At 38.1% G+C, this 72,089-nt stretch overlaps 2 protein-coding genes and 1 pseudogene across 5 annotated transcripts in view; all 3 read right to left on the bottom strand.

Moving 5' to 3' along the window:
• Slc17a3 (solute carrier family 17 (organic anion transporter), member 3) overlaps positions 1-5,921 on the bottom strand; it is a 25,040-nt gene extending 19,119 nt beyond the window's left edge. For both annotated transcript variants that reach the window (XM_005403338.1, XM_005403337.1), the window contains exons 1-2: positions 5,840-5,921; positions 1,523-1,645 (exon numbers count right to left, since the gene is read on the bottom strand). In XM_005403338.1, coding sequence (XP_005403395.1) covers positions 1,523-1,613 — 91 coding nt within the window. In that variant the 5' untranslated portion in view covers positions 1,614-1,645; positions 5,840-5,921. The remainder of the gene's footprint in view (positions 1-1,522; positions 1,646-5,839) is intronic.
• Positions 5,922-12,916: 6,995 nt separating this feature from the next.
• LOC102006579 lies at positions 12,917-16,195 on the bottom strand (annotated as a pseudogene).
• Positions 16,196-39,191: 22,996 nt separating this feature from the next.
• Positions 39,192-55,268, bottom strand: Slc17a2 (solute carrier family 17, member 2). Of its 3 annotated transcripts, none has more exons than XM_005403332.2 (12): positions 55,122-55,268; positions 51,009-51,119; positions 50,468-50,679; positions 47,723-47,956; positions 47,550-47,637; positions 45,537-45,623; positions 43,120-43,238; positions 42,832-42,993; positions 42,218-42,350; positions 41,990-42,137; positions 41,122-41,212; positions 39,192-39,899 (listed from the first exon to the last, which is right to left on the bottom strand). In XM_005403332.2, exons 2-12 carry the CDS (start codon positions 51,034-51,036, stop codon positions 39,765-39,767), a joined length of 1,437 nt encoding a protein of 478 aa, XP_005403389.1. In that variant the 5' UTR covers positions 51,037-51,119; positions 55,122-55,268; the 3' UTR covers positions 39,192-39,764. The 3 variants fall into 3 exon arrangements, with proteins under 3 accessions (XP_005403389.1, XP_005403391.1, XP_005403390.1); XM_005403333.2 differs by having other exon boundaries at positions 39,806-39,899; positions 41,088-41,212; XM_005403334.2 differs by lacking the exon at positions 42,832-42,993.
• Positions 55,269-72,089: the final 16,821 nt, after the last annotated feature.

Here is a 72,089-nt window from a genome sequence, read left to right as displayed (position 1 = left end):
GAGAATCATGGAATATGCAAAGGATGGTGTAATTAATGAGAGAAAACTAGATTATATATTAAGTAGTACTGTGAAAACTGGTTAAATATATGGAAAAATATTGTTGGAATAGTGTCTCATTTTAAATTAAAATAAAATCTAGATATAATAAACTTGTATTTCATCAAATTGAAGGTGTCATTGATAAGATATAGCATTTTTTATTCCACTAAAACTCAACTGATTAACTGAATAACAGATCAAGTTAAATAAACTGATTAACAGATTACAAATACCACCCCCAGATTTTCATTCATAATCTATTCCAGCTCATTCAATAGATATCCCATATTTCCAAATATTTTGAAATTGTCCTTTATTTCTTTCGCACTCAACTTCTAGTCTGTATGCAATATACTATTGTCCTTGCATTTAAAATTTGCATAATATCCAAACATTTCTCACCAGGCCGCTGCTGTCTTGGTTTAGGGCTCCTTCCTGGTGGTTCTAGCTACCAACATCTCTTGTCTGGACTTTTGATACTGCTGGAAAGTTGGTGCCCTGCTTTTCTCTGTTCCTAAAGCAGAAGCTGGAGGGTTATCCCCCTACCATAAATCAAATCATCCCCTCTTTTGCTCCAAGTCCTCCACATGGTTTCATTTTTGTTCAGATTAAAAATCAAACTCTCCATACCAGTTGCCATTGGTAATAAGACATTTGTACCTTTGCCTCAGAGTTTTCCTTTTAAGTCCTGAGGAAATAGTCCAAATGAGGACAAATGTTGTGTGAAGGAATGTTTTTTGAAAAAAAAGAAAAAAAGAATGTCCTTTTATCATAATTTACACCATATAGTACCTGTGATGTATAGTTCATATACATATAATAACCAAATAGTATATATATTTCATCTATAGGTAATAATCAAGTAACAGTACAAAAGCCCATGACTTAAATATCCAGCTACAGGAGGATTTTTCAGGTAAATAATACTTTAACAATTGGGTATGTTGAAATATAATATGATCTCAAGAATAATGTTTCTTCGTTTTATAAAATGCTGTGGAAAAATATGTGGCAAGTTGAAAAAATATACAACATAATATATAGAAGATATAGTTATAGAAATATGTATATAAAATACATGCAATGAAAATTATAGCGCTTGAATTAAATTTATGAAAATCTTCCATTTCTGAGTTTGGAAGTTTCTATAATTAGTGTTTCCTACTTTGCTTAAGCAACACAATTACACTTATGATATTAGATGTAAATATTACACAGAAAAACAATACCATGCACTGACAACTTTTTAGCAGTTATTGAGAATGTAAATGCATATGGATAGAGATAAAACAGCTAAGTGTCAAAAATAAAAACTACTTTTAGAATAATGCTATTTATTTTCCTCATACATTTACATTAATGTTATTGAGTTTTAAAAAATAAACAACTTAAACATTTAAAATCCATTACTTTGTATTAATACATTATAGAAAAACTTCACTGCAAAACTTTGTAATCAAGCACATGAAGTCAAGTTTACCTTTCCTGGGAGTGTGCTTCTCGTCTACTTGCAATTCATGGGGGAACTCACTGTTCTCTAATGTGGAACTCAACTCCATTATTACAGCCATTTTGTTTTTCCTTTCTTGGAACAAGTTTTCACCTAATAGGATGATATAAAATCCACAGATTTCAGTCAAAAGGAACAGGCTTCTTTGAAATGTTTCAACAGTGAGCACCATGCAAACAAAATCCATCCCACTCCATCTGAGGCATGGGGTGGGTGGCTCGTTCTCATCACTTGGTTCAACACAAGAGGTGTACTGTTCCTAAGGTTCAGAAACACTTACTATACAGGAGTCAGTGTGTTTCCTTGGTGCCAGTTTAAGAGCTCTGGCCTTGAAGCCAGGGATGCCCTGGTTAAAATCCAGACCCATGATTTACCTGTTACACCAACTCTCACTGGGAACAATTTTGCATACTTCAATTTTCCCATCTGTCATTAACAACAGCAGTAATAAGAACTTCTTCACAAAGTAGTAAGACTTAAATAGAGCTCATTCTTCCAGCACAGTGTGAGGTAGTCAGTGGCAGCAGTGTAACTCAGTTCATTGTCATCATCACTGGAGATACCACACATGTGAGTCACCTCAGAGCTATGCTTCGTAGTCCTCTATCAGTACTGGAGAAGCTGGTTTCTACTGCCCCTGAGGGCTCCCATCTGACCTCCTGATAACTGGGAGCCAAGATTACATAATGAGATGATTTTCAATATAAATCCCACATAACTATTGACCAGAGATTGATAATATGACTACTGAAATCTAGAAATACCTAACATGGAGACCTTTAACTTTCTGCATATAAGAGAACTACAAAAAAGGTCATTACTCCTACACAATGTTAAGAGCTTTAATGCTCAAGGAGATTCCTAGGTTTACCGTGTGTAGACTTACACTCTTCATGCTATGTTAAGCAATCAATTAATTACATTGATGATCGTCTTAAAGTTTCCTTGTGTCTTTGTGGAATGTCTTCCTGACCATCTTTCAGCATCTCTCCCACCGCTGGCAGCTACCGACCTGCTTTTTGTGATGAAGAGTAGATTATACAGGAAGCAAAACCATACAGCACATGCACACTTTTCTCTTGGCATATTTCACTCAGCATAATTATTCTGAGATTATCTGTGTTGTACATCTTAATAGTCCATCTATTTTCAATGCTGAGTAATATTCCATTGCTTGATTATCAATTAGCCTTTTGGTGAAAAGTTGCATTGTCTGCAGGTTTTGACACTTACAAATAAAGTTGCTAGGGAAATTCAAATATAAGTGTATGTATGACATGTGCTTTCATTCCTTTAGATAAATTCTGTCTGGTGAAAGTAACAAGTAATAGGGATTTTAAAGTCACGTTCTACTGGCCTTGAATCACAGAAAGGTGAAAAAATATATGTTATCTGGCAAGGGAAATATAAGTAAAATTTGAAGACCAAAGTGTCACCCTGTAACAGCTGTGTCTGAGTTCAGAAATAATGCCCATGTGTTTTAATACACCTCATTTTAGCAGCCAACAGTGGAGGCTGAAGACTGTGACTCCCCTGAATCACTGATGTTGAATAGATTCTTAGTTCTTCACTGCTTTGACTCTTTGATGGATCTATGTGAGACCTGTTAGTTGTTTCTTCTATGAAATTCAGTAACTTCTGGATGGGAAGATGGTTGGCTTTTCCTAGAAAAAGGTTAAATGGAAGTTCTAAATGGAAAATGAAATGACCAAGAATACATTTCCAGGAATGCTGCTATATCAGAGAGCAAAATACATAAATTGCTGAAGGCCTGGCAGAATGCAAATTGAGAAAGGAGCTCAGGATGGCTCCCACAGAAATCATAGCACACTGTATGGCCATGGTGTCCTGGAGCTAGCTCACCTAGGCTCAAAGAAATTGATTCTTAAATTATTATGAATTTTGCAAGGCAGTTTTTGAAAACAGCCATTATCAACTAAATTATATGAATTTAGAACTCAATTATATTTTTTAAAAAAAGTTATATTTTTAAAAATAGTGAAAATTAATTGCATAATTGTTTTCTCTTTCTGCATTTTATTGTAAACTCTGCTCTTGACATTTCTATTTCATGTTTATATGGTCAGAATACCAAGTAAATGTATGCAATAGCTGGATATAATGGTGCATACCTAAAATCCCAGATGTGTAATTTGGGAAGCTGAGGCAGGAGGATAGTTGTCCAGCCTGGACAACTTAGCAAGTCTCTGTCTCAAAATTTTAGAAAGGGTTCAGTATGAAAGCCCCGAATTTAATCTCCAGTACCCTAAAAAGAGCAAACAACAACAAAAAAGATTCTATGGCATATCTCTCCTCAGCTTGAAATTCATTGATGTTATGCTGATAGCTTGAAATTGTCCATGACAGATATTTTTGTATTTTTTAACAGCAAAAACATTGGCAAAGGCTACAGTTGGGCTGCATCTATTGTACTGCTGACTTCTTGGACTTACTAATATCTGTGGCAGAATGCAGTAGTGTGGCAATGAATGCTCTGCATAGATGACAGTTCTAAATCATTACTTGGACTCCACCTTCTACTGGCTTCCCTTGATTTGATCTGACCTCTCCTTCCAGGCACAGATGTCCTTACTAAGACGATATGCCTCTTGTCAGGCCTGTCTCTCTACTGCCAGTGCTTCTATTCACCAGTGTGATCACCCATCTCCACAGATGAGCCCAGTCCCTTGATTGCCTGCTGAGCTAGCTTCCCATTTGTCTCCTGCTTTGTGAGGAGCTGTCCAAGGCCTTATGAGATAGTTGACCCCTGTACACAGACATCCCGATCACCATACATTATCTCCTGTGTACTCCAAGGGAACTGAGTTGTTTCACTTTTTTTCTGCCAGCAGGTCTGCCACACCCATCTCTCTGTGAAGGACACCTACTGTGACAGTAACCTAAAAACATTGAATGAACTTGAAACTCTAGATTCAAGCACTGTTGATCCTCCCACAGCCCAGTGTTGGATCTGTAATTAGGGGAGGGAGAGGTAATCTAGAAGGAAATTTCAGACCCTCTCCTGGTGAACCAATGAACTGACAACTTCTAATGTCACACATATGCAGTCTCACCTTCTCTTACTGTGCATTTTCAATCAGACTGAGGACCTTCCTACTCTCTTGGCTCTATGCTGAGTGACTCCTTCCCATTTTAACACCTCCTCTTTTTTTGGTCCACAAAACTGCTCTAGTCTAGGGTCAGGGACTCTATGTACCACCCTGAGAAATTCCTGGCCCAAAACAATGTTCATAAGGAAAATGGCATTTTTTTTTTTACACCACTAAGACATTACAAATGCAATCAAAAAGTTATACTGTTTGGTTGAGGATGTAGTAGACTGCTAGCCCAGCATGCCCTGGATTTTATCCCAGTCTTGCATCGGTGGAAGCTGCACCTTCTACATTCCAGCACTGAGGTCTCTCCCTGAATATGGTTTTCTTCCCTCTGCCCTCAGCCCATCATCCTCTGGTGGCCCTGGCCACTGCTGTATTCCCTTGTGTCTCCTACCCCCAGTCATTTTGATATGGCTAAATTTTACCCCATCTCATTGGTTCTTGACCCCAATATTCTCCCAGAAGCTTTCATGGACCAGAGCCATCCTTGCTTTCTCTTGTGCCAAAACCCTGCCCTCTAATCAATCTGAATAGGGACCTAGAGCAATAGCAGTAACCAGGTTGCTGTAGTAGATCTGTCCAGGAGGAAACCAGTACAGCCTTCTAGTGGGGCCAAGAATTGCCCCCTGAGAGACACAGCAGTGGCTGATGATGTTTTATAATCTGAGAGTTTCCTCACCACTGTCCGACAGCCTCTGGTGTACCCCATCAGCTGTTGGCATATCATAATCGTTATAGCCCCTGCTAAACTACCAAGCTAGGCAGCCTACCCTCAATCCCAGATAAAGATATTACTGCATTCTTCTTCCAGGTCACCCAATTGGGAAATAAATAAACTAATATTTGTTCACAAGCCAATTTAATGCCCAAAATTCTCCTTTTAAATACCCCTAGAGTGCCTACTTTTTAGAAATTCCTTCCCAGGGGGCACTGTCTCCCCTAGTTAGTGTCAATATTCAGGGAGAATAGGATACAAATGCCCAGCTTCCAGCTGCACATTCTCTTTCATCACCCTTGTTGACTTGGGATTTTGCAATCTCACTCATATTTTAATCATTTTTATCACTATGAGAACATTAGGCTTCAAAGAGGGTGATATAAAAACTGTCAGCTGTTCCATAGAAAGAACCCTTGGAGATCTTTCATATTAACATTGAGATAAGTGACTCACCGACTCAGTGTCTGAGGAGAGACTTCCAGCAAGAGCCTGTGTTTCTTCCAGCCTGTTCCCTTTACCTTCTTGCCAGCAGAAGACGGAGGCTTGGCTACTCCCAGGCTTGAGTAATCATTAATAAAAGGCGTCAAACTAGAGGCTGCTGTCCAAAGGGCTTCTCGCCAAATGGACTCTGAAGAAATTTAGCAGAAATGTGTGCCTTCTGCCATGGAGTCTTTTCTGCCTCTGTAGCTTCTCCCGCTTTTCTGCTGCTTGTGGTGGTGATGGGGGGTCTCACTCCCTCTCCTATGGGGAACCCCTTGGAACAGGGCAGAGGCACCCTCTGGATTGCATACTTGCAGGTGGTTGTGCTGCTGCTCATGTGCTGTCTTTAACATCTTTGTTTCAGTTTTAGAAAGATTAATAAAAGAGAGAGAAAGGACAACTAAATACAGGCTTAATATTTTCGTGTTTCCCCCTTCAGTGTTATTGTCTTCCCTTTCTTTGGTATCTTGTTTTTCTGCTCTGAAGTATATGAATTATACAGATGAATTTCATTCCCTCTTGCTTCCCCTTTCCTAAGATTCTTTTCTTCATTCCTAACTAAACTGAACCAAATAAATAAAAACACAGGGCTGACAAAAATTCAGTATTCTGCCTGTTTTACTATCTGTGTTTCATTGGTATTTACAGTAGTTGACAGTTCAACTTATTTCGGTCTTGTAGGTGAGGCAATGCCTTTAGACTCAAGGTTTGCTGTTTATTTATTTACTTACTTTTGAAGTTAATTTCAAGCTCTCTGAAAAGCCTGGGTTTATAACCCAGACCCTCTCTGACTTTAAGTCCCTGTAGCCCCAAGGAGTTTTCCTTTTGATTTTGAGTTTAACTATACCTATTGCAACTGTATTGTGATAGTAAACCACCTGCTCATGCTCTGGCTAAGGAAAGGGAGCTTGCTAGTATCTATCACTGAGATCAATAATTCAGAAGGATGAGGCTGGGTCTTAGAGAATTAGAGCTCTGCCAAGCACTTCTGTGCAGTAATCACAATTCTTTCAAGTAAGCTTTACTATATTTCTTATATGAGAAAAGAAAAGAAGAACAGATTAGTACCATTTGCACTTTGAGAATTTAAATATGGAAAAGTTAATTGGCAGGGGGCAGGAGACAGGGGGCGGGGGCAGGAGGCAGGAGTTTCATTTTTTTGTATAATGGATCTTTTCCTTGAATCTTTTTTTTGTAGTACTGTAGCTTGCATCAAGATCTTTCTCACTGAGCTACCCTCTCAGCCCTTTTTAATTTTTGTTTGTGTTTAAGGCAGAGTCTCACTAAGTTGCAGTCCTCCTGTTTCAGCCTCCCACAGTGCTAAGATTACAGGCAATTTGCCGCCAAGCCCAGTTTTCGCTGAGTCATTTTTGAAAGACTCTGGACCCTGGGATAAATAATCAACATCAGAATTACAATATTTCTAACCTTAAATTATTTATATCACAACACATGAGTTTTACAGTTTAATTTTTAACTTTATTTTTAAATACTCACTCATTTTAATCATTTGATCTTAACTTATATTCTACTTGGCTTGACTTGGTAGAAAAAACAAATTCAAGACTTTCCTGTTCAGAAAAAAATAATCCAGCTTTGTTTCACCTCTGATTAGTTTTTCAATATTTTAATATACATTGAAAGATTTTCTTAGTGTAGATTGTGATTCTCACCTTTTTAAAAAAAAATCCAGTTTTCTTTTTGAAAGACATTAATCTTCATTTTTAAAGAATTGTTTATTGGTACAATTTATGGATACATAATGATCACATTCATCATAGGTAATTTGTACCTGTACTATGATATCTCTTACACTGATCTTTGTTGTAGTCAGGGTTTACAAGGTAAACAATTTAGTGCAGGATACATGATTTATAAGATTATTCTATAATATTCATCCAAAGAGTCAAATGCAAAAATGTGTGAGAGATCTGTGCACATACTAGAGACCCAAAGAATCCAGCTGAGAGCCTGGATCTCACAGCAATGTTCTGCACATGTCCAGCTGAAGACCTAGGGCCCATGGCAATGCCCCTCCCCCCATGAGTCCATCTGGAAGGGTAGAGCTCATGACAATGTCTCACGCAAATCTCTTTCAAGGATCTGTGCTGGGAAGGCCCAAAGGTCAGTTGTGGAAGCCAGAAAGTCAGCACCAGTGGGACGAAGGATCTGTGCTAGCAGGCTGAGGGATGTGCACTAGAGCCAGGAAGTGACACTCAAAGTGAAGACCAGAGCTCCCCTGAAAAGAATCACAGCCATCCTCGGCAACAGTGTGGTCCTGAGCTCCTTCGATGAGAACAGCTGAGTTCGTAACAGGAAAACCAGAGCAACAAGTTTCTTCAGGAGAATCAACAGCACACCATCTTCCCCTCTAGCTCTGCTTTTATGCTGTTGGCAACAATCCTCAGGTGGGCCTTCCACACCCAGGACCATGCTGATTCAGTTTGTGTGTTCAGTTTGTGTGTTATAAATTGCCCATTAGATAATCCATTATAATCTTTAAATTGCTGTGTTTCAATATGAAAATCTTTGGAGAAGATAGAGTACTCATTTCTCACTTTAACGGGCATCCTAAAAGTGGTTTCCATAAAAACAACTATCATTATTAATTAGCTACATGACCAAGCAGTAGGAGGTTGGTGCAGATTCTGGGTACCATTTTGGTGGACTCTGGTACATAGTCCTGCTGTGGTCCTAGGAGCCTGTCCTCTTGTGTCTAGAAGGTCAGGACAGGTTCTAGTAGAGGAAGTATATTTGTGTACACACTATACCCCAATCTCTCATTGTCCAGCAAGGATTTAGGTGATTCAGGGGCTGCTGTGCAGCAATTACACTGAGTCTAAACCCTGAGACAGAAAACTTGACTGAAAAGCAGTAGTCATTCCCTGGAGCTCTGCTGATTTTTCATACATTCTAAACTGTGAACCCATGTGCTATGTCATGTCTCCTCTGGACCTTAGTCTTCACTGTAGTTCTGGTAAATCCTTTATCTTCTAAATTCAAGTCAAACTTCTCTTTTGCCTCACCATCTATGACAAATAGGATCAATTGGGTCATCAAACTGACACCATCTGGTCATATGCTGGGTACTGCTCATAGGAGAACGACCAGCCTGTTAAATGTTCAAATAAATATTGTGTCTCTATCCTGTTTTCTAATTATTCTCCTACTTTGCTCCAAATTCCCTTCACAGGAATGTTTTTAGATGGGGCTTATTTAACAGTAAACGTGCTAGGTACTCATTTGTATGTGCACATTCCATGTAACACTTCCATATCTTGCTACAAATACTTATACTAGGTATTATTATCATACCCGTTTTACAGAGCAGTTAAGTAAACTGGTAGTAAGCTATGGGGACAGGAATTCAACCACCTAGAAAGTCTGGCTGCTGTGTCCATCCTCCTGCCCCCAGAACATGATATCTGCTAGTCAAACATTGACACCAACTTTCACCTACAATTTTCCCTATTTTCCTTCTCTTTATATTTTTCTACTACCTTGAGCTGTGTTAATTACCTTTTAATATCTTTAGATAGCCAGCCTTCTTCCCTTCTTTTCTTCCTTCCTAATAGCATAATATTTGTCATTTCTAGGGAAATTTTATTTTTCACAACTGATTCTTTTGTTATGTGCATCAGCAAGTATTTTGATATTATTCATTTACTGAAGTATCTATGCTAATATTTGTATTTACAGGAGTAATTTTCCAGTTAACTTTGGTGCTCTGTCTTTGAAGACGTTGAATTGCACTTATCTATTGATTTTTGTTGACAGTGGTAAATTGTCAAATAGAAGCATATGTTTCCACAGCTTAAATGTAAATTCCTACTTACGGGCAGGTTAAAGAGTCTCCTGATTCCCAAAGTCTATCTTGGGTGAGAAGGATGGAGTTTGAATGTACTGCTGGCCTTATAGTGTGATATTTAGCTTTTTTAACCTGGAGGATCACTGTTCCTGTTTGGAACATTTTTGTTGCCTTGCACTGATCAAGTCAGACAAAGTGTAGATACTGTATTTTTCAAATCTTAAGCAGGAAAAAATGCAAAGGGTAATTTCTCTCACCCTCTTTTTCCCTCCCCTTTTGCTTTTTTACCCTCTACCCCCCTTTTGTAGATGAGAAGTTTGCTCAGGCTTGACTTGGCTTCTTTCAGGTCCCAATATTTATACAAAAGCTTTTGATTTGATTTAATTCCCTTTGGCACTGGCCTTGGTCACACATTCTCATTTTTCTCATGGTGCCAAATCAAGACGAGAAACCAGATGGTTGATTGCTGGTGTTGCCACAAAAGATTGGTTCCTATCACCATATACTGGTCTCTGCACCACAGGGGTAAGCTTTGACTGTGCTCAATTGCCAGATCTGTGCTTACAAGTGGCAGCTGTCCACCTGAAATGGCTTTGGAAGAAAAAGAAAAGATAAAAGGTGTTGAGGACAGAGCTGTCTGTACCTCAGGTAACTAGGACAAGGCCACTGCTTCTCATGAGTTTTGCAGGGCCCCATAAGAGGTGTGCGGAGCTCAGGGAGCTGACGCACGTAGTGACTTGGACCTTCCCCTGATAATATAGACACTTCCTCCCTTGAACCCCATGAAACCACCAGGCCATGCTATTCTGCTGAAGATTAGATATTTTTCCTGTCCCAGATCTTACCCTCCCCTTAAACTCTCTGTGAATTTATTTCATTTGCTGATTGTATAAATAAACACACTGCAGGGCAGTTCCTTCCTCCCATCAAGAGAAAGGGCTCCACCTGACCTCAGCTTTTGTGTGTAGACTTCTGTCTTCCTCATCCTCCACTGTCCTTCCTCCTGAGTTTCAAGAGCTATGCTGGACACTGCAAAAAGGAAAGATGTGAAACTGAGAAGTGTGCAGAAGATACCAACAAGCACAGTTCTGGAGATGACAGGGAGTGGAGTTAAATCTCTCCTCTCAAATCAAATAAAAATTCTTCAAATTCTCACTTCAGCTTTCTTCTCATTCTTTCCATCTCTTCTCTTAGTCTTCTTCAGGATGCCATAGACATGTCTGTTAGTCAGCTCTGGAGTCTCATTCTTCAAAGAAGATGGGAAAAGTGGCTAAATTTAAGCCGCAAGTATGAAAATACTAGGAAAGGATCTACTGGCCAAGCTTAAAATACTTTTTGCCATTTGAACCAATCACTGTAGTCTTGAGATGCAGTTTCAGTACTTTGGTTGATTTCAACATCCCACTGTTTTTCAAACTATAGATTGCTACTGTCTTGTAAAGAAAATCTGATGCCTCAAAATGAGTTTGGCTTAAAAAAATGGACTAAGATAAAATAGAATGGAGCTTATCACACTTGATAAGTGAAAGGATTGTTTTGTGACACTTTGGATTCTGAAAAACACATGATATATAATAGACATATGAATTAGTATTGCAGCATACTATAAAATGTTTGTTTCTTACTGTAAGTAATACTACTGAAAGGTTACAAGGATCTCTACTGTGTATTCCTTTATATTATTTTATTTCTATTAATCATTTCTCTGCTTTGTAGATTTAACGCTTTTGTTTGGCCTTTCAGAAAGGAAAAACTAAAAAATGATTACCTAATCCTGTGACCACTTCCATTATCCTATGGGATTAATGAGCAGACAATCCCATTTCTCCTTTGGACTCCAGAATCACAGGTTTTGTGTGGGTGCTTCCCTCTGCACTCTGGTCAAACCTGCTCCATCATCTAGTCTGGGAGCTGACTCCAGGTTCCCATGGTGAGATGAGGGCAACTGCCAACATAAGGACACTCCATTGTGAGGTTTAGTAGAGGGAAGTTTTAGACTGACATCTGCTACAGGAGCTATCACTGGGTCTTGAAATGAGAAAGGTGTTTGTCTGCCCATTAATCTCACAGGGTAATGGCAGTGAATAGGTAATTGGATAATCATTTCCCAACGACTAGCAATGATTACCAAAAGTCAAACCATAACATTACACCAAATATTCTTCTTTGGGAGATGTAACAACATCCTAAAGGCAAGATTCTGTTATTATTAGAGGCAACAGACAAGAAGAAATCCATCTAAATCAAAGGTTTGGTTGCAGATTCATTTAGAGATGAAGCTAGAGTACTTTTCATAATATTCCACATTATAGCCCTTGCTGATACTGCAGACATTGACTCAGCAGAGGGTACAGCTGACATGTGGCCAACTCGTAGAAGTCAGTGACTCTTCCTCGTATGATGTTGGCTGACCATCTTGGATGAGCAGTTTTTGAGAAAACTGAGCCCACAGAGTGAATCTTAAACCAAGCGGCACATATGTACCTTCTTACATTGAAGTACAACACACAATCAAACCCTTAAATATAAACCCTTACAGCCTAGTGACAAAATCACTGTAACCTGACTATAAATATAATAGCCCATCTGAGCAAAATTGCTGGATAGCACTCCAGTACTAAACTAAGCCTTGTGCTCCCTTCAGTAGCACATATACTAAACTAAGCCTTCAGGAAATCAGATGCATAATATTGCTAAAAACAGACAAGGTGAACAGGAGACTGTCAATGTAACTGAAAGAAATGGAAAGACTTTACAGAAATACTGTGGTGCAGTATCTATCCAGAGTTTTCTCTAAAATTGCGGCTGGTGCTTCAGTCTGTGGAGTCCGTGCCTTGGTGTACATCTATAATAGCCCAAACCCTCAGGAGGTTGAGGCAGGAGGATTGCAAGTTCCAGGGCAGCCTGGGCAATACAGTGAAACTCTGATTCAAAATACAAATAGAAAAAGGCTGGGCTGTAGCTCAGTGACAGAGCTCCCTTGGGTTCAATTTTCAGTACTCGGGACGTGGTGGTGGTGGTGGTTGCGGTGGCAGTGGTGGGGAGACAGACGCTTGGTTTTGTTTTTTTTTTTTTTTTTCCTTTTTTTTGGTTTTTTTTCTCCGGTACCGGGAACCGAACTCACGACCTTGCGCTTGCCAGGCAGGCGCTTTGCCGCTGAGCTAAATCCCCACCCCCCAGACGCTTGGTTTTATTCTTTTTATTATTATTATTCCTAAAAGCAGATCACCTGCTGGGATCCATCATCTGGGGTATTCCTTATCCTTGGCCTTGCAGTGGCTCTCGGTCTTCTGGGGCAGCAGCACGGCCTGGATGTTGGGCAGCACGCCGCCCTGCGCGATCGTCACCTTGCTCAGCAGCTTGTCGAGCTCCTCGTCGTTGCGGATGGCCAGCTGCAGGTGGCGCGGGATGATGCGCGTCTTCTTGTTGTCGCGCGCCGCGTTGCCCGCCAGCTCCAGGATCTCGGCCGTCAGGTACTCCAGCACTGCCGCCAGGTACACCGGGGCGCCGGCGCCCAGGCGCTCCGCGTAGTTGCTCTTGCGGAGCAGGCGGTGCACGCGCCCCACGGAGAACTGCAGGGGGCGCGGGAGGAGGGAGCGTTGGCTTTGGCGCTAGCCTGGTCGCACAGCGCCCCTTAACGCACACGAGAAAATGGAAATGAGAGTGAACTCAGGATTTTCTGTATAATACAGTGTTTTTAAATTTTGAAAAATTACAGTAAAAAAATCCCCACATTGCCACGAATCTGCTTCAGAATTCTCCCTCTGGCTTGGAACACTTATGGTATTGTTCTCACCACTTTTTGAAGTAGTTCTGGAAGTTCCTTTCACGAGTGTCTTCAGTTGAGCTGTTCTGGCTGCCCGGATGTCCTGAATGGATTCAAAACATTTACCTTTCACGGTCGTTTTGACTTTGAGGAAGAGCCAAAAGTAATACAATTCCAGATCCAGTGAACAAGGTGGATAAGGACACAACACAGTGATTTTACAGCCCACCTCTCCCTTGGGTGACACTGGTAGCAGTAGTTCCTGTATTTTTTTTTTTTTTTTTTAATCACAGCTCTTAAGGTAGCCCTAATATAACCCTGTGGGGGCGTGTTGTCCAAGACTACATATATTGAGAACTATTCTGTCAAGGGTATCTGCAAGCACATAGTAGGAGAAGCTCCACACCCGGTTCATTGTAACAGGTGCTGCACTGTTTTCTCCAGGGAGATCCAGTTGACTGTGCACCCTCTCCTACCCTAAAGATTGACCAGGCATGCTGTGTCAAAGGACAGCAGGATCATCACCATGTATGCCTACTGTATCCAAATGTGCTGCTTTAGAGGCAATTCAACAGCATAGATGAAGGTTGTTTTCCGAGTTATTAACACTTTCTATTTATAGTTATCATTTAATATATTCATATTTCTGATGGGTATGTCTTTGTGCTACCTCTCTGATTTGTTCAGGGTCCTATAGAGGTGGCTATGCTTAGTAAAATTTCACCTTTTGTTTTAGTTAATTTTCTCATTACTGGGATGAAATACCTGACACTCACAAGTTAAAGAAGGATAGGTTTTTAAGTTTACCATTGGTAGAGGTTTCAGTCCACAGTGGACTGGTCCAAGGCAGAGCAGCATGGCAGAGGGGCATAGCAGGAAGAACAGTCCATGGCAGGGTAGGAAGGAAGTAGCAGCAGCAGCCTTCTGCCTTCTTTCTGTCCCTTTTAATTCCATCCAGGCTACAAGACTCTTGATTGGTGCCACCACACCCAGGGTGGGCCTCCTTCTTCAGTACATTTATTCAGTCACATCTGGAATTTAATTCAATGAAGGAACTAATCCAAATATCACACACCCTTAATCCATATTCACACACCCTAGAGGCAGCCACTTCCAGAAGCCCCACCTATGAGTGCATGCGGCTTTGGGGGGAATATCTAGATACAAGTCACAACATCTTTCTACCTGAATATTTGAAGTTGTAGGTACACTGTACTTTGTTTCTCATTTTTCTTAATGAAGGTTAATATATTTGTTGAATGTCTGTGATATGAAAACCCTACTGTGTAAACACAAGTGGCTTCAGTTCACTTCACTTCACTGAAGTGTGAACAGCTTAAATTAATATCTGTAACAACTGAGGTTAGGCACATGCAGTTATTATTTTTCTGTATCTTAGTCTGAGTACAGTTTTTGTCACAGTAGAATAAATAACTTTTGACAGTCCTGGAATCATGTTTGCTTTCAATTGAATCTGTGAGCAGTTTCTTTTTCAAGTTCAGAAGAAAATTTCATAAAAGGATTAAATATATAGATTGACATCAATATAGATGATAATAGACATTGTATAGACTTGTGATTTGTATTTAAGAAAATAGATACTTTAAAGTATTCAAATTTATTGTGCATACTTTTGTAAATCTTTATGGTTTTGTTTGGGAAACTACACAAGTTTTTCATGGAGGTTCTTTTAAGGTGTTTTTCTTGCTTACTAACTTATTGGGAGTGAATGTAATAAGATATTTTTCCATTATATTTCCTAACTGCTTTTCTATGTAGAAATGCTATTGGTATGTGTGTTTTTATACCGTGCTTAACTGCTTTGCTAAATTCTATCAATTTTCCAGGCTTTCCTTTAGGGTTTTCCAGGTAGACAGCAAACTGTTTTGGAGGTATTCAGTCCCAAAGAAGCTATATTGTGGAAGTTACAAAGCTAGCTCACCTTATTTTCACATATTTATCCAGGAAGGAACCAATGAGCCCAAATGGAGTTAGACAGTTTGGCTGAATCAATTCTTGATGCTAAGACAAATTGCCAGAGGCTGGATGTCTTAACTAAGAGAAATTTATGTCCCACAGTTCTGGAGGCTGGGAAAGAAAAGATCAAGGTACCAGCAGATCTGGTGTCTGATTAGGCCTCACTTCTTGATTAGGATGGTGTCTTTATATATCCTCTTCTGATGAGTTGGGGAGGGAGGATAAGCCAGTTCTCCTATTTTTCCCAATAAGGACACTAATCCCACTCCTGTGGGCTCCACCTTCAGGGTCTAACTATTTCTCAAAGGCCCCAACTTCCTACACTTCCTACACTCCCTACACTATGACACTGGGAATTAGAACTGTAACATGAATTGCGCAGGACACAAACATTGAATTCCAAGCACAGTTCATTACTCATACAGGTGGCAAAAGCAAGATCAAAATGTTACGTCCCCCTTTCCCTAGCTCCACAGGAAAACACAAAACTGGGAAGGCCAGATGAAAAATTCCATAGGAGGTAGAATAGTTCCTCACTGAGGAGCCAGCTCTAAAGTACCACCAAGCTGTTTGGTAGCTTGCATCTCTACTTGAAGGGTAGGTGTAGAACATCCTGTATCTCTGTGGAGCTGGAGATTGGTGGGTGAGAAACTGCCTCTCAGGAGCCTCTCATACTGTAGGTAACTCCCATTGAGATGAGAGGCTGATGATGAACAGGCTTGCAAGAGTTCCTTATGTGGCTGTCCCTTCTCATACTTTGCGGAGGATCATAAGGCATTATCCCAAGAGGGATCAGAGCTCAGCTGTGCCTTGGCTGTGTGGTCCCTGTACAGGCCTGCCCAGTTACCAGGGTACATGACAGAGCCACTTTAAACCATAGGATTATTTTACTCTTTTATTTTGCATAGTTACATCTCTTCTCTAAATGAATTATGTAGTAGTCTGTGGCAATTACAAAACATAGATTTTCATTTCTCAAGAATAATATACAGTCTTATTTGACATGTATTACTCCTATGTTACTAATATGTTTTATTTAAAAATAAACACAAACTGTTAACATCTCCCCATTTAACAGGAGCCACATAGCCAAGGCATAGCTGAGCTGTGATCCCTCTTGGTATAAAGTCCTATCTATGACCCTCCACAGAACATAAGAAGGGACAGCCACATGAGGAGTTAGTATTACTCCTACTATGCATATATTTCTTTTCTCCTTTAACTCATACCATAATTATATTTGTGAGTTTTATTACCAGCAATGATAGAAGCCATAACAATGGAATAATATCCTTGAAGGACTCAGGCAAAACACTTTAATCTAGAATTCTATGGGCAGCTAAAGAAATTTAAGAGTAAGAATGAAACAAAAACACACCGAGACCAAGACTAAAAATTGTACAACTCAGAATAATGATCAACTTAGTGTATAATAAAAGAAAATAGCAAGTTTATTTTCACCATTCAGATTTCAGAAATGCAAATTATATAACAGATTGTTGATAAAATGTAGGAAAATAAGAAATAAAGTAAATTATTGATGGATGAGTAAATTGTTACAGCCTCTGTGGAGAGTGATTTGGAACTGCTGATGAGCTATCAGAATATATACGATTAACCCAGCAATTCAACCTCTAAAAATTTTCAACCACAGTCAGACTTGCACAGATGTGTGCTGAAATGTGTACAAGGATAGTTACTTCTGTGTCTCTGATAGAAAGGAAAGAAATCCATAATATATCACTGGATATGGTGAAGGTCCTGTCAAAAGTGCTCACATATTAAATCACTGATTAACTCTCCATCGTGCCACATGAAGATGAGGAAAGCAAGGGGCAGAGTTGTTAGGTAACTTGAACGCAGCACTCTAAGTATTTATCTGCTATGGAAAGGCAGCCTTATGTGAAGGAGCCTACTTTTCTCTTCCTGGCTTCAGCACTGCCTTTTCCCCCATCTTTTGATGCTATGGGCATCTACACTGAATGGCCTGCATTGAGCAGAGTTACAGGAAGAAACAAACCTCTCCTCTCTTAGGGTTTTTTGGTTCATTGGTCTACAGCAGATAGTTGCCTTACTCCGCTAGTTCAAAAATTGGTATCAGACATAGGGTGGCACCATACCAGATTAAAATAATTCTGCCCACATCACTTCATGAAGAAATTGCAGAGGCAGTGTGGACAAAGTGGTATGAAGAGTGTTTTAACAGGGATGAACACTGTACCCAGGCAAGTTGCAGATTAGCCTGCAAGGATTGCATGGCATGTTCCACCATTTACTGGTTTAGCCAAACTCCATTTTAAAGTTCTCCCTTCTTAATTTACCTTTATAAAAGCCTCTAAAAGCTGAGTGTTTGTTTTCAAGTCTCTCTTGCACTAATTGGTCTTGATTCGTACTTCTGGTCAGGAATGCAGCAGCAGTTTCCTGCCTTGAGAGTGGATGTGAGATCCTGATGTGTGTCCAGATATTGAGCGCCAGAAGTACAAGGAAAGAAGTTGGAAGGTCATGTATAGGTATATTAGGCAGGAGGCACACATGAACTGAAAAGCTCAGGGCTATGTTTTGATCACACTGATGCCCACTGAGGTTGCTTCCACCCATATTCTGTCATCTTCTCTTTGAAAACAAGGTTGATGGGGCAGATTCTATGTGGAACATAGGTTGCTGCTGCCTTTTGAGGAGAAAAAAAAAGAGTTTGGCAAGCCATGAACTGGCTTTAAATATGAATGTGACTTCCCCTCACATTCCATTGACCAGGGCAAGTTTTATAGGAAGACTTGATGCCAAGTAGGTAGGAGAGTATCACCATTACAAAGAAAAGGTGCTATGATTTCAACCTAAAATGTCCTGGAAAAGCCCCATGTGTTGAGAGATGGAACTTTTGGAAGGTGATTGGATAATGAGGGTGCTATACTCATCCATTGAGGAGTTCACAGGGGAATGTGCTGTTAGGAGGTGGAGCTTGGTTGGAAGAGGTAGGTCACTGGGAGCATCATCTACAAGGATGTGTTCCTATGCCCAGCTCCTCCCTCCTTTCTGGGTGTCCTACCTGCCATGGGTTGAGCAGCTATCCGTCCTCATTCACTTCCACCATGCTTTTTCTTTTCTTTTCTTTTTTGGTATTTTTGAGACAAGGTTTCACCATACAGTTCAAGCTGGCATTGAACTCACTTTGTAGCTCAAGTTGGCCTCGAACTCACAGCAATCCTCCTGCTTCAGCCTCCCGTGTGCTAGGATTACAGGCATGTGCAACCACACCTAACTCACCATGCCATTTCTGCCTTGGACTCTAATAACCATGGATAGAGCCCTCAAAAACTGTAAGACAAATGAGCCTCTCCTATAAGTTGTAGGTATTGGTATTTTGTCTCAGCCACAGGAAAAGGACTAATATAGAAGTACAGAGATGCTTTCTGTTTACAAAATTCATGACAGTTCTAACTTCTGATCACAAATATTCAGATCATGTTTTTCCCCCAGAATACATTTACCAATTGCCTCTCCTCCAATCCCAAGAACTAAAACCCTTAAATCCCACTCAGTAACATTGTCAAAATTGCAGGATTTCATGGGGATCTGTACATTGGTACCTTTGATTTGTAAACCAATAAAGTAAAATGATAAGGCTTCTCTAGTTCCACTCCACCTCAGAACCCATTATCTAATAGTGAAATAGAAACAAGGTAACTATAAAAATGGGAAATGGAAAATAGTTACCAAGGAAATTCTAACATCATGGACAGATGTTTCCAAGGTTTTTTTTTCCTGGAGGTGGGGAACGCTCTTTGATTAATCTGTAGTTTTATGCACCTCACAACAGTTCCACACTGGGCCAAGTGACACAAACCTGTAATCTCAGCACTCTGGGAAGCTGAGCCAGGAGTCATGAAAGTTTGAGCCCAGCCTTGGCAACTTAGTAAGACTTTGTCTCGAAAATTAAAAATAAGTAAAATAAAAATGACCTGGGTATATAGCTCAGTGGGAAGGGCCAGTCTTCAAAGCTAGTACTGAAAAAGAAAATAGTTTCATTGCTCACTATTTCTCATTATTCTTCTTGGCTACATGTGATGAGGACACTGTAGAACATGCACCTCCCTAGGAGTCGAAAAGCTCCACAGTCTTTTTGGCAAAAAGATTAATGTCCCAAAGCAACATTTTAAGTTTTGAATAGTCAGGTTATTTTTTAACCTAGGCTGACTTGTATTGACCTCTCATGAATTTTTTAATGTTTTGCTTATTTCATTATAATTAACTTCACATGCTGACTGCACCACCCTTCTCCCCAGTTCATTTGGAGATTTGTTTCTCTCTTTTCAACTCTTTCTTCAGATTTTGGGTATTTTGAGCCTATCCCACCCCTGCACAAAAATCATTCTTTATTATTTTATTTTATTTTCCTGAGCTGTTTTTTGTTTAATCCAAAGTGGTTTTTGTTGTTGTTGTTTTTTAATCCCAAAGTGTTTTTATTGAACCAGGCACGATGTTGCACACCTGTAATCCCAGCTATCTAGTAGGCTGAGGCAGGAGGATTACAACTTCAAGGCCAATCTGGGCAATTTAGTCATATCTTGTCTCAATAAAGGTGTGGTATGTGGCTCAGGAATAGAACGCCCTGAGGTTCAATCCCCAGTATAAAAAAAAAAAAAAAAAAGGAAAGAAAGAGAAAAGTATTCACTGGATCTTAATCCAAAAGGTTGCTGAAGTAGTTGCATGGTGAACTCATTACTTTGACTTTGGCTCTTGCAATAAAAATGAGTTTTAGTAAGTTTTGGTTTCTTAACTCTTTTCTTAATTGAGAGGAAGTTTTGTCTTCAAAAGCTATAAGTATAAATATCTTGGTACTGGCCAATTGATTTCCATCCTCATATTTTTTTTGGAGAACTTTGTTAAATATAGCCAATAATAGTAAAGGCACACTACTAACAACCAGTATCCAAACCACTTCTCCTAAATCAAGGTGCTCAAAATGTTTATTTTGTGTTTTGCAAGTGGATTTAGGCAACAGTTTTACTATTTCTTTAATGTATATCAAGTATTGTCCTCCTAGCTTCTAAAACTTTCCTTCCTTTGCCTCCTGATTAATCCTGAAGCTAACAGCGTATGTGTGGTGTGTGTGTGTACATGTGCATGTTTCTGTTATGATAACATTTGATTCTGGTACTGGCTTTTGTACTAGTCAGGATAGGCTCAGTCATGCTGCAGTAACAAGTAACTCCTAGATTTCAGTGGTTTGTAGTCTGCTTTGTGCTACCTGTCCAATGGTCAGCTGGTGCCCTCTTCTACGTCATCTTCACACTGGGTACTGGATAATAGGGTAGTTTTCATCTAGAACATAACAAGTCTCATGACAGAGTGACAGAGAAAACATGCAACAGTTTCTGACTGAAAATGTCTTGTGTCATATTGACTCAAACTCCATTGTTCAAGGTAGCCCATGTGAACAATCTTATTATCAATGAAGTCATGATGCATAGTGCTAAGCAGTAGTTTTAGTTAATAAATTCAGCCATTTTGACTTGATATTTAACTCACGTAGTATGGTTTTCTGTTTCAGTGACTTGCTTCTATTTACTAGTTACACAAAACTGTAAAATCTCTTATTTCTATTACTTTGTTTCTATTACTACATTCATTTCTATTCTTACTTCTTATCCTCTCTGACATGAAAATTTGGGGAAGGCTGGTACTTGTGCTTCCTTGATCCTTACTCCCTGTGGGCTCTTTCTACACAGTAAGGACAGTGAAAACACAGTACAAGGGAATTTATTTGAGCAAATTGCAAGAAGCCAGGGATTAAGTATCTCATGAAGAGGAATTCTGTTTGCTTCTGCTAAATATTGCTGAACTAAGACTGTGCTTACATTCATTTTCTGCTTTCTAGATGACACAGTAATTGTACATTTGAATCCTTAACCAAAGCAAGTGTGAACTGGCATTTATTCACTCTCAACCTGTGTCAACAGAGAAAAGCTTCTTAGTCCACCTGTCCCTGCAGCTGTGGCCTTTGGTGAGTCTTATCTTTAAGCAATGTGGTAGGAGGAGAAAAGATTCATTGTAGAAATCTTAATTTTGCAGGCAGGTAAATAATTGAAAATAATGGGCATTAGGCTGATAAATATAAGGTAAAAACGTATAATTCTCTTAAATTGTTGGCATCACACTGTTCAAAGTAGGCTGGGTCATGACAGATACTGTGTGTTGACAGGCAATTCTGACCTGAGAACATGTCTGAGTATGATTTAGGGTAGAATATACTATGGCCAGTTTATTCTATTCCTATTCTATTCTAATGCAGAAGCAGGTGGTGGTAAAATCAGGAGGCACCGAAGTGACTCCAATTTGACTTCCGAGAAGCTGGCCAGGCTATCTAACCACAAATTTATCTTTAAATTTTTTTGTTGTTATTTTGATAAAGAGCCAAAGCCATCCTTTTAGTGGATCTCAAGCTTCCTCTTCACCTTTCCCTGATTTTTATGCCTCCCCAGGGACCAGCCAAAACTAAGGACAAGATTAATTTTATCAAGAAGGGGGCGGGGGAGTGAGGCTGGGTCTGAATTGAAGGCCAACTCATTTTATCAGATTGTGTGCTGGGAGTGGGGTTAGAGGCTGTGGCTCACAAATATCAGATCTCTGTGGGGCTCCGGCAGAAAAACAACATGCAATCAGCTTTAGGAAAAAAGCAGGTAGGGTAGGATCCTGACACATTGACTTGAGCAAGTGTAACTCCAGAGATCTCATAGTCTAGGACCCAGTATTTGTATTCTTTCTCTTCTTCTTTCCCCCTTCATTTTATTCCTTCTCCACAGAGGTATTTTTAACTGCTAGGAATTAAATGAATGAGGCACTAAGAACCAATTAGTCTAGCTGTTAAACTCTGTTTATGATAATTAACTTGATAAAGACTTAAAAGTAAAAAAACAAATAAATGTGATGCTGGCCAAAAAGTAAAGATAAGTGATGTACATGTATCACCTCTCCACAATGAATGTAATCATTATGTATTACAAACCTGAAGTAACAAAAATAAAAAATAATAAAACCTAAAAAAAACCCAAAATAAATATTGCTAAATATTGTTTAGCAATATTCTCAAAGAAGGAATCTAGATATGTGTTTTAGTCTACTTTGTGCTTCTGTAACAGAACACCCATGGCTAGAAAATTTGTAAAGAAGAGAAATTTATTTTCATAGTCTCTGAGGCTATAAGTCCAGCACTGAGGTAGCTACAGGTTAGCAACTGGTCTCCCTGCTTCAAGATGGTGTGTTAGGTGCTACATCCTCCATTGAGGAGGAACACTGTGTTTTCCTCACATGACAAAAGAAAAGAGAACAAACATGCTCCCACAAGCCCTTTCTTTAGCAGGATTAAGCCACTTATGGCCCAAATAATTCCCAACTTCTAACACTGCTTTTTGCTTGGGAATTAAGTTTCAAACGCATGAATGGAAAGCAGCATATTTAGACTACAGTATCAGACTACCTAACTGGAGTATCAGCTCCAGTCCAGGAGTCCAGAAGTAAATCTTTTAATTTTATTCTACAAATTATACTACAAAATGCTGACTCAACAAAACTCAAAAAATCACAGAAATGTTTATTTTTGAAAATTAATGTTAACGATTCTCATTGGAAAAGATCTTTTAAGACCAACCCTAGATTCCAAAGTAAGTATGCTAGCCAAATTAAGTGGCTTTATATAAAAATCTCTCTATTTTCCTGCTAGTGATTAGAGACTGTGTGCTGCCTACAAAACCAATGACCAATCTGGAATATAGGACATGGATGTTTTGGTCATTTCTTGCACCTTTAGTTTGCAAGTTTAGTTAACTTACAAGCTTACTTGGATTTGACCCAGGTCTGATTTCAATTATGTTGATTTACACTCGAATTGCAGAGATTTATACTTACTCAGGAACTAGAGTCCAGCACACATTACACTGTCATGATTCCCTTTCTCAGCTTTTGAAGGAGCGGCACTTCTAAAAATTCACCATTTTTATTAAGAACTCTAAAGATTTTGGGTCAAACATCACAGAAAAAGGAAAGGGCAAGGAGAACAATGCCCTGAGCAGCTGGTCTAAGAAATGTTCCCACTGTGTCCAGGTGGAAGAATCACTGAAATAGCTTCAGTCAACAAAGTTCAGAGCCTTAAGGACTGAGTCTGAATGTTTGGGCAAACCCACCTCTTTTGCTTCTTGCAGTTTTTACACCCAAGCAACTGTGATCAGATGAGATTGAGAGCAAAAAGATTTGAAAATGTTTGTGAAGTTTAGAGTTAGATTTTCAATCAATTCTGCTCCTTTTCTGAGTTGACTGTAACCTGTAGTCCAGCCAACTCCATAAGGAATAATTTTGGGATCTAACACCATCGATCTTGTGGACAGTAACATTCCTGGCTTGTCACTGTCTTCTGTGAGATGTTGAGGGAAGTTTTATGCATTTTGAGTCATAAGTCTTTGCTTACTCTCGCCCTAAGATATTTTTATGCTACTTTATAAGTGGTGGAGTAATAATGGAAGGAAGAAACAAGCCAAGGAAAGGAGGAGTGAGGAGGGAGTCAGCCAGACTGAGGAAGAGGAAGAGCTGCAGAGTCAGGAAACCTGGCACTGGAAACAGACAGTGCACAGTGTGAGGAAGGAGGGAGGCGGGGAGATCCTAGGACATCTTCTCCATGAAGCAATAGGACAATGACCCTGGAATTGCTGAGTTAGCAGCATCGACAGATTCAGTGCCAAATTATATAACAGAAAACAAATCAGGTGGTGTTGGAGAAAAGCTCAGATCCAATGAAGAGTTTTTAGTCATAAGCTGGCTTTCTGTGGTATGTGGGGCCCCCTTTCTGGGCCTCACATAGATAAAGGAAAAGGCAAAGAGAACAGTGTCTTGAGCAGCTGATCTAAGAAATGTTCCCACCATGTCCATGTGGAAGTATCATTGAAATAGCTTCAGTAATCAAAGCTCAAGGCCTTAACGCCTGAGTCTGGATTTCTGCAGAAAGAGCAAATCCATCTGTTTTGCTTCTTATTATTTTTCCAGGTCCAAGAGTGGCAGGGAACCAGAAAACCTAGACACAGTGGAGCCAGGTACAAAGCCCTTTCTCCTCCTGAAGTGACCAGGCACTACCCATCAGCACCCCTTTCCAAAAGCTGTTGCTGAGTTTGGTTAGGATCCTTGATGAATAGATCAGCTGGTAACTTAGTGATTTTTTAGGAGAGAAATAGGGTAATCTGCGAGCTAAGTAGGCGTTAACTTTGAGGTGTCTCCCACACACAGCACTCACGAATATTTGGAGAGCTTAGCAGCTCTTGTTGGAAAGAACTCAGTACAAAAATTGATAACTAATTGTTAAGAAATGTGTGAACAGTGACAATGTCTGCATGAAAGGAAGTGTCCTCCAATAGTTGTAAATGATAGACTAGGTCACCATTCTGAGCCTGTCTGATAAATTTGAGTTCATCTCTGCATCTGTGTGAAGCAAAAGGCCTGTTCACATCCATCCTGTCTATGAAGGTCCTTAGATGCCACACTTGAAAGTAGTTGAGCTGCTATTCCCAGGGATTGGCTCTGAGGACCCAGCAAAAGAGTCCCCAGTGCCGCGTTGGCCTGGCTGTTCAAAGCTCCGGGTGATTGCAGAGTTGTGAGTGCAGATGCTGTCCATGGATCTCCGTGATGCCCAGCCTCTCAGCTTGCCTGTGCCTTCTCTCACATTCACACATTTCTCTCTTTGGGTGGGGTGAGAGATGGATCTACACTGATGCAACATTGCAGACAATTCTCTAAGATGAGGTAGCTCCTTCTGGACCCTAACACTCAAGTATGGAACAAGGCAGAGGTTTCCCTTGGTTTCAGAAAAGGAGCTGAGCATGACTGCCCTGAGAATGGTTTTCATGCAAACTGAGGAACAACATTGCACTCCTCTGCACAGACAAATCAATCGAGCATATAAGCTGGCATCGTATTGTGTAAATTTCAGGTTGTAAGAATTGCACGGACTTTGGGAGAATCAAGGAGGAGTCCCCGAAGAGCACTCATTTTATTTAGCAACCAGCAGACTTAGGTAGATCTAGTCTTATTCTACAATCATTGAACAGAAAAAACAGATACACTTTATAGAAATCTACTTCTAATGCATCTCCATCATCTGATAAACTCCAGCATTATAACTCTATTTTGGAAAGCTCTCTTTTATGTGTGCCATATTGTAACAGTGATTTATGCTGTTTTAACCTCCCTCTGGAAGCTGAAAAAGTCCACTGAGGCTCTGCCAATCAACTGTCCAAGTTCTCTAAAAGCCAAGGGCGAACGTTTTGTTCAAATTTACCAATTAAATTATCTCCTGAGACCTTCGATACTAAGCACAGGAAAATGAAAAAGTCAATTAAAGGTTCAACCTTTCTGATTTCAGCAACTGAGCAGCTGTCACAGCCAAGACCTTCGATCCTTGGGGTAACCTTCACTTCAATTTCTTTGAATAAATCCACTCACAGATGGGTATAGTGGTGCATACCTGTAATCCCAGTACCTGGAAGGCTCAGGCAGGAGAATTGCCAAGAGTCTGAGGCCATTCTGGGGTATGCAGTTGAAGGCTAGCCTGTACGACATAGCAAGACTCTGTCTCAAAAAACCAAATCAATCAATCAATCAATCAATCAACTTATCCATAACTAACCCAACTATCACACAAAAATCCTCACTGATATAAACTTAAAAAACCCTCTCTATATGAAAAGCAAAATCAGTGTCGTGGGCTAAAAATGATTGGCATATTTTTAAAGATATTTTCTTAAGAAAGTTAAGTTCCTAAAATCCCTAAAACTTTACTAAAGTCTCAAAACAAGCATATATTCTATGAAGTAAGATATAAAAATCAAAATATAATAGTGGCCTATGAAGAAAGAATAACTGGCATTTGTAAGTCTCCAACCTGGCCTGACTCTCCCAGCCCCCAGCCTGCGTGCCAGGAGAAGCAGTATGCAGGGAATTCAGCTCAGCGCTTGAGCCTGTCATCAGCTAACACAGGAAAAGAGATAAGATAGGACGAGGAACTTTGCAGGTACTGGAAACATCTGGAGACACCCAAAAATTTACAATAGACACCTCAAAGGACTCTGCCCACTGAGATTCAAGATTGCCAGAAAACTTTAACCACAGATGTTCACTGGGATCTTCCCTGCCTTCCTTCTCCCCATCCTTATGAAGGGGACACACTTCTCTTTATTGGGGGCATAAGGTCTTATTTCATTCTCTACCTGAATCCAGGCACAATAAATTCCGTGCCATGTTGCCTTCACACAAACCAGCTGGTCTCTGCTGCTTACCTATGTTACATCAGTATTTTTAAAAGGTTTTATTTGGCAAATAATGTTTCAGCAAATTTATGAAGACTAGAAATGATAAATGTCAGAATGGATATAGCTCAAAAAGAGTCACCGTATATACATCAATCTTCTTCAAACTTTTGATTGTGTATTATGCAAAAGAATTTTGAAAACTTTAGATATCCCCTTAACCAGTTTGAATTCGACAATGAAAGATTTTTCATCAAAATATCAATAATTTGTTTTGTACATAAAACGTGAAGCATTTTATGAGATGACATAAGATGAAGAATGACTACAATTAGAGTAAGTATTTCACTCCACAATTTGATTTTAATAAAACTTATGACCACTTTGTTGTATAATTCATACCAAATTTAGAAGTAATCATGTAACATTTTTAACTGAGGATTTTATCACGTATGTCTTGGAAATTGGTGTTTTTGGAAGATACTCCAGCTGCCTTTGAGCTGACGAGTTTCTACTTCAGTTATTCTGACGTCAGGACGTTCCCGCTCTGGCCAATCTTGTCCTATAACAAAAACACACACGGCAGACAAGGCAAGGCAAGATGAAGCTGCTAATCATTGACAGGTTATCTGAAATCTATACCTGGAATTGTGCCTTTGTTGACAACCGGCAAATGTTTAGACTTCAAGCACTGCACCGAATGCCTTTGTTTTTTAAAGTGGCAGGAAAAATGTTGTGGGAATAGGCACATTTTTAAGTGATTTTAGGATATAAGTTGAGGACGATGACATTGGGAAGCAACTGTGTGCCTCTTCTATTAAAAAGTCCACACAGAGGCAGAGAAAAAGGCCCAAACAGAGAGCTGAGCAGCAGAGAGAAGATGGCTCTACCAGACCAATAACTAGATGAAGGATTCCCAGTAAGAGAAACAGAGCCAGTGGAGGATCACTAACTAAAACAAAATTTAAAAAACACTTTAAGACCAAAAGAAGAAAAGCAAGTTACTCAAGATATTCAGGGCAATGCTACTGGAAGGTGATCATCCCTTTGGAATACCTTGGTGAAAGGAGGCAATTCCAGGGAGAGACTCCTATAGCACCTGTCTTAGCATACTTCTACTAAAATTAGTTGGTTGACCAAACTTTCTCATCCTATTACACATCTGAAGACACAGAAGGAAGCCAATACTTGTTTGACAAAGAAAAACTGAAACAAAGATTCCGTTCTCCATTAAGTTCATATTTTAATATATTATTGAGATAATTCAGTGTTATAAAAATTTGCAGCTATTCTGGGACTCAGGGTATTATTTAAGTACTGTTCTAAAATAATCTTTGAAACTCAATTTGAAATATTTCCAGGTGAAGGGGTAAGGATGGCTGGAATAGGCATGGGGGACCATGGCAGTTGCCAGAACAAACCTAAAGTGAGGTAGTGGCATTTAAGAGACAAACATAACAAAGCATTCACTCTCCTGGGGCCAGTGCACTCACTCTGGGCAGTGGTAAGAGCTTGAGAAGGAAGGCCTCCTTAATTCTGCTCCCTCTTCCAGCCCATGAATTACATATAGTGAGACTTAGGATGCCTAAGAGAGTGCAAATACCATAACTCTTGTATGGCAGATTTGAAATGCAAAAGACACACAGTAACCACAAAAGGCTAGAGCAAAATATCCAGGAAACAGGAAAGAATCCAAAGCTCTGTAGTTGGTGAGGGATGGAGCATGTCTTGCAGTGCCAGTTCCCTGGGTGACTAGAAAGCAAAAGTCAGCAGGTGCTTTTCTACTGCACAGGACTCACTAGAGAAAGAAAACAATACATGACTCGAGGGCTCAGCACAGCAAAATGTAATCTGTCCACAAAAGTGGGTTTAGAGGGAAAATCCTCCCCTATGCTTTAACTTCTTTCATGATTAAATGAAAACAAAGGAAAATAAATTAGGTATTCAAAGCAGAACATATAAGAAAGAAAACAAAGGGAAATAGGAGGTTTTATCTTGTAGCAAAGACAGATAAAAGATAAAGTTAAGAAATTGCACAATAAAAAGATAAGCTATCTTTAAAATAAATCAATTACTGAGTGGCCTGAAGTAGAAAAAAAAAAAAAAACACTTATACCATCTCAGAAGTAAAAAAGACCAAGACCTCAGATACAGATACATTAGAATAGTCTAAAAAGATAAAGCATTTGAATATTTTGCAAACACATTTTATATTATGTATAAAATAGATAATCCTACAAGATAACATAAAGTGTCAAAATTGATTGAAGAAAATGTAGAACCCCTTAACATGCAAATAACTATAAAGGAAATGGAGAAAGTTGTCAAAGACCACTTTTCAAATGACTTTAATCTTACATGTGCTTTTTAAGTCTTCGTTTGTTCTGGTTTTTGAAGTAGTAAGCATTGAATCTAAAGCATTATACATGCAAGCAAAGTGCTTTACCACTAAACCACATCCCCAGCCCATTTTACATTTTATTTTGAAACAAAGTTTCACTAACTTGCACAGGCTGGCCTAAAACTTACAGTTTTCTTGCTGCAGACTCCAGGGTAGCTGGGATTACGGGTATATGCCTCCATATCTGTAAGCCAACATAGTTTCATAAATCAATACTTTGAAGCCTCGAGATAACAATGACCTGAAACACTTCCATTCCAGTTCATTTTTCCTGCTTATTGAGGAATAAGGAAAGTTTTTCTTTCTTGTTGTGACATTGGCATCAGCCTCATATCTATCTTGAAGACACAGAAAACATGTACATGGACCAGAGCCAAAGCCTAAGTCCTGGATAAACTTAGAAAATCAGACTCTGTTGCATATAAAAAAGTGCTCAAAAATATTGCTCAAATCTCAGAAATATGTTAACATAATTCACAATACTGTATTTAACAATAAAAAAGAAACAGCAGATGACCTTTCTTAAATAGATAACAATAAGCTGTTTGAGAAATATGAACTAATTTGCATGACCATTGATGTTAAAAACAGACAGGGAGATGGGTGATAGATTCTTTCTTTACTTTCATTATCATCACCACCATCATCATCATGTTCAGGCCTGGGGATTGAACCTAGGGCCTTGTCACTGAGTTACAGCCCCAGCCCATTTTATTTTATTTTATTTTGTTTTATTAATTTTAATTTTATTTTATTTTACATTTTGAGGCAGGGTCCTGTTAACTCACAAATTGGCTCAGGCTAGGCTTAAGCTTGTGATCCTCCTGACTCAGCCTCCCACAGTGCCAGAATTATAGATATGTGCCATCCAGCTTGGCATGGGTTGCAATGTTCTACAAGCTCACAACTGTGTCTATTCTGAAGCCATTAGGAAATATGAATGGAAACAATGTGATGTTTATACATGTGAGTCCAATTTATTTCACTTTAGAATATGGTTTCAAGTTGCATCCATTTACTTGGAAATGTCTCAAGTTTATCCTTCTTTATGGCAGAGTAGTACTCCATTATATATAAAAATCACATCTTTATTCATTCCTCAGTTGATGGACATTTGGGTTATTTCCAAGGTTCAGCTATAGCAAACTGTGCTGCTGTAAACATAACTGTGTTCATGGATGCAACTTGAGACCATACTCTTAAGTGAAATAAATCAGACTCACGTGTAAACATCACATTTCACTGAGAAACCGAAAGAGTAAATAAGGACCAAGATATACAATAGATATTGTGAAGTGGAAAATAATTATTCAAAAGGAAAGAGGAACTAGGGTGGGGGGAGAGGTTCTTTTTTTCTTTTTTGTGTTTTTTTTGAGACATATTCTCTCTATGCAATTCAGGCAGGCCTTGAGGTCACTTTGTAGCCCAGGCTAGTCGCAAACTTGCAACAATCTTCCTGCATCACCTCCCTGGTGCTGGGATTACAGGTGTGCGCCACCACACCTGGCTAGGGATGGGGGAGGAGGGAAAGGAAGGAAAGGAAGAGGGGAAAAAAAACAATTAAAAAAGGATAAAATGGAAACAAAGCTTTGTAAATAGAGAGGGAAAGGGAGGTTGAAGGGAGGAGAGGGATTGGGAAAAAAAGAGGAATCAAAATATATGATGTATAGGTGCAAATTCCCTATGATGAATATGACCATTATGTATATCTAAAATGTACCAATAAACAATTATAAGTAAAAGAGTATTACAGTAGAAATCACATTGCCATTAATCTCTCTTAAAATATTCCCATTCATTTCAAACACACTTATCCCATTATTCTAACCACAAAAAAATATGAATGGCAATTTTTTTTCAAAGCATCACAGAAGGAAAGATATCTTAGAAGGCTCTAACATATAGATGCTATCTGTTAAGAAACATTTGGAAAACCTAGACATTCTGAGCCACTGTGGTTCTTAGCTCCATGGCAACTGATGCTTCCAGGGTCATAGTTTCTTGGAATTTTGAGCTAAGTCATTTTGTGTTTTGAGAACTTGGTCGTTGGTCCCAAAGCCAACAATGGAGATTGTGCTGCTGCTGCTGCTGCTGCCACTGCTGCTGCTGTTGATGGTTTCTTCCTCTGTTGAAGCTAGAAGGAGGGAAATCACTACTTTGATTTTTAGTAGAATAGATTAATTTTGTCTGCTTTTAAAAACTGCTGTGTATTGGGGTCTGTTGATTCACACTGCTGCAGAAATTATTTAGCAATTTATCCCTTAACACCAGAATTATTTAGACATTTATCCCTTAACAGGGATGTTTCTCATTTGGGATATTTAAAGATAATGTTCCTACAGACATTGTTTGTGCATGTTCTTATGTATGTCAGTGAAATGTCTCAGTCATTGGAATTTCCCAGTCAGTTTTAGGAGACACTGACAAGCATCTTTCTAAAAGTTTGATTGTACTCACATTCAGTGTGTAAAAGTTCCCCTTTCCCTACACTTTGCCAACATTTGCAGCTTTCCATCTTCTTTCATTTTATCCTTTCAGTTAAGTGAGTAGTGGTATCTCATTGTGGCTTTGATTTTCATATTTGTAATGTCTAACGAAATTGAAAATTTTTAGTATTTATGGGTCACTTAAATTTTTCTTTTGGTTTTTGGTAGGCTGGCAGACCAGAATCCCAAAACCCAGGCCAGACTGGGCCCTGGGCAAGAAGGTGCACACAAGATTTTGAAGGGCAGACTGATCAGAACCCTCAAGACCCAGGACAGCCAGTTGGGAGCAAGGAGTAATCAGAAAGACCAGCAGTATGAAAGTGTCTGAAGCAGCAGTGAGAAGCCAGCAGTAAGGCTCTGGAGAACTCCACCAACAGAATACTAGTCCCAGCCCCCACATCCAGAGGCCAGGATTAGCTCCATATCCAGCACAAGTCCTATGGCAAACTTGGCTGGAGTACAAAGCACATTTCTGGGATCTGACATGGACACTATCACAGAACTGTAAATGACAGAAGAATTTTACTACCTTTATTCTCCCTTGTTTGTCTGATTGGCTATCCATTTCCTGTCTGGTTGGAAGTCATCCTGTTTTGTCTTGTATTTTGTGGTTAATTTTTTCTCTTCTCTATTTTACTGGTCTACTTTTTTTCTTTCTTTTTTTCTTTCTTTCCTTTCTTTTCCCTCCTCTTTCTTCCTTTTTTTTTATTGTTCAGGTTTCTCTCTTTCCTCAATGACCTTTTGAATTTAAACTTTCAAGTGAGTAAACATTGTCTCTTCCCTTTCTAATTACTCTTTTGTGTTCTATTTCATTCTTTTCCTCCTGTGTCCTCCAGTATCCCAAAACTTGGGTGATCATCCTTTGACCTCCAAACTTGACTCCAGTAATTTTGACTTCATCATCGCTTTATCCTGTCCACTACCCATCTTAACACCCCACTCCTTTGAAAGAGTAAAATCACTCCACTAAGGGGAAAAAAATCACTGCATACAAGTACATGGTCTATGTTTGATTTTGTTATATAACTTTAGAGTTTGCTCCTGTGGTTGGAGGTAGCAGGTTAATGGTTACCAGTTGTTTGTCAGTGGTAAAGTTGTACTTAAAACTATTGTTATTGCTAACTATACTACTTAAGCCATGATGTCATACATTTTATTATGTTTTTCTCCCCTGTATGATGCTGTTATTGTACAGAGTTATAATCATCACCACAACCCAGTACTAAAGGATTGGGTGTTGTGCCAAGTAGTAACTTTGCATCCTTTACAAATTGGGAAGGTAGGTTCTTAGGATAACTATAAAGAACCACCTACATCTAGAGAACATTCCTGGAGAACAGACATCTCCTAAGGAAGCCTCAATACTAGTGATAAAGTTATTATAAGAAATCGGCAAGCATCAACATAAAAAGAAAAATAAAATAAAAAAGAGAAAATAGAAAATGACAAGATGCAGAAGCAAAATGCAATCTCAGACCCCCAGCCTACACAGGATAAGCCTGGAACACAATGACATAGTTGAAATTGAAAGGCAAACCCTGGAACTTTCTGAAATGATAGCAATAGAAATGAAAAAACAAATGGAAAAGGCTATAGAGAAAATAATCTCTCAGGTACAAAAAAGAAATGATGCTTAAAATCAAAGACATTAGAGAAAATACAGGTAAAAGAATACATAAGCTTAGAAAAATGATGGAAACAAAAAATGCCCAACATAGGAAAGAAATGGAATCCATGAAACAGATCCAAACAGAAATCCAAGAGATTAAAACTTCCTTTGAAAGTATATGCAACAGATTGAATGAAGGAGAGGAGACAATATCAGATCTTGGTAACAGAATTGCAGCTAGTGATCATGAAAAGGAAGATATCTTAAAAATAGAAAGAGACAATGAAAAATCAATCCAACAGCTACAAGATGATGCAAAGAAGGACAACATAAGATTTCAGTCAAGGAGAAAGCTGGAGACAGCATAAATGCCATAAAAAACTCTTCATGGAAATAATGGCAGAACACTTCCCAAGCATGGATAAAGTATTTGACATACAAATAAATGAAGCACATAGAACTCCAAACAACCATGACCAAAATAAAATGTAGTTTACTTGGTGTACCAAGACATATAACAATCAAAATTCAAGAAATTGAGCACAAGAACAAAATATTAAAAGCTGTTTGAGAATGGAAATAGATCACCTATAAAGGGAAAGGAAAGGCTGTGAGAATCACAGCAGATGTCTCAAAACAAACCCTCAAGTCAAGAAAAGCTTGCAGTGAAGTCTTTCAAGTCCTGAAAGAAAACAATTTCCAACCCAGAGTGATGCACTCAGCAAAATTACCCTTCAAAATGAGTGGAGAAATAAGATATTTCTATGACAAAGAACAGCTGAAGAAATTCAGGACCACCAAGCCAACCCTACAAAAAGTACTGAAAGATATTCTAGACAAAGATTAAAAATGACCACAATTCCAAGAAAAACAATAAAAAGAACCACCAGGCAGGGCTAACAATTAAACAGAGGGGCAAATCAGGGAACTAACAGCAGGAAAATATCATGACAAATATAAGCCAATACATGCCAGTTATAACCATCAATGTAAATGGCCTTAATTCACAATTGAAAGAAACAGACTGGAAGAATGGATCAAGAAACAAGCTCCAACAATATGATGTATATGAGAAACACATTTAACTCAAAAAGAAATTCATAGACTGAGAATCAAAGTATGGGAAACAATCTTCCATGCAACAAAACCCCAGAAAAAAGCAGGGGTAGCTATTCTGTTTGCAGACAATATGAACTTCAAACCAAGAATGATCAGAAGAGATAAAGAAAATCACTACACACTTGTTAATGGAAAACTTCCAGAGGAAGAGATAACAATCATAAATATGTACACATCAAATACAAGAGCACTCAACTATATGTCAATTATTAATAGACATGAAAAATCAAATAAGCAATAATACAATTGTAATGGGAGACTTTAATATCTCATTGTCACAGATAGATCAAGTAGAGGAGAAAATCATCAAAGAAATATGAACTATCAGAACTGATAAACCTTTGAACAAATGGGCTTAGTAGATGTTTTCAGAGTGTTCCACCCAACATCATCAGAGTACACATTCTTCTTAGCTGCACATGGGATGTTCTCTAAAACAGACTAAATACTAGCTCACAGAACATGCTTAAGTAAGTGCAAAGGAACTGAAATTATGCTATGCATATTATTTTACCATTGTGCAAAGAAATAAACTAGTGGCAAAGGAAATAACAAAAATTCCACAAACACATGGAAATTAAATAACACCCTCCTAAACAAACAATGGGTCACAGATGAAATTAAAGAAGAAATTAAACACTTCATTCACTAAAAGAAAAAGAAGACACAATATACCAGAATTTAAGGGATGCAATTGAAGGAGTCCTTAGAGGGAAATTTATAGTGGTGAATTCTCAAATCAGGAAATCAGAACAAGCGCAAATATACAACCTAATGATGCACCTCAAGCTTCTAGAAAAACAAGAGCAGGGCAAGCCCAAAGCCCACACAAGGGAGGAAATTATAAAAATCAGAACTGAAATTAATTCTATGGACACTAAGAAAACAATACAAAGACTAATGGACCAAAGAGTAGGTTCTTTGAAAGAATAAATAAAATTGATAAACGCTTAGCCAACCTTATAAAAAAAAAAGAAAGAAAATACTCAAATTCATGCACTGAGGAATGATAAGAGTGAAATCACTACAGAGCCTGTGGAAATTCAAAAGATCATTAATACCTACTTTAAAAGTCTTTACTCTAATAGGATGGAAAACATAAAAGAAATGGACAGATTCCTAGATACATATGAATTACCAAGGTTGAATCAAAAAGATATAGAAATTATGAATAACCCAATATCAGTTAATGAGATTGAAAATGTAATTAAAAACTTACAAACAAAGTAAAGTCCAGGTCCTGATGAACTCATTGAATTCTACAAGAAATTTAGAGAAAATTTAATGCCATACTCATTAAACTCTTTAATGAAATTGAAAGAAAAGCAGTATTCCCTAACTCATTCCTGCAAGTATTACCCTGACACCAAAACCAGAGAAAGAGCCAACGAAAGAAGAGAACTACAGGTCAATCTCTGTAATGAACATAGATGCAAAAGTATTCAATAAGATACTGGCAAACAGTGCAGCAAATCATCAAGAATACACACCATGCCCAAGTGGGAATCATCCCAGGAATGCAGGGACAATTCAACGTATGCAAATTAATAAGTGTAATACACCATATCAAAAGAACCAAAGATTAAAAATCACATGATCATCTCAATAGATGCAGAAAAAGCTTTTGATAAAGTTCAATGCTCATTCATGATAAAAATCCTACAGAAAATCAGAATAGATGGTCCTTACCTCAACCTGATAAAAGCCATCTATGACAAACCAACAGCCAGCATCACACTAAATGGATAAAAACTGAAAGCTTTCACTCTAAAATCAGGAACAAGACAATGATGTACACTATTACCACTTCTATCCAGTACAGTTCTGGAAATATTAGCCAGAGCAATTAGACAGAGAAAGAAATAAAAGCAATAAGGATAGGAAAAGAATAAGTTAAATTATTATTTGTGGATGATATGGTATTCTACATAAAAGACCCCAAAAACTCTACCAAAAGACTTCTACATTTAATAACCAAATTCTGTAGTGTAGCTGGATACAAAGTCAGCATCTGAAATCAATACCATTACTCTACAAAAACAATAAACTCACTGCAAGAGAAATTAGGGAAACCACACCCTTCACAATAGAATCCAGAAAAATGAAATGCTTAAGAATCAATCTAACAAAGAAGGAAAAGATCTATACATTGAAAATTATGGTACTCTGAAAAAGGAGATTGAAGAGGATATCAAAAAATGGAAAGATATCCCTTGCTCATTATAGGAAGAACTAACGTAGTGAAAATGGCCATACTCCAAAAATTGTTGTATAGATTTAATGCAATTCTGAGCAAAATATCATTAGTATACCTCACAGAACTAGAGTAAACATTCCTAAAATTCATTTGGAACCAGAAGAGAGCTAAAATAGCAAAAGCAATTTTGGACAACAAAGGCAAGGCATCAAAATCCCCTCCCTAAAATTATACTACAAAACTACTGTGATAAAATCACCATGGTACTGTCAAAAAACAGACCTAAGGATCAGTGGAACAGGTTAGAAGATGCAGACACAACTACAAACAAACTCAACTACCTTATCTTTCACAAAGGGGCTAAACATATTCACTGGAAGAAAGACAGTTTCTCTAATAAATGCTGCTGGAAAAACTGGCTTTCGACATGCTGAAGACCAAAACTAAACCCATGTCTACCACCATGCATTAAACTAAAGTCAAAATGGATCAAAGATCTGAATATTAAAACAGAAACATTGAATCTACTGGAAGAGAAAGTAGGTAAAAATCTTGGAGACATAGGTGTAGGCAGAGACTTCATGAACAAAACTCAAATTGTATGGGAAATACTCTAAAGAATCACCAACTGGGATATCATCTTATTAAAAAGCTTTTGCACATCAAAAGAAATCACCAACAGAGTGAAAAGACAACCCACAGAGTGGGAAAAAATTTTAGCCAACAATCCCTCAGACAAAGAATTTATATCTAGAACAAGTAAAAACTTGAAAAAAATCAGAACCCGCCCCTAATTTAAAGACCCAATCCAAAAACAGGCATCTGAGATGAATAGGCACTTCTCAAATGAAGAAATAGAGATAGCAAATAAATATACAAAAAAAATGTTCAACAGCACCGGTCATTCAGAGATGCAAATTAAAACAACACTGAGATTCCATCTCACCCCCCCCCAAAATGGCTATCATCAAGAAATCAACCAATAACAAATTCTGGTGGGGCTGTGGGGAAAAAGGAATCCTTCTCCACTGCTGGTGGAAGTGTAGACTGGTGCAACTACTGTGGAAATTAGTGTGGAGATTCCTCACAAACCTAGGATTAGAGGTCACATTCAATACAGGTATTCCCCTTCTGGGTATTTTCCCAGAAGAATTAAAAATGTCGTACCACAACGATATATATGTACCCATGTTTATAGCAGCACAATTTGTAATAGTTAAGTCTTGGAAACAACCCAGATGCCTATCAACTGAGTAATGGATAAAAAAGATTTTTTTTTTAATACAGTGGAGTCCTACTCAGCTAAAAAGAAGAATAAATTTGAGACTATTATAGGTAAATTGATGCAATTTGAGACCATATTCACAAGTGAAACAAATCAGCCTCACATGTGTAAACATCATTTTGTCTCCCTAGTATAAGAAGCTGAAAGAGTAAATAAGATCCAAAATGTACCATAGATACTGGGAAATGGGAAGAAAATGTTCAAAAAGAAAGAGAAACTGTGATGGAGGAAAGGAGAAAAGAAGGAAGGAAAAGGAAAAGTAAATTATATATATATATATATATATATATGCACACACACAATAGCTAAGATAGTTATACTACTAATTTCTATTAGTTCATTGAAAAGAAAGGTTTGTGTTTATATTGTTTGACCGATTTTTCATGCCTATATCTTATAATCTGAGCAACTACTTTGAAGATAACAATAAGCAATGTACTAACCATTGTTACTCTCCTACTATCTTGTTTTGAAATTTTGTATCATTGTTTTTTTCTCTTTAAAATAATAAAAAAATTGTGCTGTGAAACCCCAGTTCAAGTCATTTGCCCATTTTTATTGTATTGCCTGCCATTTTTCCTACATAAAATTTGCCTATATGACCCTTTTTTGGTTCTTCTCATTCTTTCTCCTCCTCTCCTTCCCTTTTCCTTCTTCTCCTTGTTCTTTCTGTCTTTTTTCTCCTTTTCTCTGTGTATTGTAAAGACACTGACATCAAAGCAACATACTCATCTAAATCGCCATCAAGGCTTGACTGCATTTTCTTTAAGACATCTGCTCAAAATTACCTATTGATTGGCACCTGCTAAATTAGCCCAAGGTTCTAATCCTCCTGGTTCTACTAGGATCCTAAATATCGAAGGAATTTCTTCTCTAGAAATGTTGAGGCAAAACTAGAAGCAGCTATGTTTATGAAAACAATCTAGAATATATGTTTTACATGTTAGGAGCTAGCATCAGCTCTTGTTGGGGTTGATGTTGACTACTGGGAAAACTAGGAAAAACAAAAAAAAAAATATGCAGAAGCACAAATGGTCTTTTTTTCTGCCCTAAAGAAACTTCTCTCTTACATGGTACTTCTCTGTGCCTTTTTCCATTCTGCTATACCATTTGTTATATCAGTAGTTAGTTATACCTTAGTGTTTTCTTCTCCTATATAAAGTCTCATTTCACTGGAGATGTCTTGGTTGTCTCCCTCTACTTTTTATCATATCACCTAGACTATGTCACTGTCCTTCTAACACATGCACACTGCCCCGTCAAACACCTGTTCTCACAAGCACAATATTCCCGATCCTATCAGCTCTCTCCCTGAATTCCAGTCAACCTCATTCACTGAATCTTTTCCTGATCATTTTCTGTTATGTGTGATGGAAATAATCCTAATTTAAATAATTTAAAAATAGTTTATTTAATGTTAGCATATGGATTTTAATAGAATTTAACTATAAAAATGAGCACCCATGCCTCACAGTATATAAAACAGTAAAAAACATTAATTCTGTAGATCACCAACTGAAAATTCTGCCCCTACTAAATTTTATAGCCCATGGCTACAATTCACATCAGATATCTGTGTTCATAACTACCCCATGAAGGTTTTTTATCAGTGATTAGTTTCCCATAGATTTTTATTCATTTAATATTTTCCCAAGAGGATAATTCAAGGACAACAAAATTGCCTATTCAAATCTGTCCACCAGTTGTAACCCTGGCTGCACATTAGAATCTCTTGAGGAACCTAATATTTAGTGGTGTCCAGACTCCAACCCAGAGAAATTCGCACAGTCTTTGGACTGGGGTGCAGGCATCTGATGTATTTAAGGCTCTCTAGGAAAGTCTAATAAACCCGGAGTAGACAGCTGCTATGTCTGTGGTTAAGAATATGAGGAATGTTTGGCGATCAGTAAAAAAGAAAAAGTTATAACGTTAAGGGACTGTACTATGAAGGTTTAGACTCTATCTTCAGAAGTGAGTGAGAGTCCTTTCTGTGGCCCAGTCTTGGATCTCTGCTTGTCCAAATGTGAGGTAAAAGATCAGACCGAACATGTTGACAGCAGCAGACAGGAAAAATACATTCCTCCATCCAGACTCAGAATCCTGGAAACACACACACACAAAAACATAATTATTAATCTAGAACAAGTCCTTTTCCCACCAGTTATAGAGATTGTCTATTTTTGTGTATTGAAATTCTGGTCACAAAATGTTTAAGCAACAATATGCAATAGACACTGGGTGTCTTAAGTTATCGAAGAAGGTTCATGAAACTGTTGAAAAAAAAAAAATGTCTCCAAAATGCCCACTGGGGTCTCAGTTGGGATGGCTGTTTGTTTAAACAAAAATAAAGTAAGTTGTACTGATGTTGTGTTTGAAATTTGGATCTCAACATTCATTAAAACATAATGAATTATACTGAAGAGCACACCATTACTATCCCATGTTTGTTCCTAGCCATACACCAGTTACCGCAATCCATTAGGTGGACACCTCAGTAACACAGGAGTCCTATGTACTCTGCCTGAGTGACCACCCTCCCCCATCCCATAGTTTATTTCACATTGGATTACTAGCAATTTGATAAAACAAGCAAAAAATTCTACCAATCTTGGAACAAGGTCACATAGAGATTTATTACAAACAAAACAGGGCTGGGGATTTAGCTCAGCGGCAAAAGCGCCTGCCTGGCAAGCGCAAGGTCGTGAGTTTGGTACCTGGTACCAGAGAAAAACCAACAAAACAAAACAAAACAAAACAAAATTTTGCTTTTCAGTTGACTGTATTTAATTCTTCCTTCCCTAGCTGGTTCTGCCCCTTGATCCTCTTGCCCACCCTGTACAAGACTCAACCTGTGTTCCTTTCCTGCAATGACTCACAGCCCTTCTTACCCCTAAGTCAACCTGTCTTTAGAGTAGACTTTGGACCTTATAATTTTTCTTCTCCAATTTTTTAAAAATTGGGATTAATCTGGAGAGATTCTTTGTGATCTTTCCCTTCCTTGCTGTCTTTTGGACATGGGTCATCCATTCTGTTCATAACTGAGCATTCTCTCATGCTCTAAGGAGCCATCCATGTTGTCTGCTGACCCCAAAAGCTGGTTTTCATGACTTGAGCATCTGTTCATTTGGAAAATTCCAGCTTTTAGTTTTCTTCCCCCTGAAAGCTTGCCAACATTTTCTGATCTAGAGTTTTGCACAACTGGAGCAATTGTATGGACAATGCTCACTTCCCCCATAGACCATACCATCTCAAGAGCACAGTGTATATCTCCAGTGCCTAAAATAATACCTGCTACTTGCAGATGTTCAATAACATGCCCAACCTGACTGATAAGGAATCCGGTGGTGGTAGAAGAGATGATTCCTGCAATGAGCCCGAATCCCCTTGAGATCCCCATGAGGAAACTTGCGTATCTGTGGAGAATATTTGGTTTTTCATAGATAGTCACCTTTGCCATCACAACTCAACTTGAATGAAGCTCATCTCTAATGACAAAGTCATTTTGCCTACAGAGGCTCTTCATTCACCTAAAGCCCTCCTGGGAGATGTCTGCTTGCCAACCCAGAAATCACTTGTTTGCTGGGTCAATAGAATAACTCAGAGAACTAATCTCTGTGGGAACCAAGTTTTTCTACCCCACTGCTCAGCACAGGAGGCGCTTTGTGCAATGGGCAGGACAGGATGTAGACTCTGAAGCCAAACTTCATGGGCCCAAATCCTACCTCTGCCCTGCATGGCCAGACATACCACTTAATCTCCAATGCCTCAGTCCTCTCCCTCTGCCCTAGGAGATAATAACAGGATCTTCCCAGTATAATGGAGACGATTAGATGTATTGATTCTGGGCAGTTTTTAGCATTGGAGTTGGCTCATAGAAAGTAGCTAATATGAGCAACATCCTAGAAACTTCCAAAACACATGTCTGTGGGCCTTTTGCCAAAACATACAGTCTAATCTCTAGTTGGAAAGTTCAAGAAGATTTTTTATCTAAGTGGCTACTAGGCAGGCATGGGAAATGTGGTTCTAAATGCCACATTAGGTCATGGACAGGTACTGACATTTCTGTTACTTGTCATTCTGCCATCATTTAGTGCATGTTGATAACAGGAAGGCTTTCTTTTCTATGGTGGGAATTGAAGTCCAACACCTCTGAAGGGATCTGGAGGAGGGAAATTCAGGCGAACTCTTACCTGGGTGCAACATCTAGGGTGTTGATGATAAACCCTGAGTCACACAGGTTGCTGGTCCCAGGAATAAGTATCAGCAAAATAATGGTTGTCATGTAACTGGATGCCACAAAGGGCAGGGCCACAGCACAAAGTGATGGAAGAAGGAGGCCTGGACAATGAGGACAAGATGTCAGGAGCCCTCCAGAACCATGCGGGATTGGTTAACTGAACCCACATGCCTATCCTTACCTAAGGATGAAAAGAGTTTTCGCACTCTGATTAAGCTGAGAAAATTCCTGGACAGAAGAAAATCTGCCAACTGACCTCCTAAAATTGTACAGCTGGCAGCAGCAACAAACGGCAGGGAAGACAGAACCCCACTCTGAGGGAAGGAAAATTACACAGAGTAATTACAGAGGTGCATATGGCACTGACGTTTATCAGCGATGCAGACCAACCATCAGCTGTGGGATACCAGAGTATTCTGAGATGCTAGAGGAAAACTGGCATCCTTTACCATGGAACAGAATGGTCTCAGGGAGGAGCACCAGCACCTACATTGTGCTAGAGGAAAGCAACATTAGCTTCTAAGGGAGACTTTAGAACCAGCTGGTGTGCCACTAAGACACAGTGGTCAGAGATACAATGCAGCTCTACCCCTTAGTAAGTGTGTGACCCAAGGCTCGTTCTCTTGCCTCCCAGGGTCCCATTTCAATATCTGTGAAATGGGAATTGTTACAGTGTCTCTCCATGCACATTGTGAAAGTTAAATGAGTGGTTACATGCAAAGCTGAAATTCAGTAAGCAGCACAGAACAATTGCCATTATCATCGATTTTATAGAAATATGGGAAGTACACTTACATCTCTCACATTAACATGGAGCACAGTACTGATGTACGTTGGCAGGTACGTGATGATGATGGTGCATAACCAGAAATGGCTGAAAAACCCAGTGAAAATGGCCCAAAGTGGTAGGCATCTGACCATAGCCTTTATGGGGACAGATCGTCTGGGAGAACTGGGCTGAAAGGAAATAGCTAATCAACATGTAGATTAGAACAGGAAAGAGATTGCCTCTGCCTGGAGACACATGCCCTGTCTTGGAGTTGTCTGGGTGGTCCATAAGTGGAAGGTTTGGGCAGACTGTACCTGCTGAGCCAGAGAGGACACAATGTGCTCCTTTTCCCTGGCACTTATACATGGATGGTTCACAGGGTCATCATAAATCACCGTGTACCACAGTAGACAGCAGATACAGCCAGTGCCACCTGGGAAGTATGGACACAATAAATTTTTAGGTAGATTTGTGTGCTGGGGAAGGAATTTCTGAAGTGTTCTTTCTCTGCCACACATCACTTCATGCTTATTTCATCACAAAGTTCTAAATGTTCCCATTTTTTTCTTTGTAATGTATGGACCTCCTCCTTTCTTCAGAGCTTTTCAGATACCACCTGTCAAACTCTGAGTTGCCTTTGTCAATGTCAGAGCCCTGAGCATGAAAATGGCATTGCGGGGCTGGGGATTTAGCTCAGCGGCACAGTGCCTGCCTGGCAAGTGGAAGGTCATGAGTTGGATTCCCAGTACCGGAAAAAAAAAAAAAAAAAAAAAAAAAAAAAACAGAAAATGGCATTGCATGGCTCATTAATTACTCTTAAGATTCCATTTTTATAGTATTTTGTGTTTTCCACTGTAACATCTTAATAAATTAATTATTGTTTTGTTTTGGAATTGTTGAATAGTCAGAATAGAGGAAAAGAGAGTTGGACATACATGGAACAACCAGCCATGAAGTCAGTGTGGCAAGGAAAATGTTCAACTCATTTGTATTTTTTTTTAATTGTCTTTTTAAGACAGGGTCTCGCTATGCAGTTCAGGCTGGCCTTGAGCTCACTTATGTAGCCCAGGCTGGCCTTGAACTCACAACAGTCCTGCTGCCTCAGCCTCCCAAGTGCTGGGATTACAGGTGTGTGCCACCACGCCAGGCTTTGTATTGGTATTCAAAACAGAAATAATATCCCTTATGGGTTCTTTGATGGAATATTTCTTGACAACACTTGATTAACACTTGTGAAACAAGATGGCTGGGATTAGCACCTTTAATAAGAAAGCAGCTGGAATTAAATTTAATGACACTATTTGGCTATAACAAAATAATAATCTGTAGAACTTTTTGTCTCATTACTGGAGTTTGTCATTTGAAGACTATTCTATATTAAAGTATTTGAGGGACTAATGGTCTTTAAATTCCCTTTATTACTGGACTTATCTATCTTTTAGTTTAAAGCTAAAATGCAAATGTTATGATGCTACTAAAGTGACAAAAATTGTATAGTTGATTCCTTGCCTCAAGCACTTTACAGTCTAGTGGAGAGAGAAGGAGAGATAAATGATCACACACCAACATAACCTAGAAAGGAATCAGCAGTAAGAATTATAGAGGACAGAAAGCACAAAGCTATCGGATAGATTCTGGGAGATCCCATGGAGAAGGGAACATTTGAATTGACCTTTGCAAGGTTCACTTAATAAAAAATAGGTTAAAGTTATCTTAGGTAGAATCAATAATTATATAACACAATATGAAGACATATTGAAGGTGAACTCAACCAACTTTGACATTTTAATTAATTTATTTACTTTTTTATTCTTTTTTTCTTTTTTTCGGTACCAGGAATTGAACTCATAACCTCGTGCTTGCTAGGCAAGTGCTCTGCCACTGAGCTAAACCCCCAGCATCAACTTTGACATTTTAGATGCATACATTTGATCAACTAGGCCAGATACTTCAGGTGTGATGATAGAGTCTGAGAAGATGCTGGGGGTAGAAGGATGTTATGGTTGGCACATTTTGTGTCAACTTGAGAAGTCTGGAAGCTTAACTAAGTAACTCAGTAGTTCTACATCCTGGGGTGTACAGGACATGTCCTTTGGGCTCCAGGATGTTGTTCATTGTGTCAACTTGAGAAGTTTAGAAGTTTAGCTAAGTGATTCAGCCAAGGTCCTCACTTTGTAAACATCCTCATCCTGTGCAAGATGAAGGAAGGGAGATGGTGTAAGTGCTACACCCATGCTGAGGGGGAGTAGCCTGCTTACAATATAAGGGAGGAAAAGAGGCCTGCTCCCCCTTCTTCTTGCTCTTGTTGCTTTGGCTGTCTTCTGCTGCCATGAACTATTGCCCTGTTCAATGTGCCACTGTGCTTTGGAGCCCATCAAGTATGGACTGAAACCTTCACAAACTGTGAGCTAAATAAACCTTTCCTTCCTTAATTCTGGGTGTAAGGTATTTTGTCCCAGCAATAAGAGAAAAGTAACCAAGACAGAGGATAAGCTTTCACTACTGATTTCTCAGAAGTTGGCACCATAAGAAGGGTTATCTCCTCTGCCATGCGCAAGTGGATTCTCAAAACCACCAGAAAGTATTAGGTCAACTTGTGTGAACTAGATTCTGAATGCTACCAATCTTCAAATTGTTCATTATTTGACAAAGGATTTTTTTCTATCAATATGAGGAGAATGAAATGAATTCCTGGGCAATGGTGGTGCTAGGGTTTCAGAGAGTGACTCACCAAAGATGTAGAAGATAAAAGGCCAGCCGAATACCTGTGAAATTAGTCCACCCACACAGAGGATAATGAAGGATCCAAATGCAGCCCCTAAAGAGAACAAGAAGAAAAACACTTGTGCAAATAAGAAAGGTTGCTTCAGTGTGGACTTCTTGGACATCATCTCAACACTGAGATAGCAGACATAGAATTACTAGGTGATAGTATTTGCCTCTACTCACAATCCTTCCCACAGGATTATGTAAAGTAATTAGCTCTAGTAAATAATTGTGATACGCCACCTAACTCTTCAATGGTGCCTCAGGACCAATGTGATCAGCTTTAAATGCTTTAGTTTATCACAGCAACCGAAATTACAGAATCACCTTATGACACACTGCAATAAGAGGTTTAGTGGAGAAAAGTAGAGATGCATAAAAATTAATAAAGAACAGTTCTGCCCTCGGAGAGTTTTTAGTCTAGTGAAGGAAAAGTGAGCAAAATTAACTACAACAAGTATAACACAATGTAAACCTTGGAATCTACATTAAAACAACAACAACAAAAATGATAACATTTTACAGACTCACATTATGAATACATTTTGCATGACAAGACAACACAGGAAAAACATGCACAAACACTTGTACACCCAACCACACACACATATCTCAAACGAGTTTCATGAGTGAATACTTAGCTTTGTTATGTGAAAAACATACCAACATTTTGTATTATATTTTATTCATCTTTCTTTTTTAAATATTGTTTTCTCTACCTACTAAATTTCTTTTTATCCCATTAATAGGTCTAATCTGCACTTGAAAAAATGTAGATACAAATATGATAAGAAAACTAAAATGTGTTATGGAAATACACATAAGGATAAACTGCAGACCCTTTATGTCTACTGTGATTATAAAATTATGGGGTTGCTATATGATCTAAGAAATAAAGTAGCTGGAATTTTGACAAAAAGAGTGTGGCATAAAGCTTTTCAGGGATATGAACCCGTGGGAGGAGAGGCTGGGGGAATGGATGCAGGTATGTGGGGAGCAGTGAGTCTTTCTTGCAGAGGAACGTTGAATAGAAATGAGGTTGGGAACAGAGGGTACAGCATCTTGATATCTTCACAATAGGGAGGCCACATTGAAACTTTAAGCCAGTGAGCAAAATGTCCTATCTGTGCTTTAAGAAGATAAATTGCCTTTGATGGGAAAAGAAGGTTGAGAGAAATCAACCTAGAGGAGCGAAACCACCAAGAGCATTTGGAGACAGAGGAGGTGACGACAGTGGTACTGGGAGGAAGTGAGAAAGTAGGAGAGTGCTGAGAGGTAAAAGTCCACATGACATAGTTGTGTGTGGATCTGGGGGTGAGAAGCTGGCTGAGATCACCACTTCTGCTCTTCAAGTGTGGAAGCTGGAGAAATAGTGGAGTAAGATTGTAGTGGCCTTGGGAGGAGCACCGTGGAGGGCTATCTGGCACCATGTCTGAGAGTAAGGACTCTAAGACCAACCAAACTGCCTGGGTTCTAGTTTCAGTTCTATGCCCTCCTGTCTGTATTTGGATTATTTACTTAATCTCTATGTACCATAACACTCCTCTTGGAAAATAAGTCCTAACTAGTTTTTATATAAGACAGTTGTTGTGAGACTTAATTACCTCAGAAAAAGAAAGAGCTCAGAATACTGCAGACCCTTTAAGTCTACTTTTTGGCCTGATAGTTTTAATTTTTACTTCAAAATCTTTGCTAGAATTATACTTTTATAGTTCTCTTGATTTTTTCCATTTATGCAATTCTTAATATTCTAAGTTTCTTTCTACATAGCTGTTTTAATTACCCTACCTCACTATTGTCTTTTCTGCTCAGTGTCTTTACAACACAAAGATATCATTGTTGTGTAGCTGTCTTATATCATTGAATTTTTCAGCAGCATCTTTTTTCCCCTCTTCCTTGAGCTGTCTGATTTACAGAAGGAAAGATATGGAAGGACAGAGCCCCCTCCAAAACCATGCAAAACCATGATCAGCCTTACCCGATCCTGCAATGCTGGTGAGCTTGCTCCGTTCAAGTGGAGGAGCCCATTTTGCCCAAATTGTAAACTGACCTGTCCAAGCCATTCCCTGGAATGAAAATCATTAAGACATTTACTCTTTTGCAGAATTTGGGGATCTGCATCCCACTCAGAATAAGAAAGTGCTAGGATACCTGGGCCATGCCCTGCACTGTCCGAATCACAATGACCAAAATCACTCCGAAGTCAGCAGCCAGCGGGGTAAAGAGGGTGAGTAGGGAAGAAATCAGCAAACCAGCACCAAGCATCTGTTTTGCTCCAAATATCCCTGCTAAATATCCACTTGGGATCAGAGTCAATATTATTCCGTAGCTGATGGAGCTAAAGATGATGCCCTGGGTCTCTGGGCTCCACTGATACACAGATGCCTGGAAAAAATAAGAAAAAAAGCTGTTTGCTAGGAAGTCATTGTATGAAAAATCTACCCTCTACAGAGTTGCCTGGGGTTGGTGAGACACTTTTACAAAATGTCTATTTTAGTTTTTTTCTATTTTTTTTTTTTTACCTCACTTAGACATTCTACATTTTCCAAACAAACAACCATTTATACCTCCAATTTGACTCTTTTAGAAGGTTAGAAACAGGAAAGGAAGAAAGCAAATGAATAATTACATAGATGGATGATAAAAACTAAGTAGAAAGCCATCAAGAAATAGCTCATCTGTTAAAGGACACCTTTTAACAGTTTATTAAAAGTTGTGTGACAGTGACTCTTATTTGAAAGATTAAAATATATACAACTTCCCTGAACTCTTACCAAAATCAGTCCCTAGCTAAAAAGAAAAATCAAGTTTGGGAATTATGGTTTCCCATGGCAGAGCCAAGTTTCTAAGATACATTTCAAGTGAATAAGATCATGTTTCTTTCTGATATAACTCAATAAACACTTTTGGGAAGTCCTGTAGATATATGGTATCATATTATAAATTAGAGTTGAAGAATATAAATTAATAAATAATTTGTCTATTTAAGTAACTATAAGCAATGCAAAGTATACCGTTTGTATTAGAAATACTATTTGAAGTTGAACAAATAAAATAAGGATTTTTGAGAAGAGGAAAGAAAAATTTGAGAAGGTTCCAGGAGGGAAGCAGCATAAAAATCATCCTTCGAAGAATGACTGCAATTTACGTTAAGAGAGAAAGCAAAATTCATTCATATTGAATAAAACAATAAAAACAAACTTGCAGCACTTGAAAGGATAGGAAACAGTCACAAAGTAGCTGTGACTCTGGCTGAAATCTCCAGCCAGAGTAATCTGCAGGGCTGGCTCAGAGCCCTTTCCCTGGGCTGTGCATAGCAAATACGGGTGTGCTGAGAAGCAGGACCAGACTCAGGAGCAGCAGAGTATGTGGCGAGGAAACAACATGCTTAGCAATACACTTAGCACAGAAGTAGTGATAGATAAGCTGCGCCCAGCGTGATAAAATGATGAATTACAAATTATGGGGATGACACTAGAAATGTGCAGTAAATAAGAGATGGTTTGAAGCAGGGGTCCCAGACCTCCGACCATACCAGTGGCCTGTTAGGAAAAGAGCTGCACAACTCAAGGTGATCAGTGGGCCGTGCAGAGGAAAGCTTTATCTGTACTTATAGACAGTCCTCACCCCTCCCATTACTGACTGAGCGGCACCTCCTGTCACATCAGTAGGGGCTTTAGATTCTCACAGGAGCACAATTCCTATTGTGCGCTGCATATGCGAGAGATGCAGGTTACTCACTGCTTATGAGAATCTAGTGTAATAATAATAGAAAAAAAGTGACAATAAATGTAATGAATGAACTTGAATCATCCCCAAATCATCATGTTCTTTGCCTTCCCCCAACCCACCCTGAGGAAAAATTGTTTTCTGGGCAACTGGTTCCTGGTGTCAAAAAGGTTACAGACCATGGGTCATAAACAGAGATGTCAGTGAACTCATTGACTAATGGGAATTAGTAAATATTCCAACTGGTTCAAAGGGAAATTCAAAGAAGCACATATATGTGAGCAGGAAGCAAAGCTGAAATGGATTTTAAAGCAAACGGATGCACCTTGTGGCCATAATGTTCAGTGAAATAAATCAGACACACAAGCTTTAAAACTGCATGGTGTCTCTTATATGGGAGACTTAAATTGTAAATAAAGAGCAAAATAAAAGCAAGATAGTAGGAAGTAGGAAGATAGAGCTTTCTCAAATTGGAAGGAAGTCAAAAGATGGAGGGAAGGGGTAGGGACGGGGAGGGTATGCAAAAAGGAACTGGAATGTGTTATGTACACGTGTTATGCACTAACTTCACACAAGGAATGCAAACATTATGTACTGCAAACATGAACTAATAAACAATAAACAAAGAAGAAAAAAGATATAAATATGATAGATAGTAGATAGATAGATAGATAGGAATACTGGTTTGTTCAATTCGGCTGAGAGTGGTGAGGGGAGGAACATGTGATTTCCCTCAGGAGAAACATGCATCTGCACAGCTATAGGTAGGAATCATCTGTGTTTTTACTAATTATGTAGAATTTACAGGGTTTTCAAACAGCTCAAAAAAAAAAAAAAGGTGCAGAGATCCAAATAGAATTGGGTAACCCAAAAGAATCCCCTAGATAGTAACTAGTTTTTCACTGATGATGCCCAGTGATCTATTTCTTTCATTTTAGAATTCTTCATTATTTTATACAGTTCTCCCACATGATACTAAAAAAAGCTCAATGAAAAGTTATTATCATCACAAAGACAACCAATGTCTTGAAGAAAAATAACATCAGCCTCTTTTAGTTCATCACTGAAAATTTATGCTTCTATACTCTGCAGAATCAAGACCCAAGCCTTCCTTTCAAACTATTTTTCTCTCTCTCAATGAAAAGGTTTGCTGTCTAGCTCACTTACCCTTGTTTTAAAGTCCTCACTGGACCTGTTTGGGTGGTGGAGGGCATCTGTCAGAGACCCCTCAGTGGAGGCACTGGGTGGATCATGTTGCTGGGTGTTGTTCACCATGGCAATGATGGCGATGCTCAGACTCACGCGCTGGGTGATCATGGTGAAGTTCGAGAAGTGCATGATAAGAGCCAGCCCATATCGTAGTGAGCAGAAATCTGCACCTAGATGATAGAGAGTAAGCAGTGAGCTCCTCATTCAGATCCTTCTTCCCACTTCTCCCACAGCTAAATCTGAATGTACTTTGGAAGATACCACACGGCCCAACTGTATTCTTTTAAGATTCATTCCACTCCTTAGATCCAGAATCTATTGGCTTCATTTATGACAGATTTATCTAGTGCATAAACCATTTTTCTAAAGAAAAAGCAGCCAGTAACAGGATCATGGGCAGGAACTGGTTCTGATGCTTCTCTAAGAGTCTCTCCAAGGAACAGCATGGGGGACAAGCGAGAAAAGGGGAGTGCCAATGCGAGAAGACCACTGGCCTTACCTTTCCTAGGGGGAGGCTTCATATCCATTTGGCTTCTCCAGGAGTTGGTACCACACTTTGTGGTGGAGTTTCCCACTCCCTTAAATTTCTCTTACAACGACAGGCTTTTATCTGTGATGAGAACATAATCCAACATATGATACACAAATCCCTTCTTCTTGATATTGTTGTCTCATATCATCATCAGTAGAAATTTTGACTCAACACAGCTGCATTATTTCCATTTTCCAGTGCACTCTTTCTATGCTTTTGTAGGACTGCACTTTTATAAAGAAATCTCAGTATAAATCCTTAGACTTAGTCACTTAAATTCCTTAGTTATCCATTATGTACATACTGTACATACTCTCATATGTACAGTAATGATAAAGTTCCTTTTAAGTAGTACTGTAAAAATTAAGGGAGAAAATTGTAAAGGTTTTGTCAGACCACAGAGAGCCATGCGAATGTAGTAAGTGTCACAGTTTGTAGCAGTCATGAGACAGGGCAGTTAAATTCAGCCCAAGAGCAGTGCTTTCTTTCATTCTGCCCATGTTTCTCTTCCCTCAGAACAACTGGAACTCTGTTCTCCGGTGTTTTTGAATATTAAAGAAGTGATTGTATATCATTTATATATATTATATGTTAAGGTTTAAAATGTTGTTTGCAAACACAAGTTGAACACCTTACTGGGCTAACAAGATCTTCAACCACCTACAAAATTATACTGAATGAGGGCTTTCAACTACGATAATGAATATAAAGACAGTTCTTTTGGAAGGCTGAGCGAATTCATGATCCCCAAAATGCACATATTTAGTTTTCTATTTACGTATTAATCAAACTTTCCTTGGCGATATATATATATATATATATATATATATATATATAAATTTTTTTTTTTAGAAAAAAATCTCCATCTTAAGATTATTTTCAATTTTGGGTCCATTCCTAAGCTGAATCTTCCACCACTTTAAAAACACTTGTATCACATTTATGTCTTAAGGCTTTTCACTCTTTCTGTGCCCAAATTAAAGGAGACTTATCTATATCCTTAAAGATGTTCCTAATCGATGACCTTAGGATGAAAAGGCATAAGGAAAGAAACAGATGAAGAATTTTTCTCCAAAAACATGCATTGTAGTGTAAGTTATGATAGGAAAATATTGGACACATATTACCCTAACTGTAAGTCAATTTTGATAGATTTTTATTATGAATTCTGTTAGAATAGTGCTTTCAAAGATATAGAAATAAAATTGGGGAAATCTTTGCGCTCTGGGACAAAGCAGGATGCAGTGTGTACATTAACATACAAAAGAACAGCTTCATGTAAGTGCTTGTAGTGCCTATTTCTGAGCTATAGAACAGGGTAGACATGTTATTGTTGATGATTTGTCTGTATTTATTAAGTTTTTAAAATAATTAATAGATACTCACTTAGTATCCAGAAGAAGCTAAACAATGATTAGGCTTCATCAACACAGTCAGAATAATTTTTTGCTTACCAAATAGCTCAGAGTTCTGAAAAAAATATCTCCCTATTTGAGTGTTACAATGCTTGCATCTGTTGACAGTGGTCCCACATGAAGATTGCACTATTAGCAAGAGGAGATTAAACCAGGACAGATGCTGACTGTGGGTTGATATGTACCCCATGCCAGCACATATCAGGAGTTTAGCCCACTTCTCTACACTCAGATCCTAGCAAAGCCCTCTGAACATAAACTTGGAATTTCATCATTTGCTATTTGATGTCTCTTATTATGTAAGAACCCCAGGACTTGGAAAAAGGCTATTCTTTTTCTGTACATACCATTATCATGATCGTATTACACCAAAAGCCTTCCTATTGACTTCTCCAATGACTTATAAACATTGGGCTCTCAAACTGAAAGAGACCAAGAAAGCCTCTGACCCCAATGCTCATTTTATGGATGAGGAAATTAATGTGCAGAAAGCTTAAAGACTTGCCTCAAGACACTCAGTTCACAGAACCAGCCTGGAGTGCTGCTTTTTCTACCTGTTCATCCTACTTCCTCTTTATTTCTTTAACATTTTAGGTATAAGCTCAAAACACAATAGGATTTCTTCATTTTAATGTGTTCTAAATGTAAATTCATACAGTTTTAAATCAAGTTTTCATCCTTTAACAGGAAATTTGATGATGAAAAATACTTTTGAGTTTTGAATATTTAACAAAAAAACCCTACTTTTTCTTGCTTTTTCGTGAGTGGGATTGTATCATAACCCTATTACTTCAATCTTCCTTCCCATCTTTCTTACCATCTAAAGGGAAGGGATAAAAAAACTCTACATTGCTTTTATAGCTTCAACTATTTGAATTTCTCTCAGTAGTTTTCAATTGTTTGTTTCCTGATCCTTTGCATGAGACAAATACAGAAATCAAGATTCTAAACCAAAATGTTTCTGTAACATAATAGTGGAAACAATTTTGCTAAAACAATCACAGGAGCTTATGAAATTATGGGGTCTGAGTGCCAGATTAATTAATATGCACTTAGAGACAGTACAATAATTCATAGTCTGAATGCAAACAATTGAGAACATGAATTTTGTCAAAGACCTTTCCACTGAAGACTGATGATTCTGGAAAATAAGTAGTGGAGCCTAGTGTCAAAGCTGTAAGTAGGCATAGAACAATTGAAGGGAAATTATGTTAGAAAAATTTTACATTTGGAAAATAATTTTCTGACACAGTAGGGGTTGTGTTTGAGATAATAATATAGACTTGGCTTATTCATAAGCTAAGTGGCTCTTTTCCTGTTTTTCTTAGTCTTAAACTCATGATTTTTATTTAAGTAGCCTTTCTATTTGTCTGGGTTTCCCCCAACATCCAACCTGCCTTGCATCATCTGTGCGAGCTGAGGCCCCTGGTTTACTCAGGGTAAATTCAAAGTTCAAAGAGCATGAACCTGCAGACCACAGGGGACTGGGTTCCACATTGCCACTGCTGATCTGCGCAAACCAGGGTTTCATAAACTCCTCAAACTTCAATTGTTTCATTGGAGAAATGAAGATAATATTACCTCACAAGTCTATTTGGAGTGAAAACTAAGGTATGAGACGTGCCCTGTGCACTATAAAATATTACACCCGTGAAAGGTTATTGATGCTAATAACAACAGTAATAACAACAGCCACCTTAGCACTTGAGCCCTCCTGGGTCCATGAATAAGTACAGGCTTACAGCAAATAAAATGTGTTTTGATTGGCTGTTAAATTAGTTTAAAAATTTTTCTTTTAAAAATGGATTCTTTCATACTGGAATCCACAAAGTGGGTAGGGGAGGGTTTATCTTGCCACCAGTATCAAAGAACATGGGAAGAAGGAGTTCTGCAGTGTGAGCAGAACCGAGGCCCAGCCTGTCTTGCTGGAAGATCTCTCTGTAGTTCTGGGATAAAATGGGTTATTCCAGCATCTAACCTTATGGCACACTGTTAATTCATTTATGACTGAATCATGGATAATGGAAAAGGACAGGGCTATGCCAACACTAAGGTGCATTTACAGCAGGCCCTTGTGCCTTTCCTCCAGGCAGGAACCAAGTTTTGGAAGCAGCATTGTCTACAGTTGGGTTAGGAGGCACCTTCATGCCTCTGCCCCTCTGGCGTCCTGTTGTGTTGCTAAAAGGTGCTATGGCTGAGCCCTGCAAGCACACATATTTGCTCTTTTTCCCTCTTACTTGCAACCACCTTCACATTTTCCCTTTCTTGAGAGGTGAGTTCAAATATACCTAGAAATCTGAAAAGACCCCTCAGTCACCGTCCGGAAACCAAACATTGTAGGCCCTTATCCAGCCTTTCATTCCATGTTCAAAGCCAGTCTGACTTGTCATGAAGTCAGGCAGGACTTATCAGGAAATGATCTCTGCTCACTGTATCAGCTAGTACCAGTGTCCTCACGAGCCTTACTCTAAGGGTTGATTGAATCAGTCACCTTTTTAAGACAGTCTCTCCTTCTTTTCTGAACCAGATCCCAGTCCCAAAAGGAGATCCTTAAGCTGCAGACAATGTTTTTCCTCTTAATTCCTCTAAAACAGTTCCCTCTCACTAAGGAATTTTTGAGAGACTTGGAATTAGTATCCTCCTCCAGAAGAAAAGACACTCTTACCTTCACCATTAAACCAGTAGCGAAGCCCTTGACTATGTCTATCTTCCAAAAGGAGGCTGTTTCTGGCCCTTCTTCACTTTCAGATAATTCCACAGGGTTTCGCAGGGGTAACGAATGAGCCACGTGGTGATCAGACAGCAACCAGGTTTGACCTCATATTCTCAGAACAGAGAGGCTGGATTTGGCTTTGCTGCTTAATTTTTAACTTCATTTTCAAGTTCTCACAGACAGTCAGTATCAAATGATGTCATGAGATTTGTTTGTTTTGAACTGTGCATACAGCTATTCAGTCAACAACTGTTCCTAAAAGGAAGGTGGCATGGAGTGGCAGAGCAGGTGGGGTCTTGATGCTGGAGAGACAAGACAGTTCTTCACTCCCTAGTATTTCCCGTGATCTTGGACTAGTCACTTTCCTTTCTTAAACTGGTTCCTGCATTAGTAAAGCAACAGTTTAAAGACACAGGTGAGGATGGTGGATGAATGACATCAAATATATTTGCAACTGGTAGAAGGGCCTTAGAAATAAGATGTCCCTGTTAAGGGTTTTGTTAAATCTGCTAGACTTTCCTAGGTATTTGTTGTTGATGGCCTGACAAAGGTGAATCCTGGTTATTATGCTTTAGTAAGGTTCCATGAAAACTGCCCTCCGCCATTCCTTGCTACATTTGTGTTTGTCCTTCCTAACACAGTTTCTGCTTGGCTCTTGATGCGTTGATTTATCTTCCTTATTGTCTCTTAACTTTTATAAAATGAGGTGGGGACATGCTGTCTTCAGCTTTTTTAGCTTCAAATTCCCCTAGTTAGGTGTCTCATCACAGTTGTCCTCATCAGAATTCCCCCAAAAACCTATTACAGTTAACACCTGAGACAAGCCACCTGATCCCCATGTCAGGTTTGTATTGCTACTGTATAAATTTCTACAAACTTGGTGTGGCTTATAGCAATGCATATTTGTTGTGGAGGTCAAAGTCCAGAACGGGTTTCACTAATTCAAAATTAAGCCATTAGCAGGGCTGTGGTTCCTCTGGAGGCTATAAGGAAAAAGCTGTAAGCTTTCTTTATGTTTTTTAGCTAGTTATGGTCACTTCCACTCTTTGGCTGTTGGCACCTTCCTTCCTCTCTTTTCTCCCTTTCCTTCTTTCCTTTTTCCTTTTTTTTTTTTTTTTTTTTTTCTGGCAGTAGTAGGGATTGAACCTGGGGCCTTCACACTGGGGTATATCCCCAACCTCTCTTTATTATTTATTTTGAGACAAGGTCTCACCAAATTTCTACATTACCCAAGCTGGACTCAGATTTGTGATTCTCCTGCCTCAGTCTCCCAAGGTGTTGGAATTACAGATGTGCTTCACCACACTTGGCTTCCTTCCTCCATCTTTAAAGAGACTCAGTAACATCACTACATCTTTCCCTCTCAAGCTGACTTGCCTCCCTCTTCCCACCTCAAAATCCTGAAATGATCACAATGTGAAATACCCTTTGTCATGTAAAGTAATATAATGACAGGCTCTGTGGATTAAGTCAAAGACACTTTTGGGGTAATATGTAGCACATTGCAGTTCATCCTTGAAGGAGAGAGAGAAAACAGGGAGACATAAACTGACTTTATTAAATTAAAACTTCTGATAGTTGATTTATTGTAAAGTCATCATGTGCCTAATCAGCCAATGAAAATAGCTAAGAAGATAAATGAGAATGTCATTTTCATTATCTTCTCAGAAGATGGTGAGACATTTTCAAAATTTTTGCCAAGGCACGACATGACCTGAGAATAACTGTAAAAGTAAAAGGAACTGGGAATAGGTTCCCCTTTGTCAGAACAAATACATTAAAGGAGTGTTTGAAGTGCCCAGTGCTACCAGGAAGTTCTGAATACCTTCTCCAAGCTGCATGCTTTCTTTAAACTGCGCGGTCCTGAGTGGAATCTTTTTTTTTTTTTTTTTTGGTACGGGGAATCAAACTCATGACCTCATGATTGCCAGGCAGGCACTTTCACCACTGAGCTATATTCCCAGCCCCCTCTGTGTGGAATCTTGCAAGGCATCATGTCCACACTTCTCAGCACATCTGGCCTGCCAGATGCACTGTATTGTGAATGTTTGTGCTCTTCTTTGTCTAAGTGCATAGGAAAAATCCTAACCCACAAGGTGATAAGCTATAGAGCCTTTGAGAAATAACTAGGTCATGGCATTCACTGATGGGATCAGCATCCTTGAAAAGGAGTCTCAGGGGGAACTCATTCAACTCTTCTGTCAAGTGAAGATAGAGCAAAAAGATAGTATGTGTTCAATGATCAGTAGTAGTTCACTGAGTGAATAAACTTGCCATCAGTAGTTAAGATTTCTATATCTAGTCCGAACCTCCAACCTATCACAATTTTCATGTAACAACATGTTAATAAATCAGCTCAGTGAACTTAAAGAACTTAAGTAAGTTACATCTGTAACATTTATAAACATCAAGAATAACAGAGCAAAAGTTTGGAAATCCTTAAGAATTTAGATCTTTCTGGCCTGACATTAAAAATGATTTCCTATCAATTTTTCAGTTCTACCTTCTTTTGAGTGTGTGTGTGTGTGTGTGTGTGTGTGTGTGACTATGTTCCAGACGCTGAGCTTAGCTTCTGAGAATATCAATTTGTTTAATATCTAGCCCATGAATCTACAGAGTTCAAAGTCCACGGTGTGAGATTATACACAGGGTCAGATGGCCAAGATGAAGGGCAACAAACAGTAGCAATGTGAGTTTACAGAGGTGCTGGGAAAGCACGAATGAAGACCTGGCCAACAAGCTTGCCAGGGCCACTTCCTGGAGGAGGCGGGGCCGTGTCAGCTTCACCCCCTGAATGAGCCAGTCAGTAGGGAAAGGACCTTCCAGAAAGAACCAAGCTATCCAGGCTCTGTGTGGGGAATTAGAATTATTCAATGTGACTAGGAATCAACGTGCAAAAGTATAGAGGGAATGTGGTGGACTGACTGGAAACTTGATGGGTGATTTTCAAAAAACTCAATTGCTTTTCCCAAGAGTAGAAATAACTTTCTCAAAAGAGGAGTGGAAAAAAGTTTTAATGTCCCTTGAGAACAATAATTAGAAAAGTTTTAGGTACTTTTTGGACAGGAAAAATAAGACTGAAAGTAAGAAGACGATAAGATTTTATTAAAGGACATATAAAGCAAGATCTAACTACATGGAACAATGTACTATATTCTTGGATGGAAAATTTATTATCATAAAGATATTAATCCTTCTTAAATTAATAAACAGCATTCTGTGAACACTGGGCAAAAAGAAGGGGAAATGAAAGGACAAACCAGAAAGGGCCTAAATACCCTTTTATGGGAGCCTGAGAGACACATCCAGGTGAGACAACAGGTCCTCAGAGCAGAAAAGGAAGCAAGAGGTAAGAGAAATGAGTCACATCTGTACCACTGAGCTTTTACTTAATGCAGTGTAATTTCAAATGAGTAAAAAAAACAGAAAATGCATAAAAAGGGTCCCCATATTCTCTAAATATTTCCCCAAGAAAAGTCTAACACATATTTGCACTTTCTTTATATAAGGTCATATGGACCAGATCAGCTGTTAACTTGGGTTGGTTAGCAGGTTTAACTAACTAGTGAGGTGGTTAAAAAGTTGTAAGATTAAACAAAAAGATGAATACATCAAAGCAGTATTTATATACTATGGTTGTAAACCTATGTGTGTGTGTATCTATATGTGTGTGAATATACACAGGTACATATTTGTCTATGTGTGCATGTGTATAATCATAAATCTACATGTATGAATATGTATATGAAAGAATAATATCTCTGAGTATAAGAAGCTTTTCGGATTTTGTTTAGGTGTTCCTGTGTTTAAATTGTTGTACAAAGTAATTATAAGTTCAAAAAAAGCAAAAACTCATTTTGTTTTTGGGAAATCCCACAGCATCTAGACCAAAATTCCAATTTAGGGAACAGTGTCAAAGGAGACAACAGGACCAGGTCACAGGGGCCTTTTATATAATGCACAGGGATGTGAACTTTAATTGTGGTTCCTGTACTTCCTCAACACACAAGTGTGGAAGCAGAAAATGAAATGCACGGCAGTGTGCAGAGGCCACTGAAACGTTCCAGGGAAGTAGCAATTTCACTCTAGATGTTGGGGAACAGTTTACAAATTCGTTTTAAATAAGCTATTTCAAATGCAAAATTTGTGTCCCTAAAAGGAATTTTTAGAAGTGAGAACAGAGATTTGATGAAAAATCATCTACAAACCAGGCTTTCTTTTTCTGCATACCCAGATCCATTCTTTAGTTACAGATAATTCATTATATTTAAAAAAACACGTCTTTCTTCTCCATTCCTCAGTTAATGGGCATTTGGGTTGTTTCCAAGATTTAGTTATTACAAACTGTGCTGCTATATATAATGAATGGAGTACTACTCTCTGCCATAAAGAAGGATAAATTTGAGATATTTATTGCTAAATGGATGGACCTTGAGACCATATTCTTAAGTGAAATAAATCAGATACACATATGTAAATATTGCATTGTCTTACTGGTACGAGAAACTGAAAGTGTGAATAAGAACCAAATTGTACAAGTGATATGGTGAAATGGAAGCAGTTGTTCAAATAGGAAGGGGAACAAAGGAAACAAAGGAAAAGAAAAAATGAGAAAAGAAGGATAGAATGAAAATAAAGTTTTGAAAATGAGGGGAAGGGGGCTTGAAGGGAAGGGACGGGAATGGAAGAAAGAAAAATCAAGATAGATCATGTACAGGTACAAATTCCCTACAATGAATGTGATCATTGTATGAACCTAAATTCTACCAATAAACTTAATTAAATTTTTAAAAAGAGAATTCAGTAGAAAAAAAACTCAAAAGGAACTGGGAACAATTAAAATATTTTAAGCAGGAGTGGGACATGATAAAGTTAATGTTTTTAGATCATTTAATGTGGTATAAATGTCTGATGTGTGGAAGTGACAACACCTCTAATTGAAAAGTAGGCACTGCTGAGAGATGAAATGTGGAAGCCACAGAATTAAAGCAGAATTTTGTTACTGATCAGAACCAGATGCAGAGAAGTAGGGATGAAGGCAAAACAAGGGAGGAAGCCCAGAAATTTCACACTGTGCTATTTTATTTCTCTATGTGAACATATGGAATTTAACAATCTATCTAGATTGGTAATGCCACTGAGATAGAAGGAAGTTGGTAAATTAAGATAGCTCCAGACTGACATCCTCATGTGTTCAAGAAAATATCAAAATCTGCCTCAGGTTCGCAAAGATATTCCAGTGGGATTGTTTAAGTACGTGATCATTAATCATTTCCATCAGCTTAGGCTACATGACCTTTGGGTGGAGCTTCTATCTCTGTGATCTGGTCTGACCCACACTGGAAGCATCATGACTGATTTTACCTAGCTACTCAAGGCAAGAATTTCTTGTTGCTTTCCCCCAGACCTTGATCACAGACCTCAAGATCTTAGGCCCTAACTGGTACCAATAGGCAAAGAAAGATCAGTGCAATGTGAAGTGCACTTAGAAAACAGCAGCTCTTACAGTGGGCCCCGGCATGGACCAGAGGTTTTTTCATTTCTATCATTTCAAGTAATGCTAATCCTGATAAGCTTGGTTCACTGCTACTTTGTAGAAAAATTCTCTTATATTCTCTACCACTGCATTTACTCTTTAATATATTCCAGGAAAAATATTTAGTCTGGAATTTACTATGGCAATAAAATTTTTTCTTTCAATGTCCATATTTTTCCATAGTATGAATAAATTTTAAAACATGTAACTTTTCTTGTATAATCTCTTCTATTTCAGTTTCATAACTTCCTCATATTTTAAGTGCAATTCTTTCATTTATTTCCTTGATCATCCTAAAAACTTTTATTTGACTGCAAAATTATTTTCATCTGAAGTAAATTCATTTTCCACTTGTTGAGTTTGATTGCTGTATTTCAGTTTTAGATTTCTTCTTGAACTTTGAAATTCTGGTGTGCTAACTTCATTGTGGTATTTTGGGTTTCTCTCACCACCACCACCACCCCATCTTTTAAACATTTCTCCTCTATTCCCTTCTTCAGACCTTACCTTATACTAATTAGGGATTTTTCCTTTCCTTCTGGTTCAGGATGGATGATCCTTAGAGTTCCCTCTTCATGTTCACTGATTTTCCTCCTCTGTCTCTGTTCTGTTACTGAGTAATTCAGTGAGGTTTGCTTTGTTTTAGTGGGTTAGAAGCAGAGAATTATTTTGTTTGTCCTAATATTTCCATTTGGCTCCTTTTAAAAGAAATTGTCTATTTCTTTGCCAGACTGTATCTCTTTAGATACTTTGGTTGTATTTTTTATTACTTGTTGCAACTTTTTTTTAATGGCTGCTTTAAATTCTTGTCAGAAAACTCTAACATATGTGTTATTGGAAGGTTGGCATTTATTGATATTCTTCCCTTGTTAGAGTCAGACCTTCTTTTTTTGGTACACTGAGGACTTTCAGTTTATACCCTGGTGACCAGATGTGGAGCAGAGAAAGGAGCAGGGCTGTGCAAGGAGAAACTGTGGTGCCAAGTTCAAAGGGTACCTCGGCGGAGCCAGAACAGCACAGGTGCTCTCAATTGTCTCTCCCAACACTGGACAGGCCTGAGTTGTATAAGATCCAGCCACAACTCCAACTGTCAAGCAGAGGTCCTCATCCAAGCCTGAGGGGTGACACTGAAGTTCTATGGCCAGGGTTGAGACAAATAGATGTCTGTGCACACTGACCTGGTGAACAGCACCAGGGCCAGTGGTCTTACGGCCATGTATTAGGCAAGGAAAGCCAGTGGAGAGAAGACACAAAGATGCTCGTGCTGTTTACCTTCCCAAATCAGTGAGGGTAATCATATCCATGGAGGCCTGCAGTGGGTCATACCTGGAGCACGGCTTGCAACCAGGACATGTATTGGAGCAATGGCCCTTACGACTTCAGGAAAGCAATTGTCTTGCCCACAGGGATAAACTGCTTGGCTAATTGCAAATAGACTGTAACTCTTTCCTGTGAACACTGAGATAATGCTATTACAACTGTGTGAAGGTTTTTATCTTTATTTCTAGTTTGATTTTGGTTGGTACAATCATTGTTGCCTTGATTCTTTGTTGAGTTGGGTCATTTTCTTCCTTATTATCCTATTTGCTTTTTCTTCTTTTTTCTTCCCTTCTGGAAGTTACTTCTTTAATGTATTGTTTGGTGATTACACAGTATTCCTCAAGGTTTTCCTCTTTGATCTGCTCCCTCTTTTAGTGCTTCTCTTTCACTTTTAACTTTCTTCCCTCCCTGTTCTTTTTTCTCTTGTTTGCTTCATTATCTCCCCTTCTTGCATTTTCTCACCCTAATCCCTCCCCATTTATCTATTGGAGGGGCCTGGATAAGAACATTAGAGAATAAGAATTAACCAGTGACACAAATAAAGGAGTACCATTCAAGGACATATCAGGATAATCCTTAAGAAAGCTGGGCTTGGAGGATCCAAGCAAAAGCAATTAGAAATATATTAACAGGTTCTAGCAATCTTACAGCCTCTCACAATCTCCAAATACACTTCCACTCATCTGCATAGCTCCTCCTGCCTATACAAATGATCTCCCGAACCGCACTCCCCACACTAGCCCTTTGCCCCAGCTACAAAAATAATTTAAACAGAATCCAACTTCCTATCTTTTTTAATGCCTAATGACATTTCCCTTACCTTCCTTTAGTCCCACTGACATGTTCCCTTTCTTTTCCCCTTTCCTGTCCCCTTCCTCTACCCTTAACATCCAGATGAACCACAAATAGCAGTATAATATAGTCTGTAAGGAGTGTTGACAAAAGTATGAAATTATCAAAACAAGTTTATGCTTATGATTATTGCATGCTTGAATCTATTGATGCTGTTATAACTGTTGATAAAAATTCTCTCCTTACAACATAATAACAGGGTTCAACCCAATTAAATTGAATAGGTTGAAGAACTAAACAATACTGCTTGACAAAGGACACTTTGTTAAGAACTAAAAATACTGCTTGACTAAGGACCCTTCCCAGTAAAACATAACATACCTAAAGAGATACTTATAGCAACTATAAACTCTCTTCACTCTATTTGACATCAACCTTCAGCATGCACATAAAAAAATAGAAACATGAAAAAACAAGGCAACAAAGTGCTTCCAAAGACTCCCAACTCTTCCAAAGCAGACCTAAAGGGCAAATACCAGAGAGCAATCTTGGGTCACAAGAGCAAAGCAGGAGCCATCGCAATCCCAAATTTTGTTATATTACAAAGCTACAGGGACAAAGACATAATGGTATTTTCCAAATGAAATGAGGATCAATGGGACAGAATAGAGATGTGAGAAACAATCCTACACATGTTAAGCCTATTGCTCTTTGACAAAGGGGCCATAAAAATACATCACAAGAAAGATAGCCTCTTTAAAGAGTCCTGGGAAAACTGAACACATGAAGAAGATTGAAACTAGACCCTCTCACCATGTAGTAAAATAAAATCAAAATGCTTCAAAAATATTAATATTTAAAAAGTAATGTTTAACATGCTGGAAGATAAAATAGTAAAACTCTTGAAGTCATAGTGGTAGGCAAGGACTTTCTACATGGTACCCCAATTGCACAAAAAATAACATCAGAAATCAACAATAGTATTTTATCGAAATAAAAAATTTCTGCTCAGCATATCAAACAACCAAGAGAGTGAAGAGACTACCTACAGAATGAGAAAAGAATTTTGTCCACTACACCTCTCATAGAAGACTTATGTCTAGAAAATATAAAGAACTAAAACATATCCACCCACAATCAAAGAATGGGCAATGGAAATGTATAGACACTCCTTAGAAGAAGTACAAATGATCACTCAATACATGAAGAAATGTTCACTATTGTTGCTTATTAGATAAATGCAAGTTAAAACAACACTGAGGTGCCATCTTAGCCAGAAAGAAAGGATATCATCAAGAAATCAAATAATAAAAAATGGTGGGAAGGATGTGGGAAAAAAGGAACTGTAAACTAGTACAGCCAGTATGGACACTAGTATGGGGATTCCTCAGAAAAACTAAAACTAGGAACTCCATTGAACTCAGGTATTCTACTAGTAGCTGTCTTCCTGAAAGAGTTAAAGACATGATACTACAATACCATGTTCATAGAAGCACAATACATAAAAGCATGATACTACATACCCATGTAGTATACACAATACATAAAAGCATGTATGATACTACATGATACTACATACCCATGTAGTATACTACATGATACTACATGATACTACATGATATATACATGATAGTATACTACATGATACTACATGATATATACATGATAGTATACTACATGATACTACATGATACTACATGATACTACATACCCATGTAGTATACACAATACATAAAAGCATGATACTACATACCCATGTTCATAGAAGCACAATACATAAAAGCTACATTGAGGAAGTGGCCTATATCTCCATCAACAGATGAATACATAAGGAAAATGTGGAATACTACTGTGCTATAAATAAAGATAAGTTTGAGAAATCTGTAGGAGAATGGATGCACCATGAAACCACAATGTTAAGTGAAATAATTCAGATACATAAAGTGTGCTTTCTTTTACATGAGAAACTCAAATCATTAGTAAATTAAAGAGCAAAATAAGAGATAAAAGGAAACAGGGGCATAAATAATTCGCAGATGGGAAGGGAATCAAGTGATGGAAAGTGGAGAGGGGAGAAGGGGAACAGTTGTGGAAAGTATTAAAATGTGTCATTCAGGCCAGGGAGATAGCTCAGTGCCACAAGAACCTTCCTGGCAAGAACAAGGTCCTGAGTTCTAGTTTTGGTACCAAAAAAAAAGTCATGTACATGTACCAAACTACTACAATAAATGTAATCCTTAGGTATCACAAACATTAGTTTAAAAATGGGGGAAAGGATCTAGATGGAGGGAGGGAAGGAAGGAGGGGGAGGGGAAGGGAAGAGCAATAAAAAATATTAAGATATGTTAAGTGCATATACCTACACCTTAAGATGAACACAAACATTATATACTGCAAACATATGTTAATAGAAAAATTTTAAAAAGCGGAAGAGCCCAAATAGGATGAAACTAAATAAATTCATTCTGAGATACGTCAGCTGCTGAAAGCTTGAGACCTATTTGAAAGACTATAGATTTTTCATCGGAAGTCATGGAAACCAGAAAGGAATAGCACAATATTTCTAAAGTGCTGAAGGATGAGAACTGTTGGTCCTGAATTCTGTATACGGTCACCATATCTTTTGGGAATGAAGGTGACACAAAAACATTCTCAGAATTAGAAAAAAATGGGAGAATTCATAGTCAGCAGACTTGATCTAAAGGAATCACTAAAGGTCTTCAGACAGAATGCTGACACCAGATGAAATTCTGAGACACCAGCAAAGAAAAAGTAACAGAAATGCAGCAAAGAAGTCAGAGCAATCAAAATAGAGTTGCTCTCTATCTGCAACTGTAAAACACAGTTGGTAAATACAATATTTACAATATTGATAAATACAGTAAATTTTCTTTTTTTCTCTAGTACTCTAAGACATGTGTCTTAGTTGCTTTCATGTCACTAAGACCCAACACCCTACACCTACAACTCTAAGGAGGAAAGGTTTGCTTTGCTCACAGTCTCTAGAGGTTTGGCTCCAAGGCAGGTGGCATGGCAGAGAGGCATGGTGGAGGAGAAATACCTTCATGTCATGGCAACAGGAGCAGACAGAGGAATCAAGGGTGGAGGGAGGGAAACATACCCTTCCAGGCCATGTTCTTAGTGACCCACTTCCTCCACCCAGGCTGTACCTCCAAAATCGTAGCTATACACTCCCCAGTGAATTAGTCCACTGATTAGACCACCTCCCTAAAACCCCACCTATGAGCCTATGGGGCTTTGGCAGGGCACGTAGAAATAAACTATAACAATATGTTTATCATTGAAAGCTAAATTTATAACACTTTCTGATATGATTATTAAAGTATACAGCTATAATACATAAAACAGCTATGACATTAATGGGAAAGAGTACAGATACTGATATACTACTAAGATCTCTATACTTGAAATAATAAAATATTAATTCCAAGCAATAAATGCAATGCAATGAGTATAAAGAGAAAAATGTATATTACTCATAATAGCCATCAAAAGACAATCACAGTTTTGGTGTTTATAATTTCTGATTTATTATGATCCATAAATACATACTCATAAAGACACATTTTTTAAAGAAGGATGGGGTTAAGATATCCACAGTCTTGTGGTCTACTCTTCAGTTAACGTTTTGTTGAGTTCCTTTTATAACACTGACTTTATGCATATGAATGAACATGAATTTCTTTATATTATATAGCTATTATTTATTTACCCTGTCACTATTTCTTAGCATACAATTTGCTGCCAGTGTTTTCTTGTGATAGCATATCTGAACAGTTAATTTGAAGACATCAATATGTAATATAACAACCATTGGTGAATTCCCATCATCTTGTTTAGTGAAATTTTGTACCATTTCTAATTTTTTTAATTAATTTTTACTCTTTAAAAAATAAAATAAATGTATGCCAAGATAATGATATAATAAAGCACATGTTTTTCAGATAATTCCAATTATTTCTATAGACTAATATCTTAGAAGCAGAATAACAGACTCGGTTTTCACAGTTATTACAAGACTGCCGTCCTTCACAGCCATTACTTCACCCTTATAACAGATAGCATTCCAATAGCATCCGTATCCTTGTCTTTCCTGTGATTCTTCAGTTCTCTTGTTATTTCTCCAATTTTAAGCCCTCATTAATTCTGGGTTGCTGCTGTTGGGAATCTTAGTCCACCCCCTGTACAGGACAGCCAGGAATTCCTTAGAGAATCTCAAATCTCAAATCTCTCCAACATCATTTTTCCTACATAAGTTCTGTATGACTCAGGTCTCAGGGTAAGAAGTTGTCCCTAAAGTTTAATACTTGAGTATGTATGAATTCTTACCTGGAAACTCAGGGCACACCCCACTGCATTTACCTTAACTCTAATTGCAGTTTTCACTTCTTACCACCTGATCTTTTTGCAGTGTAAAACTCTAAAAAGGCTTTTTCTCTAAAAGTCATGTCACATGCTGCACTGTACCAAAAGCTGATGTTAATGAAATCTGATACTTTTTAGGACCTCAAAGCTCAACATCTTCAACAGTCAGCTTACAACTTCCCAGGGGTCACACAGGAGCTGAGCAGTAGCACCTCCCAGGGCCAGTGTTTCAGTGCTGGAGAATGTTCAGGAATGCCTGGGGCAGTGGATGTACAGAAACAGAGGGAGCTGTGAGTCTTCTCTGACATTGAGTTTGGCTATAGTTTTAGACCACCACTGAGTAGGATCAGATTTACCCTGCAGGTAAGGGCCCTTTGGAGCTGGACTCAAATCATCTGAGCACTCTGGAGAGAGGGTTTAGTGGAGAAGAATTCTTTCTCTTAGAAGAACCTAGCTTAGGACAAGGAAGACAGGCAAATCCATTCTCCACCTCCCCCAAGCACTTTGAATGTTTTCCCATCACACAATTACCCTATAAAACAAATGTACAAAGAAGAGGGGAGGAAGGAGATTCAGTTCTATTGGAAGTTTCCCTGTGATGTGCCCAGATTGATTTGCAACCAGTCCTGCTCCTGTACTTTGTGCCCTTCAAGTTCTTGGTCCTGGGACTACACCATATTTATGTGAATGGAATATATTTTATTATCCTTGACCTTTTCATATAAAATATGTCTGCAATTCTCAGACCCCTTTCTCTTGAGCTTTTGCTTCACCAGAATGCATGTAGCTCAGTGGTTAGTACCTCTCCTCAATATCCAGGTTCTGGCAAGAGTCACTGAGTGCATACTTTTTGTTACTTATCATATCATTTAGCATGTTTTCGGGTTTTTGTTTGTTTTGCTTTTTGAGTCAAGACCTTATGTAGTTTAGGGTGACCTTGAACTCACTGTGTAGCTCAGGCTGGCCTTGAACTTGTGGTGATCCTCTTGCCTCAGCCTCCTCATTTAGAATATTTTGTTTTATTTTAAACATCTTAGCTTTCTGGAAATGTTTGTAGGAAATAATTTGTTTTCTTAGTTGAATTATCTCTAGGGTCTAGCTGAGTGTTTGCTATAGAGAAACTGTTAGGTATTAATGCTCATTGTGTGAACAAATACATTAAAAAAAACACGTGTTTGTTCATTTGGATTATACGAACATGTTTAGCTCAAGTAATTTAAAATCATCCATAAGAACTATATTAAACTTATATTTATTTATGATTCCTAAAAAAAGTAGTTAAGCTTTTTTAAAGTCAAAGACTTATAAACCCAAGCACCAAAAATACAAGAGTACTATCTATTGGTAAATATACTAACAAATAAAGAAGGCATTAAGAGACATAAAACATTTTCAATAATGTGCTCCAAATGTGGGTTATGTAAAATGTGAAAGAAAGATGGAAACAAAACTAAGAGATGTAGTCATGGCATTTTCTAGGTGAATTGTAAAATATATTTTCCTAATAATCAAGCAGAGTATAATTTTTAAATGCAGAAGAAAATGGTATAAAATGCAAAATAAAATGATATAGCAAGAAATAACAAATTGTTGAAAATTTCTTCCACTTCTGCCCCTTCCCTCAGAGTAGAAGTGAAGCAAGGATGTCAATGGTCACACTTTGTGCTTAATATTGTACACTGGCCGGTGTATTGTTGGGGGAAGTAAATGTGGATGTTTAATGTTGATAGTATAAATACTCTAAGTGAAAGGCAAAGACTGTTAGAATGAATTTAATATGTAAGAATTGAACTTCTGTTTGTTAAAGGAGAAACACTTTAAAGAGGAAAATGTGTTGAAAATAAAAAATATAAAATATATTCTCTGCAAATACTAAAGAAAAAAGAATTTCCATGGCTGTAATAATAATATCTAAGGTAGAGTTTAACTATTTACTTTTGTTTGCACTGCTGGGATGTCAGGTCCTCACAGATACTAGGCAAACACCCTAGCACTGAGCTAAATCTCCAGCTCCTAAAGTAGAACTTAAGACAGACAGTATTACCAAAGATAGTGATATTTTTTAATCTTAAAGGGTTAGTTCATAAAGAAAACTTAGGAATCATAAGTGTGTATAAGTCACAGAACACATCTTCCAAATTAAAGGAAAAGTGGACAAATCTATAATAACAGGTGGAGAGTTTAATACTCTTCTTTCAGTAAGATAGATAAGTATTAGTAGAGACAGAAATCTGCAACCCTATCCATCTTCTTGAACTAACTGATGTTTATGGAACATTATATCTAATACTTACATGTTTCATCATGATAGACCTTACTGTTGGTCATTAAAAATTCTTATACATTAAAAAAGTGTCTCATAGAGCATTCTTCCGACAATGGAATTAGAAATCAATGAAAGTAATTAGGAAATAAAACAGAAATATTTGGGAATTAGACAACATGCTTCTAAATAAGCACTTTTTAAAAAAATCACAAGAAAAGTTATAAAATATTTCTGTACCAAATAATAACAAAAATGAAGCATAAGAAACTTTGCAACTGACATGGTTCTTTTAGAGAAATTTATAATTTGAAGTGTTTTTAGTAGAAAAAAAGAGAAAGAAGGACTGGAAACAAGATCCAGCTTTTGCAAAGGTGGTGTGTCTGACAAGAGGCAGCTCTGCTCTCCTGTCATATTCCCTGAAAACAGCAAGATGTTTACTTGGCTGAGCAAGGGCGATAGAATTTGGGCCCTAAAACCTGGTAAGGAGATATTTGTCAGCCAAAATGAAGAGTCCTCTTTTTCCCTTAAGTGTAGCTTTCAAGTCTTTAAAACTCCAAGAAAACAGAAGTTCTATCTTTAGTGAGTAAAAAATGATTTGCCCACACAATAATTTCTCCTCTATCCCTACAGAGGTTTGTGTCTTTGACAAAAGCAAGCACAAACCATCTCTGGAAGAAGTCTTTTCACTTTTGGTTTTAATAACAAAAGCAATTTTACCAGAACCATGAAGAACAATGACAAAATAATCAAATACAGAATGTGTTGGAGGAAGAGAAGCAAGAGTAGATGAAGAGAAACCATGTATGAGGGTCTGAAAACAAGGCTACAAGTGATAGTGTTTAGTATTATATGGGTCATTATATTTAAAGTGGATTTCTTCTAGGCAGTACATAGTGGGGTCTTTTTTTTGATTCTCCTTTTTGAATTCAGTCTGACAACCCATGGCTTTTCAATTAGGGTGTTTAGGTTATTTATATTAAGTATGATTATTGACATCTTACAATTGCTTTTCTAGTTGCCCATGTGTTTATTGTTTTCTTTCTCAGCCCCCCATATATTAAAAATTTTGAGTACTTTTTAAAAAAAGTTTTTATTTGCAGTTCTGGGGATTGAATTCATGGCATTTGCACTGAGCTGTGCTGCTAGTATAATTTTTACAGGGATTACAGGCTTGTACTACCATGCCCATTTTGAATACTTTCTATGATACTAACTTGTTTGCTTTTTTTTTTTTTTTAAGGCATTTTAGCCAGAATTTTTTTTAATTTTAGGCATTACTTTAGAATTTATAGTATACAACATTAATTTATCATGTTTCACTTACAAAAACTCTAAAATAGCAACTTTCCCTTCCCCTTTCTCTTCCTCATTGCATTGCATCTCTCCCTTTTCTTTTCTCTTTATGCTTGTGCTGTCATACATCATACTTTCAAAAAGTCAGCACTACATTAACTATTTTTAATAAAACAATCAGACACTTTGAAATTTAAGTAACATTTTAAAAAGCATCATTTTTTTACCCTATAGTCACAATTTCTAACATTCTTTTTGGTGTGGGCAGAAGTAGCAGCCTGATTCTGGGTTTTGACAATTTTAACTTTTGTGTTAAATTTCTCCATTTCAGTTTCTCTTTTGCAGTACCATTCTCATTCAGGAATTCCACTTAATATTTCTTATAGTTCCGATCTACTGATCAGATTTGTATTGCTTTACGTCAGAGAAAGAAAAATATTTTATGATATTTCAGGTAAGTGCTGAGCCAATTGATGAAGAGACAATTTTGCCTACTATTCAATTGCACAGTTTACTTTTAAAATGATACAGAAAATGTACATTTGCAGGACAAAATCCATCCTAAAACTTGCACATATAATGACATGTATTCTGTCAGCTTAAGTATCTTTTCTTTTTTTGGCGGGGTGGGGAGGGGACTGAGAATTGAACTCAGGACCTTGAGCTTGCCAGGCAGGAGCTGTGGCACTGACTACATTCCAGCCCATCTTTTGTATCTTCATTTTACCTCCAAGGTGAAAAATATTTTTTTCTTGTATAGGGCTGTTGTTCTTTCTTTGCTATGAAGATTTTGCTGTCATTTTTATAAGAAATCTCTGTGCTTTTCTACAAAGCATTGGTTATTCTCTGCTGTTTTGAAGAATTTTCTCTCTATCTTGCTTGCTTTGGGTTTAATTTCCTCCTCTGTTTCTAGTTTATTTGGTAGAAGTTTTGTTGTTGACTTGAGATCTTTAATCTTCACTGTTGTAGGCATTTACAAGTATAAATTTCTTTCTTTTTTTGGAAGCTTTCATTGTTTCCCAAAGTTTTCTATGTTAGACTCCTATTTTTATTCATCTCAAAGTATTTTCTAATTTTATTTGTGTTTTTTTTCTTTATTATTAGGAATTATGAGGAATATTATTAGGAATATGTTGTTTTACTAGCACATTCTTGTGAATTTTCCAGTTTTCCTTCTGTTATTGATTTCTGTCTTTATTCAGCTGAGGTCAGAAGACATAGGTTGAATGATTTTAATCCTTTAAAATCTATTGAGACTTGTTTCATGGCCTAATAAATGGTCTACACTGGAAACCATTCTGTGTACACTTTATGAAAGGTTGTGGTT

The sequence above is a fragment of the Chinchilla lanigera genome, unplaced genomic scaffold (genome assembly GCF_000276665.1).
Source record: "Chinchilla lanigera isolate Chin_1 unplaced genomic scaffold, ChiLan1.0 scaffold00082, whole genome shotgun sequence".
Classification (NCBI taxonomy): Eukaryota; Metazoa; Chordata; class Mammalia; order Rodentia; family Chinchillidae; genus Chinchilla; species Chinchilla lanigera.
This window is presented reverse-complemented; position numbering and strand designations above follow the sequence as displayed.

Coding starts and splice junctions, on each gene's coding strand:
- Slc17a2 (XM_005403332.2), bottom strand. CDS start 51,036: ATGGATATGAAGCCTCCCCCTAGGAAAG. Junction 43,239..45,536: donor TTTTATCTTCTACATCTTTG/GTGAGTCACTCT, acceptor CATACTTCCCAG/GTGGCACTGGCTGTATCTGC. Junction 42,351..42,831: donor TCCATGTTAATGTGAGAGAT/GTAAGTGTACTT, acceptor TCCTTCCCTCAG/AGTGGGGTTCTGTCTTCCCT.